Here is a 61,712-nt window from a genome sequence, read left to right on the forward strand (position 1 = left end):
TATAATGTATTATTTGTTTCAGGGGTACAGGACTGCAATTCATCAGTCTTATATAATACCCTGTGCTCATTACAACACATGCCCTCCCCAGTGTCCATCACCCAGTTACCCCATGCCTCCACCCCCATCCCCTCCAGCAACCAGAGACTCCTTTTCTTAATGGGAGAAGGGTCAGAGAATTTCTGGATATGTTTTTAAACCATCAGGCTTCCATATCCAAAAATAATGGATTTAGGAACAAAGGGCTATTAAATTTTTTTAACTGCCAGTCTTTGAGATTCTGGGTTTTGATTGTTTAGAGGTCTGTTACCAAAGAAAGGAATTCTCCCAACAAAAGCTGAGCAATGGTTCCATTGATTTGGGGATGAGACTACCATCTAACCATTTTGTGTGTCTTGAGTCACTGGATAGGCAAGAGAAGGAAAAGGAGAAGAGCAAGGTTATGGTATTGGCTGGAGTGATTCACCCTGATCATCAAGCAGAAATAGGTTTGCGATTATACCTTTAAACAGATAGTTCTATCAAATACACAGATCCCTTAGCAATGAAGGTACTGGCTGAAGGTAAAGGGAACACAGATTGGCTGGTGGAGAAAGGAAGTCACTAAGAGTGGTGCAGTCCTAATGATCAGGGGAAGAAATGAGAGCTGGCATCTTTACTTGTGTCTCCTTTCTTGAAGAGTATCATGTGCACTTTTATGTGTTTTAATTTTTGTTTTCTTTCTTTGCCCTCTACTTCACTATTGTATGTGGGGTGTGCTACTCTTGGTGAACTTCATTAGTTAGCCTATAAATTGCAAAGGACTGGATATCTACTAGAGGTTCTGGACTTAGAAATGGATAGATGGATGTGGTAACTGATGAAACATTGGCTGACTTTCTTGGAGGGTGATAGAGTGAGTGCATCTTTGTATGAAGGCTATTTGCAACATTTTAAGTGGCAACTTTTTTTGAAGTATAAGCATTGAAAGCAGTGGTTGTATCAGTGTTGGGCAGCCAAAGGGATGACTTTGAGTTAGACTTTTTTTTTTTAAAGATTTTATTTAGGGGCACCTGGGTGGCTCAGTCGTTAAGCGTCTGCCTTCAGCTCAGGTCATGATCCCAGGGTCCTGGGATCGAGCACCACGTCGGGCTCCCTGCTCTGTGGGAAGCCTGCTTCTCCCTCTCACGCTCCCCCTGCTTGTGTTCCCTCTCTCGCTGTGTCTCTGTCAAATAAATAAATAAAATCTTTTAAAAAAAACTTTAAAAAAAAAGTTTTTTTTAAAAGATTTTATTTATTTATTTGACAGAAAGAGAGACAGTGAGAGAGGGAACACAAGCAGGGGGAGCGGGAGAGGGAGAAGCAGGCTTCCTGCTGAGCAGGGAGCCCGATACAGGGCTCGATCCCAGGACCCTGGGATCATGACCTGAGCCGAAGGCAGATGCTTAATGCCTGAGCCACACAGGCGCCCCTGAGTTAGACATTTTTGTGGTTTTATTTTCTGTTGTCCACCATTTGAGTTCTCTTCCTGTGTTTGGGGAATTACCCACCATGTGTCTTGGTGGTGATGAGCACTGCTTACAGAAAATGAGAAAGACAGTAACTCACTTTTTCTAGCCTTCTTACAGCGAGAGTGTAGGCATGTGACCTCAGCTTGCTCAATGAAATGACATCTTGAACTGCAACTTAATGAGAAACTCTGAGCCAGCACATTCAATTAAACTGTTCCCAAATTCCTGATCTACAGAAACTGTGTGAGATAGTAAGTGTTTATTGTTTTAGGTACCTTCCTTTTGGGATGATTTGTTACACAGTAATAGATAACTGATACAACCCTCTCTCCTCCATAAGGAGGGGAGATGTCACAGCATCTTCATAGCTCTGCAAAGATATTCTCATCCTCAGCCTCTGCAATTGCTCTTTCATTCTTTGTCTTCTCTGGTGTAACTGCCAGGAGGCTTATCCTGGCAGAATTCCTTCATCAATCTCTTAGCACTCCCTGCATGGGCAGATTGGCATCTTTATTCAAAACGTAAGAAGGCTTGACACCTATTATATTGTTCTCAGATTTTGAGACCTCTGCCTTTAGAATCCTGAAAAAAAATCCACACACATGTTAAATAAAAATGCAGTAAATATAAAAAGCAAATTAGAGTTCTAGAAGAGTTCTACTTCCAAATAAACCAGATATGTTCTTATTTAGTCTTTCTCTGGAGGTTGATCCTTCCAGTTACTCATATTCAGTTTATTTGTACAATGGAATAACAAGGGTACCTATCTCATGTGGTTCTTATGAAGGTAAATGAGATAATCTTAGCACAGTAGCTCGTATGTAGGAACTGTTCAGTATATTTTAGGTATCATTTTTAATCAACACCTTGCTCAGGGAACATTGCTGAGGTGCTATATTTTCCTAGGGTAGATTATCTCAGAAGTTTTATGTAATGTAGGCTCTATCACCTTTCAAAGTTTTCAAACCAACTTGAAATTTCATACCTTTTGGTCTTGCCTCCTCTCTTGTTCTCAATGGCCTGGAAAAAGATCTGTGAAATGATAAGGCCTTTTTACAGTTTATCCTCATGCTTAAATGCATGTTTTCCGGCTCAATGATCAATCCATTTATTGAACAAAGTGAAGGTAACCAGGTATATTTTTGTACCATACCCCAGATTTGCCATCACCAGGGGGAGACATAAATGTTGTCATGTTTTGTCTTAGTTGTTTAAGAGGAATTAGTAAGTTTTGAAAATTTGTTTACAAACATGAAACCCTATGGAGACTTGGTTTGCAACTACTACCATTTGCTAGTACCTAATGCATTAATTTGGATATTTGAAAAATGAATTTTAAAAAGTATCAAATTGGGGTGCCTGGGTGGCTCAGTTGGTTGAGCGTGTGTGTCTTCAGCTCAGGTCATGCATGATCCCTGATCCTGGGATAGAGTCCTGCATCAGGCTCTGTGCTCAGCGGGGAGTCTGCTTCTCCCTCTCCCTCTGCCACTCCCCCTGCTTGTGCGCTCTCGCTCATGCTCTCTCTCAAATAAATAAGTAAAATCCTTAAAAACAATTTAAAAAGTGTCAAATTTTAAGCCTCACGCAGATGTGCTAAATAAACTTGTTAATGTAAATCTGCCATGATACCAATCAGAAACATGGAAAAATTGAGCTGCATGCATTTTCTTATAACTCTTTAATGATTCTCTACTAAGAAGAATGTTTGATATATAATAGAGTACCACATCATAACTACATAAGTATGGATAAGTAAATCAATTTTATATAAGTAAATATAGAGACTCAGAATGCTTAAGATGTTTACATCAAAAATTGTGTGCTATTTTATGTCTTGTCAGTAACTCCTCGGGTTTAAATGTGGCCTTAGAAGGCGTGGTACTAAATGACTCATCATTCAACAGTTCACTTATTTCTGAACACACTGGGGGAAAAACAGCCTTTGGTTCTTTTTATTTCTTTCTGTCTATATTTTGTACATGCCAATGTTAGAAATATACACCAGTCTCCATCCAGCTTCCCATATACATTCCACTTCCATCCAGCTTCCCACTGGAGGGCAGTAGAGAATCATCCAGATCATCCCTGATTTTGGCCCTCACTGGCTGTAAGGTGACAAAATCAAACCTTAAAATGGATTTCCTACTGCTAAAATGTCATAATCAAAGTAAATTTTTAGGAAATCTATTTGTTCCCATAAACAGCCATAATTGATTATGAAAATAAAAGAAAATATAGCAAAAGTTATGCATTTACAAGCCCTACTAAGTGGAAGAACAAAATTAAAACTACATCACAAATGTACTTTTTTTGTGGTGGGACTTTTGTACATTAGCTGACTGGCTGAAACTTCCCAAAATGCTAGTCCTAAAAAGTACTTTGGGTATGAATCTTACTCTTATATGTGATATATATAAATATATCATATGAGATTATTAAAATTATATTAAGTATAATTTTGAGCCCTCAGCCAGCCAAAATGATGGTAAAGTCTACCTCAGTCATTGCTTAGACTCCCCTAGCCACCCTGATCCATGATAAGTCACCCATAGATTTTGGGAGTCACCCATAGATACCCAGAGGCATCAGTAGTCCCAGGCCAGAGTGGTTAGGGCTGAGATGCCCAGTGTCATTTGAAAGTGACCAGGCCTCTGGTCTTTTCCTGCACTGGGACTGGGATTTTTTTGTTACAGTTGGAAATCCCAGTGCCTCAATCCCTGCCTCCCTAAAATCATTAGCCATCATTGATCAGTTTCTGTCACTGTTCAGAGGAAAAATTTTCCTTTACCCTTCAAGATTCTTTTGGCTGGCTGAATTCAATTGACATGCGGCAGATTAACAGGAAAAAATTAAATTTGTTACATACATAGGTGGACTCATAAGAATATGAGACCCACAGTCAGTCAGGCAATTGAGGCTTATCTAGAGCTAAGGAGAAGGGGGTAGTGGTCTGGGACTTCATGAGGAAGGAAGATAAATCATAGGAAGATGAAAAAGATAAATGTTTGCTGGACCATCCAGAAACAACGGACATAGAATTTACACAAACAGACTTTGCTACCTTTTGCCCTACCACCCCTAATTCATATTATGCTGTAGTTATCTATGGTGATTACTCCCTTCCTGGAGCAGGTCCTTTATGTAAATTCTTATAGGCAGTCAGGGGGAAGGGCAAAGCTTCTTCCTGAGCCTTTTGTTTCTTAAAAAGTAATCAGCCTAAAATAATCCACATGCCAAAGACACATTTTGGGATGGCAGATTTTGCTCCCCTGCAGTCACCATCCTGGATGCTTTTAACAGTGGCCGTAGGTCGTCACCCCTGGCAGAACCTCTTCTCCTGATTTCATTGACTTCTCTACCCTCCAAAGAGAATGGATTTTTCCTCTGCACACCCTTTCCCACCAAGTTTAACCTCTTCAGTGAGTCCAGACTTTCACTAAAGGAAAGACCGGAGGTAGTCTTTAGGCTTAAGGCCCACTAAGCACTGTGAACTGGCAACCATCAGCAGAAGGTAGGGGAGGATGGAAAATTGCAGCAAAAACAAAATGCAGTCTAATGTCTTAACAAATTATCCTCCACAGAAGCTGGCACTGGAGACTATTCTTTTCCTAGTCATCTCCCTATGGAAACCACAGGCATTCTTCATGCCTCTAAGCACCTTCAGACTGCATTCAAAATTAGGGTGGTGAGTCTGGAAATCTTTCTTTGCTAATTTGTTGTACATGAATGCCTGTAGAAGCCTTTGAATGGTAAATGCTGTGGGAGGGGCAGTTTCCATGGTGACTTTTCAATGCACCCTTTTTCTTGCACTTCAATTAGATCTTCATTGCTGAGGGACTGTGAATGAGAAGGTGAGGACTCAGTCACATCTGGGGGGCAGGAGGTGTGAGAGACACAGCCTTTCTAGATGCAGGTACATTCTGAACCCACTGAGTTATACTACTTGCCTGGCCCCATCTCTTCACCGTGGCCCTGGCCCCACTGTGGGAAAAGATGTTTGCAACACCCATGACAGAGGGCCAATTTCCTTAATATCCAAAGAGAGCTTACAAGTTAATATGAACAATACCAAAACAATAGAAAAAAATGGGCAAAGGACAAATAGGCAGCTTACAGAGAAAGAAAATTGATGGCTTACATTGTATGAAAATATGCCAATCTAATTCATAATGAAAGAAATATTTAAGTAAGATTCCATTTTTCACCTACCAGACTGGAAAAGATCTAAAGGTTTGATAATGTGTTGTGTTCAGAGAATATGAAAAACCATCATTTTATACACTCTTAGTGGGAGGATAAATTGTATAATTTCTTCGGAGAGTGATTTAGCCCTTCTAGAAAGTCATCCTACAAGTGTAATTACATTTGACTTAAAAACACAAATAAAAGCATATTTATCAAAGCCTTATTGAAGCAAATGACTGGAACAGATTAAATGAGTTACTGATACATCCAGACAGTTACTCACACAGGGCAATGAGAGATAAAAATAAAGTTGGATTTTCCTCACATCCCATGAGTTGTACGTTCAACCAATTGGCTAAACACTGTTAAAGGATAATTCTCAAAAAAATAAAAATCATGACTCTCATGCAGATATAAAATGAACACGTGCTGCAGATTTTATTTGCTCATAATGAAGGAACTAGGCAGATCTCATTACTGGATCAAAGGAGAAGTCAAAGAAGGACAAATTCCTGTGGAGTAAAGGAATGTTGAAATGAATGAGCAAAATGGGGGCAAAACTGGTTTTTCCACGGGTGGGGGAGCTTGTCCCTGCACTTGCTGGAATTGATTTGCATGTTGATAGACAGGAATTACTTCGCATTTTTTTTTTAAAGATTTTATTATTTATTTATTTGACAGAGAGAGACACAGTGAGAGCAGGAACACAAGCAGGGGGAGTGGGAGAGGGAGAAGCAGGCTTCCCGCTGAGCAGGGAGCCCGATGTGGGACTAGATCCCAGGACCCTGGGATCATGACCTGAGCCAAAGGCAGGTGCTTAACAACTGAGCCACCCAGGCGCCCTACTTTGCATTGTTATCTGTAATTTACAGAGTTGTAAAATAGCTCTCAGAAACAGCACAGTTTCCACTGTAGCTATTTTCTGTACAAGATTTAAGTGATTTAAATGATAAATGCAAGGAGTCTAACAAAGTGTAAAACAGAGTGTAAAATTGGGGTCCCAATTATATTCAGAAAAAGACATTCAGGTATATGCATATGTATATATATATATGCACATGTGTATATATTATATATATTAAATATATATATATATATTCCTCAACGGAGACAGAAGAAATTGGTAATTGTGGCTGGCACTCAGGAAAGGGATTGAAAGTTAGGAATTTGAGGTGAAAAAAATCTTTTTTCACTGTACTCCTTTATATATTGCTTGATTTTTTTTTCTTTGCTTTTGCCAAGAGCATGTGTTATTTTTCCAAGGCAATCTTTCATAAACAAATAATAAAGCAATGGCATCTATAAATCAAGCATCACAGGAAATACAAGGAGAAATGGATAGAAATGTAATACTCAAGGGAGGGGAGTCCTTCACAAACCTCTTTCAGGTTTTGTTCATTGAGCAGACAAAAAATAAAGCTATGGAAAGCAGTTTTCAACATGGATTGCATATTAAGAACAATTAGGGGGTTTCTTTAGAAAAGCTTTTTTATTTCAAACCTATGCAAAAGTAAACAGACTGGCCTAATGAACCCAGGGGACCTGCCACCCCAGCACTGACAATTTTACCAAGTCATGGCCAGCTAAGTCTCTACCCCTTTTCCCCCTTTCCATACTATACTGAAGCAATCCCAGAAACCATATCCTTTAATATATAAACATTTTGGGGCGCATGGGTGGCTCAGTTGGTTAAGCGACTGCCTTCAGCTCAGGTCATGATCCCAGGGTCCTGGGATCGAGTCCCACATCGGGCTCCCTGCTCTGCGGGGAGCCTGCTTCTCCCTCTCCCACTCCCCCTGTTTGTGTTCCCTCTCTCGCTGTGTCTCTCTCTGTCAAATAAATAAATAAAATCTTTAAAAAAAAATATATATATATATAAACATTTTGTCCAGTAAGTAGCTCTAAAATATAAGGAATCTTTTAAAAACATAACCACAATACCATCATCACTTTTTTAAAATTAAAAATTCGTAAGCACAATATCATTGTCACACCTGAAAAATAAACAGCAATTCTTTAACTTCATCAAAGATTCAGTTTTAAAATCTCTCATTGTTTTATAAATGTCATTAAAAAAAACAAGTTTTGTTTGAATTAGGACCTGAATAAGGTTTACACATTTTAATTAGTTGGTGTGTCACTCAAGTCTTTTATTGTAATCTATACATTATCTTGGTGGGGGGGGGGGGGAGGCGTCTTCTAGAAACTATTGTTGTCCAAGCTTCATCCTGACAGTGTTGAATTTTACCTGAGCCCTATGCTCCTGGAAAACAGTGACAGTTTAGAAACACACATACACACACACAGAACCTCTTTTGTGTTCTGGAAAAGAATTACTGCAAAGAACCATCCTTTCCCATATGACTTAGGTAAGACTCACATGGCGAGACATGTTTACCTATGGCAAGACTAAGCACAGACCCTCTAAGTTCCCACCCGTGGCCTCATAAATGATAAGCTGAACTGCTTGTTCCCACTGACCAATCAGAAAAAAATTCTTGTTAACCAAACTTTGGTTAAGATTCTTTCCTTCTCCCAAGTCCCTGAGCTTTGACCCACCCCCAGCCTGAACCAACACATAACTCCTCCTTAACAATCTCTCCTTGTTAGGAGTTAGTTGGACAGTTAGGTAGTCAGGGCCAGGGTCCCCAACAAGAAAATATGGAGTCAGGACAGCTAAAATAAAACAGCACTAACATCCTGTTTTGCAGCTTAGGTAGGAGCACACTAGCATTCTGCTTTGCAGCCTTTGCAGAAATGACTTCTGCAAAACATCCTAAAATAAGGCAATAACCCACAAAGCGTTTGTCACTATCACGGGCAAGGGACAGTTAAGACATAAGCCCCCAGATGTCAGCAAAAAAACCCCATCAGCATGATGACATTAACCTAATAGGTAGATATGTGACCAAAGCCCTCATTAGCCTGACTCAGTACACCTTGATTGCTTAAGATAGTTCCACAAAAGAGCTCATAAAAACCCCTAAACTTAGAAACTCCAGGGGCAACCCATTTGGGCCCCACTCCCCCTCCGGGAGGTTTGTACTATTGCTCAGTAAACTTTGCTCTGCTGCCCACCACTCTTCTGGTCTACCTCTTCATTCTTCGAAGTGGCGTGACCAAGAACCACGGGCACTAAAGGCAGAGAATTCCTGCTCAGGGGAAACATTCTCTGATCTACTCTTCCATTAGGTCACTCTTTCATCCCACTTCCCCACACCTAGGCCCCCCCCCCCCACTTCTAGTCTTGTTTATTCTTCTCTATAAAAGAAAAACTCTTCTTGTCTAACCTTCGAGATCTTATGGTCAGAGCTTCTCTTTGCAGCAGCAGTCCCTCTCACCTGCTTTGCATTAATCTTTTCCAATAGTCTCTTCTTACTAAATCTGGATTTGTTTTTTATTTGACAATGCCTAGAAATTTTGATGTACTTATCTCCAGTTGATTATAATATGAAATGAGATTTGAGAACCACTGCTTAGTGGATGTAAACTGTACAATTACTAGGATAATCTAATACATATATATCTGTGTTAGTCTGTATTCCTCCAGAAAACAGATTCTGAGGTGAGGTCTTGTGCAGATAGTTTATTTAGGAGGTAATCTCAGGAAGCACAGGAAAAAGAGCAGGGACAGTGAGCCAGGAAGGAGGAAAGCCCCGTCTACAATGCATAATGGGCAGGTTTCACCTGTGGGTAACCAAAGCCCAGTTCCTCTGGGAGATTCTTTGAGGAACATGTAGAATGTATCTTAGATATGACCTCTATAGGGACAGCAAAGCTGGGGTATTTACCTATTTTCCCCTTTCCTTCACTGGTTGAGAATTGTCTCCAAGGGTTTTAAGTCCCAAACGTTGCTGGCCACCTTCAAGCAGAGAAGAAGAGATGTTTATGTTTTTGAGGGGACTGTCAGCACATTGTCCTTTGCAGCTGCAGGCAAACTCAGAGGGAACCCAAGGCGATATGGAGCTGGGATCAAGAGCATGTGCTACTGTATTGAACTTTATACCTAAAGAGAATACCCTTTTTCATTTCTTGCAAGTGCCAGTTGAACAGCAAAAGTTGACCACAGAAATTCCCTGTAAGTTTCCCAAATAGAAATTTTAACTAAGATTTGTTGAATACTTACTATGTGCTAAAGGATTTACATGTATTACCTTAATTTAACTCTCAGGACAAACACCTGAAATAGGTATGATTATTATCTCAATTTTACAAATGAAAAAATTGAGCCTTAGTTTAAATACTCTGCCCAAGGTCATATAGCCAGGAAAGACAGAGCAGGGATTTAAATCTTAGCTTTCTGACTCAAGAACGCAGCTGCTAACCACTATGGGGTATGCTTCCTCACAGCCTTTAATCATAATGTGGGAAAACTACAAGTTAGTTAATGTTAGAAATTATTAGAAATGTTAGTTATGTTAGAATAATATTAGAAATGCTAGTTAATGTTAGAAAAAACAATGGTATAATGATCCAACAATAAATACTCCCATCATTTGGGGATTTAAAAAATTTCTGTATAGAGAAAATGAAAGCACCAATAAGAAAAACCCTGTATGGCCAAATTTATGAGTTCTGGTTAAAGCTGTGATGGGGAAAAAGAATATCATTATAAGTAAGAGTGACATTATATGAATTAAACATTCTATGCAAAAGGTTAGGAAAAGAATAAATCAATGTTGGATATGTAAGGAGCTAATAAAAATAACAATAGAGAGGACTTCCAATTCAGCTCAAGATAGAGTAACAGGAATTGGATGTACCCTCCCCGCTGGACAACCAAAAAGCAAAACATGTAAAACAGGGATTGTCAAGACACTCAATATCAGGAAACAAAGGACTAGTGATCTCTGACAAGAAACAAGGTGAGCCCCACCTTGAGAGAGTTTCCAGGCCTTGGTGCAGGAAGGGGAACCCAGGCAGAGCCCAGCAGACTCCATTAGTTGAGGAGGAGCTGAGAGTCTGGAGGAGAATAAGAAAGCTGGAGTTCTCAGGATGGGCTGAGAGAACTACCCACGGAGAGAAACCCAGAGACCTGTAGAGCACTCTCAAGTATTCCGCAGAATACAGGTCAGTGAATGCATATAAGGAAACAACCTGAGATGGGTGCCTGGGTGACTTAGTGGGTTAAGCATCTGCCTTCGGCTCAGGTCATAATCCCTGGGTCCTGGGATGGAGCCCCATGTCGGGTTCCCTGCTCAGTGGGGGGGCCTGCTTCTCTCTCTCCCTCTGCCACTCCCCCTGCTTGTGTTCTCTCTCTCTGTGTCAAATAAATAAATGAAATCTAAAAAAAAAAAAAGGAAAAAAAAGAAAATTTCCCAAACTTGATGGAAACTATAAATAAATAAATAAATACATACATATATACACATATATATGTATATGAAACTTCACAAATACTCAAGCATAAGAAGTGTGAAGAAAACAACCTAGAGGCCCATCATAATCAAATTCATTAAAACCAGTGATAAAGAGAGAATCTTAAAAATAGCCTGAGAAAAAAGGCATGCTATGAATGGAGGAACAAGAGTAAGGATGACTTCAGATTTCTTGTTGTAAACAATGCAAGTGAGAAGATAATTGAGCAATATCTTTAAAGTACTAAAAGAAAAAAAACCCCTGTCAAACTAGAATTCTATACCCAATAAGTATATCTTTCAAAAATGAAGGTGAAATAAGGTGAAAGATGTTAGACTTAACAAAGGCTGAAAGAATTAATCCTTATGACATCACACACAATAGGAGATATTAAAGGATGTCCTTCAGGCAGGAGGAAAATGATGCCAGATAGAAATCTGGATCTATACAAGGGAATAAAGACTACTAGATATGGGATCCTTTTTTTTTTTTTAAGTAGGCTCCATGCCCAGTGTGGGGTTCAAAGTCACACCCCTGAGATCAAGAGTCACATGCTCTATCAACTGAGCTCGCCAGGCACCCTGAAATGGGATCCTTTTAATGCTTAATTTGTATGCATATCTCTGAGCTGAGTGTTTGCACAGGCAATGCCTCATACTTGCAGTTTTCTCAGGAGGATTATCCTTGAACAACTGAGGTTATCTTTTTTTTTTTTTAAGATTTATTTATTTATTTGACAGAGACAGCAAGAGAGGGAACACAAGCAGGAGAAGTGGGAGAGGGAGAAGCAGGCTTCCCACTGAGCAGGGAGCCCAATGCAGGGCTCAATGCCAGGACCTCGGGATCATGACCTGAGACAAACGCAATCGCTTAACGACTGAGCCACCCGGGCACCCCCAACTGTTATCTTAACCAGAGGTGCCTGGGAGTTATGCTGCTTCTCTGTCTTGGCAGTGCATAGTCAATGACTGACCGAGGTGGGGATGCAGAAGCACTTGGCGCAAGGTGGGACACATTCTGTGGTACAGTTTATCCTCCAGACCTCCCTGTGGGATCAGAATGAAGCTGGACTTCACTTGAAACCCCATTCTTGCTTACTTCTTTTCCCGTCCCTACTCTGCTTCCCTCATTGCCTTATCACATTCTCCTGAGAGTGCTTGAAAAATAAATCACATACATATGAACCTCTGTCTCAGGCTCTATTCTGGGGAACCTGATTTAGGAGAGGCAAAGAGTATAAAGATATTTGTAACCAATGTAAATACTGACCAAAAGGTCTCCATATTAGGGGAGCCGTACAACAATGAAGTGGATGAGATAACTATCCTGTCGATATAAGTGAGTTCTCTTTTTTCAACCGCCCTGTTGCTCACTCAGGGGTTCATGAATAAAGTGGCCATGACATCAGAAATGCAGGCCATACCACAGCTTAACAACATGGACATTTTCGCACTAAGATTAATCTGGCTGTTGCTACTGTTGAGCACACAATATGCCAACAGCAGTGCTGAGCCCCTCATATGGCATCATTCCCTTGAGGGACCAGCCAGCCCCACCTGGTGGTAGGTCGGTTACATTGGAGCCCTCCCATCATTAAGTAGGAACCAATTTGTCCTCACTGATTGTTTTCTGAATATGGATTATTTCTCTCTGTCCATTAGCTTCTGCCAGCACCCTTGTCCGTGGATTTATGGCATTCCTATTCACCCTCAAGGTATTCCATACAACATTGCTTCCAATCAAGGAACACATTTTACCATAAGTATAAGCAGCAAGAGATTCAACTAGTCTTATCATGTGTCCCCAAATCCAGAAGCAGCTGGTCTTACAAAATGTGGGAATGGTCTGCTGAAGACTCAATTATGGTACCAGCTGGGAGACAGCACCTTACCAAATTGGAGTGTTGTTTTATGGGTTATGATTTGAACCAACTGTTAATACATGTTGCATTTTCTTTCATGGCAAGAGCACACTGGTTGAGAGGAGCTTCTCACAAGTAATAACACTTGCAAGAGTTTGGCTTCTCATTTCTGTAAACTTAGCTCTTCTCATCTAGAAGTCTTAATTCCCAAGAGTAGAATGTTTCCACTAGGATACACAACAATGGTTCCATTGATGTGAAGGTATCTACACAGTGGAGACACATAAGACTATGTCTGGAATTGTGATTCATTGGGATGCTTCTTCTTCTTCTTCTACTTTTTTTTTTTTTAAGTAAGCTCCATGCCCAGTATGGAGCCCAACACAGGGCTTGAACCCACAACCATGAGACTGAGACCTAAGCTGAGTTAAGGGTTGGAAACTTAGCCAACTGAGCCACCCAGGCTCCCCTCATTGGGATGCTTCTTAATACTTGCATGTTCAATAGGAAAAGTCAGTATGGGGGAAAGGGATAATAGCAACCCCAAAAGGCAGGATGATTAAGGACTAAAGCCCATTAGGAATGAAAGTCGGTGTCCCCTCACTAGGTAAAGAATTCCAAGCAGCCAAGATTCTGAATGAAGTCAAGAGTAACATGGAATAGGTAGAGGGAGAAGGATATGATAAATATCAGTTATGGCCTTGTGATCAGTTACGAAGTTGAGAACTAAGGCTGCTATATTATGTATATTTTAATGAGTGATTTCAACACCTCCTTCCTTTCCCTCTCATTTTGCATAAAGAGTTTTGGCAGCACTTAACTTTATAATTTAATTACATGGCAACCAGGTTATGAGGAGTCACACTCAGACCCGTTGGTGCTGCATATCCCTTGGAGATCCTAGACTTGATATGGACAACATGGTAAATGGAATTGTGTTTCCCCTTGTTGGGGAGAGGGTGAGAGCATCTTCATTTGTAGGATACATCTTCTGCCTGCCATTTTATTGTGTTGGTCTCAGCCTATTCATAGTGATGCTGTTGGCTAGGAATGCCTGAGGCACTTGTCCAGACCTGTATTACTCTTAGCAAGACCCCACAGACATTTCCTCACCAGGGCCAGTGTGGTGGCTGGATTAACCCCTGTGATTTTTATTATGATTTTGGATGTATTTTAGCAAGAAATTATCAGAGAAATTTGAGGAACAAGATTTATTACTCACAAGTCCTGGAGGATACACAGCATGCTGGAGGGCCATATAGTGAGGTCAAGGGTAAAGGGAGAGGGGGGTAAAGGGAGAGAGAGAAAGGACCTAGGGTTCTGCCTTTATTAGGGTCCAAGGGTGGGGTATCTGGGGTTTCACTGGTTCATTCCTCATTGGCTAATCTAAAGCTTAAGAGTGGGAATTAGGACATGGGAAGGGAGAAGTGGGTTCATTCGAGTGATCAGTTGTCTAGGTTACCCAGGGCTTTCTGAAAGAGGAAACTTCATGGATAGTGGTGGCTTGATTCCTTATCTGGTTGTTTTGCTAGTAGCTGTGCCATACAACTGGCAAAATGTTTATTCAAGATGTATGTTTTTTGAAATGGATGCCTCAGCAATCAAAAGCTTAATGCCAGGCGCTTACACTGCAGTTTTGTTAGGTAGAAGCATGAAGTTGTTTTAGAGAGTTAAGTATGGGTGGGAAGATGGGAATGAATGCTGAGTAGCAAAAGGGGTGGACTGTGCTGATGTGGCTCTTGTTTATGCCTCACCCTGTCCCTTCTCTGATTGATGGGGGCTTGCCCACTGCACTTTCCAGAACCTCATGTTCACTGGCTTCTGGCTGGGTTTGGCACTACTGGGAACCAGAAAGGAAAAGAAAGGAGGAAGCCAGGGAATTTCTTCCTCTTTCTCTCTGTTCTGGGCATCATCTCTGGCAGGGGCCATGTCTCCTCCATAGACCAGCTATGGCATGTACAAACTTTCCTGTATGTGACAGTGTGTGTGCACTTTTCAAATGTGCCTTTGAAATCTGTCTCTGGACCACTGTGTTTACTAGATCTGCCAAGAAAGAGGATTGGAAAACACTATATTTTGAAAAAAGATTTTATTTATTTATTTATTTACTTATTTAGAGAGAAAGAGCACACACACACTCACACACATGTGAGCAGGGGAAGGGGCCGAGGGAGAAGGAGAGAGACAATCCCAAGCAGATTCTGTGCTGAGTGTGGAGCCCGACACAGGCTTGATCTCACAACCCTGAGATCATGACCTGAGCTGAAATCAAGAGTCAGACACTTGACCAACTGGGCCACCCAGGTGCCCCCTGGAAGACACTATTAATGATATAATCTATTAAAGGTGGTTTTCTTTAAGTGAGCATTATTGGTGACTTTTCTTCATTTGGTTATTTTTAAAAAAAGAAAAAAAAGTATGCCCCCTCTCACCTCTGTTAATACTCTGATGAAGAGTGCAAACTGTCACCTGGTATTTTGATTTGAGCCCCTAATTGCAGCTAATCAAGCATTTACCTTGCATTTACAAGCTCTTGCTGCAGGTACATTTTTAGCCATCCTCTGTAAAGAAACATAATTGCAGTAGAAACCATAGAAATGAACATAAGAAAGAGTAAGAGATGAGTATCATCACTTATTACTTAGGCATAATTCCTTTTTTCTAGGCACCTAGAGATCAGGAAGAGAAAACATCATCTTAAATAGAATTTACGAAGCAGAGAAGCTGTTGACAAGGAGCCTAGATAAAAACACCATGGGTGTTTTGCATGTAATGGAACTGTATCCAGACCACTAATTTTATTCAATGAATAGAATTCTGGATTATTTAATTTGTAAATCTCAAAGCCCAAATCAAATATTATTTTCTTCTTTAAAATGTTTTTATTTCTATCTTAAAGATAAAAGAGTTTCCTTGTCAGGGCGCCTGGGTGGCTCAGTCGTTAAGCATCTGCCTTTGGCTCAGGTCATGATCCCAGAGTCCTGGCATCGAGCCCCGCATCGGGCTCCCTGCTCCGTGGGAAGCCTGCTTCTCCCTCTCCTACTCTCCTTGCTTGTGTTCCTGCTCTTGCTATCTCTCTCTCTGTCAAATAAATAAAATCTTTAAAAAAAAAAAGAAAAAAGGAGTTTCCTTGTCTAGATCAATCTGACTGACCTGCCTTTGCTGTTCAGAATATTATTGGTAGAACATACAATAATTTTTAGACTTAATTGTAATCTTAGTAACTGTTAAGGGCAGCCCTCTAATTTAACAGGAAATTGAGACCAAGTGACTTGGTTAGGTGAGTAAGTGGCAGAGCAGAACCACAAACCATTCTCTTGACTCTACCTTCACTGCTTCCTATAAATATTAGTGGTTCTCAAACAGTGGTTTAGTCTTCAGATCACACCTATCCCGCCTCAGCATTCCCACTCTTTTGATTCTCTTATGTCCCCTTCTTCAGTTGAAAATCAGCATATTACCATCTTCCACCTCTCAAATCACAATTTAAAATCCCCAGTTTACTATGTTATTATCTATTGACTTTCTACTGTGGGAGATACAGAGTTAGCTCTCTTTTGCCTACCTTCCTTTTAGCCCCCTGGTCCTGCCCCCAGCCCCTAATATAGTTATGTCATACTTTTGATTAGACAGTATCCGTTTACATGTAAATGCTTTTCTCAGCTGAGCCATGCGGTATGCTATGGATACCTTCCTTTTCTGTTTGATTTTCTCTTTTCTCTGGAGTTTATGGTTGTTTGTTTGCTTAGGTCTACTTAACACTAATGTAATTCAAACACTCCACTAGCTGTGTAAATCAGCAGTTCTCAAACTTTTTGGTCTCAGGACCCCCTTTCACTCATAATATTATGGAGGATCCCAAACAGTTCTCGTTTATGTAGGTCATATCCACTGACGTGTACCATATTAGAAATCAAAACTGAAAAAATATATATACATTCAAAAGCATTAATCTATTTCATATAAATATAAGTAACATTTTTTATGAAACTATTTTTCAAAACAAAATAAACTTAATAAAAAGAGTGGTATTTTACATATTTTCAAGTCTCTTTAATGTTGGGTTTATTAGTAGACAGATGGCTTCTTATTTCTACTTCTGCATTCAATCTGTTGTATGTATGTTGTATGTTAAGTAGCCTCCGGAAAACTCCACTGTATACTCATGTGAAAATAATTTGACCTTGCAAATTTCTGGACAGGGTCTTGAGGACCCCTAGGGTCACTGGACCTCACTTTGAGAATTACTGGTCTAAATATATTCAGATGCAACAAGTGTTCCAACAATTTAATCTTTTAAAATGAAATTGTTTCTGGATCCTTCTGACTGCTCCAATATGGCCTGGTTTCCCTCTACATCCAGTGCTCAGCTGTTATCCTGGGATCTACCTTAACTTCTCTCCAAAGGAAACCAGGCCTTGTTTTATACAAGGCTTCCTCTTTCTTGTTTTGGTGGAGTATATCCTGCAGGAGCTTTCTTTGAAATGATGCATGGGAAACACATTTTCCTAGACCTTGCATATCCAAAAATATTCTACCTTCATATTCCTTTGAGAATTTGGCTGAATTTATAATAACTTGGAAATTATCTTTCCATCATTATTTTGAATGCATTACTCTCCATAGTCTTTTAGCTTCCTATATTGCTATTGATAAATCAAAAGCCATTGTGATTCCTGATCCTGGTATTTTACCCTCAGGGAACTTTTAGTATTTTCTCTTTGTTCCCAGTGTTCTGAAATTTCACAGTGATATATCTTGGTGTGAGCCTATTGTGCTGGCATGGAAATAAAGGGGATTTGATGTCCAATCTTATTTATTTGTCACTCTTAGGAAAATCTCATTTTTTTTTTTGAGAGAGAGAGAATGAGAGACAGAGAGCACGAGAGGGAAGAGGGCAGAGGGAGAAGCAGACCCCCTGCTGAGCAGGGAGCCCGATGCGGGACTCGATCCCGGGACTCCAGGATCATGACCTGAGCCGAAAGCAGTCGCTTAACCAACTGAGCCACCCAGGCACCCAGGAAAATCTCATTTTTAACTGGACTCAGACTTAGAGGTAGAAGCTCTCAGAGAGGACAGCCTCCGTCTCTTGGCAATCTGTTCCTGGCGTTTTTCTTTGGCCTCTTTCATTCTCTTGGCCAAAAGTTTAGTGTATTCTGCAGCTCTTCCTTATTTTTCTTAGTGTGCTGCTTCTTCAAAGCAATACTCCGCTGTTTGTGCTGGAGGACACGTGGAGTAACAAGACGCTGAATCTTAGGTGCTTTGGTTCTAGGTTTCTTACCTTCTTTGTTAGGGGCTTTCTCACAACATACTGGCAGACATCATCTTCTTTAGAGAGATTGAAAAGTTTGCAGATTCTCCTGGCTCTTTTGGGCCCCAGGTGATGAGGCACAGTAGTATCAGTGAGTCCAGGAATATCCTTCTCCCGTTTTTTTACAATGACCAAGTTGAGAACATGGAGATTGGCATCCACAATGCAACCTGGAACAGATTTGTGCTTTCTCTCTCCAGTCCTCCTTGGTCTATAACAGGAATGCCCCTTACTCAGCAGCAGGCGGACACGGCCATGAGTCAAGACACCCTGCTTCATGGGGAAGCTTTGTTTTTCATTGCCATCACTGATTTGGACCACATAACCCTTCCATTCTTCACCCAGAGCATAAGCAGCAACTTCTGTGGCCGTACGCTTCTCATAAAAGGTGCGAAGTTTGTGTTCATCGTCCACTTCAATGAGTTTCTGGCAGCTAGTAGCTGGGAAAGAGATGTTTAGCTTCATCTTGAAGCAGCCTACCGCCTCTGAGGGCCATGAAAAAGAGGCAAATGAAGTGACTCTTGAATGTTGGGGGCTGGTTGCCAGAGGAAGCAACCATGTGATTAGACGGTTGGAACTTTTAGCTTCACCCCCTGACTTCTGGGGTGTCAGGAGTGGGGGGAGGGACGAAGGACTGGGAATTGAGTTAATCACCTTTGGCCAGTTATTTAATTAATCATGTCTACATAATGGAACCTCCATAAAAACCCTACATGAAGGGGTTTGGAGAGCTCCTTGTTTGGTGAAGCTGAGAGGGTGGTGCCCCCCAAACTCCATGGGAACAGAAGCTCCTGTGCTTGGGACCCTTCCAACTTTGCCCTATGTACCTCTTCATCTGGCTGTTTATTTGTATGCTTTATAATACATCGGTGATATTGAGAAACTCAGTTTTCCTGAGTTCTGTGAGCCATTATTGCAAACTATTAAACCTGAGGAGAGAGTTGTAGGAACCTCCAATTTGTAACCAAATCAGACAGGAGGGTGGGTAACCTGAAGACCTATGACTTGTGATTGGTGGGAAGTGGGGGGAAGTCTTGTGGCATTGAGTCCTTCCTCATGGGGTCTGCACTAACTCTAAGTAGTTAGTGTCAGAATTGCCTGGTGGGGAAAAAACCTACACATTTGGTGTCAGAAGTGTTTTAAGTTGGGAAAAACAGTTTTCCTTTTACTTTCCATCCTGTGAAATTTCCTTGAATTTCTGCTTTGATGATATATATTCTCATTTAAATATTTTCTCTTTTCTCTTTCTGGAACTATTATTCAAATGTTGGGGCTTCTGGACTTGTCCTGTAATTCCTGGTCCCTTTTTCTCTATGTCTGATTTATTTTTGCTCTACTTCTGTGAGATTTTCTCAATTTTATTTTCCAATTCTATTGAATTTTATTTATTTACTTACTTTTTAAAAGATTTTATCTATTTATCTGACAGAGAGAAAAAGAGAGATAGCACAAGCAGGGGGAGCAGAAGAGGGAGAGGGAGAAGCAGGCTCTCTGCTGAATAGGGAGCCTGAAGTGGGGCTTCATCCCAGGACCCTGGGATCGTGACCTGAGCCAAAGGCAGATGTCCAACTGAATGAGCCACCCAGGTGCCCCTTCTACTGAATTTTTCATAATTTCTTGTAATAGCATTTCAGTCCTCTGAATGTTCCTTTTTAAAATAGTGTCTTGGGCACCTGGGTGGCTCAGTTGGTTGGGCGACTGCCTTCGGCTCAGGTCATGATCCTGGAGTCCCTGGATCGAGTCCCGCATTGGGCTCTCTGCTCTGCGGGGAGTCTGCTTCTCCCTCCGACCCTCCCCCCTCTCATGTGCTCTCTCTCATTCTCTCTCTCTCAAATAAATAAATAAAATCTTTTAAAAAAAAATAATAAAATAAAATAGTGTCTTTATACAAAATACTAATTCAAAGGGATTCATGCACCCCAGTGTTTATAACAGCATTGTCTACAAGAACTAAATTATGGAAAGGGCCCAAATGTCCATTGACTGATGAATGGATAAAGAAGATGTGGTACACACACACACACACACACACAGGAATGTTACTCAGCCATAAAAAAGAATGAAATCTTGCTATTTGAGACGATATGGACGGAGCTAGAGAGTATTACACGAAATGAAATAAGTCGGTCAGAGAAAGAGAAATACCGTATGATTTCACTCATATATGGAATTTAAGAAACAAAACAAATGAACATAGGGGGAAAAAGAGGGAGGAAGATCAAGGAACAGCCTATTTTTTTTAAAAAAGTTTTTATTTATTTATTTGAGAGAGAGAGATTGTGGACATATGAGTGGGGGGAAAGGGGCAGAGGGAGAGGGACAAGCAGACTCCCTACTGAGCTGGGAGCCTGACATGGGGCTCAGTCCCAGGACCCTGGGATCATGACCTGAGCTGAAGGCAGACACTTAACTGACTGTACCACCCAGGTGCTCCCCCCAGGAACAGACTCTTAACTATAGAGAACAATTGTTGGATACCAGAGGGGTGGTGGGTGGGGAATGGTTCAAATAGGTGATAAGAATTAAGGAATGTGCTTGTCATGATGAGCACTGGGTGATGTATGGAAGTGTTGAATCGCCATATCATATACCTGAAACTAATATTACACTGTATGTTAACTAACTGGAATTTTTTTAAAAACTTGAAAAAAAATAAAATAGTGTCTTTATCTTGTTCCATGCCTGTAACATCTTTTCCTAGTATTCTGAGGATATTTTTTTTTAAGATTTTATTTATTTATCTGAGAGAGAGAGAATGAGAGAGAGCACATGAGAGTGGGGAGGGTCAGAGGGAGAAGCAGGTTCCTTGCTGAGCAGGGAGCCCGATGCGGGACTCGATCCAGGGACTCCAGGATCATGACCTGAGCCGAAGGCAGTCGCCCAACCAACTGAGCCACCCAGGCGCCCCTCCTAGTATTCTGAGGATATTAATGACATCTTTTTTTTCTGTTTTCTTCTCCTTTGAGAATCTGTTTCTTCTAGTTTGCTTTTATCTGTAAGTTTGCTAGTCTCCATCTTTCATGTTAAAAGTTCTCCCTAGATGCCTGGCATTCTTGGTTGGTTATGTAGTGGTAGAGCAGAAATCCCCTGATTGGACATATCAAATGTGGGCTTCACTGTAGGATTGACTGGCTGGTCACATAAAGGAAACTTTAATGTCAGTATCACTAGGTCTTTTTTCCTGTGTGAGTCAGATTCCCCAGAGAAGTCCCTTTCAATCTCCTGCTTAGAAGGTTGTAAAAGAAAAATATTCCTTACTATAGTCTGAATGTCTGTGTCTCCCCAAATTCAAATGTTGAATTCTTATTGCCCAATGTGATGGTGTTAGGAAGTAGGGTCTTTGGGAGGTGATTAGGTCACAAGGGCAGAGCTGTCATAAATGAGATTAATGCCCATAAAAAAGAGGCCCAGTAGAGCTCTGCTGTCCCTTCTGCCATGTGAGAATACAATGAAAAGTCTGTGACCTGGAAGAGGGCTTTCACCAGGGTCTAACCATGCTGGTACTCTGATCTCCACTTCCACAACTGTAAGAAATAAATTTATGTTGTTTAAAAACCACCTAGACTGGTATTTTGTTATGGAAGCTTGAACAAACTAAGATACTCCTCTTTTTCCTATACTATTGTCAATTTTGGTCACTAAAATGTGTGGATTTTTCCCACATCAAGCAATTCTCCAACACTCTGGTGGACCTGACTGGGTATCCTATGATTTAATTCAATTCTGATGCTACCTACCTGGAGATAGCATAACGTCTCATAGGTTGAGGGTTCAGTCCCACAAGACTTGCCCTATTTTGGACGTCAATCACAAGTCCAGGCTGTTAACTGTGCTTCCGACAAGCTATGAATTGAAGGTTCCTATGAGCCTTTCCTCATGTTTGATTAATTTGCTAGGGCACTTCACAGAACTTAAGAAAAGTTTACTGCTATCTTCCATTTATTAAAAGGATACAATCAGATAGAAGAGATGCACAGGGCAAGGTATGGGGGAAGAGGTGTGGAGTTTCCATGCTCTCTCCAGGTACAGTACCTTCCCAGGACCTCCAGGTTGGTGACACCCTGGAAGCTCTCTGAACCCTGTCCTTTTGGGTTTTTATGGAGGCTTCATTATGTAGGTTCAACTGATTGAATCATTGGCCATTAGTGATTAACTTAATCTAGTCCCTGTCCTCTATCTGGAGGTCAGGGGGTGGGACTATTAGTACCAATCCTCTAATCACATGGTTGGTGCTCCTGGCAACCAGCTCCCCATCCTGAGTCTATCTAGGGACTTTAAAAAAATTACATCATTAACGTAAACTCAGGTGTGGTTGAAAGGGGCTTGTTATGAATGATAAAACCTTTATCACTCTTGAACTCTTTTAGGAACCAAGGACAAAAGACCAAATATTATAGCAAAAGATGTTCCCATCACTCTTTATCCTTTAAGATATTTTAGGAACTCTGTTCCAGGAATGGGACAAAGACCAAATGTATATATTTATTATTAAAAATTGCAATCTCACAAGAGTATATACAGGTTTGGCCACCAGTGTTATGGAACACTGTGAAGGAAGAGCACTGGGCATCTTAGCACTCAGTCTTCCTAATTTCAAGATGGTGCCTGTTGCAGACATTGTTAGTCCACCTAGAACCCCCCAAATCTTTTTAAAGGTTTAAATATACTTTATTTTTTAGATCAATTTTATGTTCATAGCAAAATTAAGTGGAAGGTACAAAGATTTCCTAAAAACTTTCTGCTGCCACACATGTATACCCTCCCCCACTATCAACATACCAAACCAGAGTGGTACATTTTTTATAGTCAATGAACCTATATTGACACATCATTATCACCCAAAGTCCATAGTTAACATTAGGGTTCACTCTTGAGGTTATACATTCTATGGGTTTTGACAAAAATATAATGTCATGTATCCACCACTATAGTGTCATATCAAATAGTTTCAACCAGTCACAGAGTACTAAAAGTACTCTGTGCTGGACCTACTCGTTCCCTCCTTCACCCCTAACCCCTGGCAACCACTGGTCTTTTTATTGTCCTCATAGTTTTGCCTTTTTCAGAACATCATATTATTGGAATCATACCATATCTAGCCTTTTCAGATTGTCTTCTTTCATTTAGTAGTATGCATTTAAGATTCCTCTGTCTCTTTTCATGTCTTGATAGCTCATTTCTTTTTAGTACTAAATAATATTCCATTGTTGATGTACTGTAGTTTTTTTCATCCATTCACTGACTAAAGGACCTCTCATTTGCTTCCAAGTTTTCATGATCTCTTTTGCCTCTGTGCTTTTGTTTATATGACTCATCCCAAATGGTGAAACTCAGCTCTCTTTTTTACTTTGTAAACATATTCCATTCATACAAAGCATCTGTGAGTAAAGAGATTTTATTATAGCACTGGTCACGGGGCATATTATGGACAAAATAAACATACAAGTTCATGCTTTCATAGTCTTTGTATCTCATTTAGACTTCCTAATACCTTATTGGTTAAGAATCATTGGTGAGATTTCAAAACTTACTATAAACTACAGTAATCAAAACATCGTGGTACTGGCATAACCATGTAGATGAATGGAATAGAATTGAAAGTTCACAGATAAACCCACATATCTCTGGTCAACCGATTTTTACAAGGATGCAAAAACCATTCATTGGGGGAAGGAAAGCACCTTTTCAACAAATGGTGCTGGGACAACTGGATAGCCACAGAATGAAGTTGGACCCCTTACCTCACACCATATACAAAAATTAACTCAAAATTAATCGAAGACCTAAATGTAAGGACTGAAAGTAAAACTCTTAGGAGCTAATATAGGTATAAACCTTCATGATCTTGGATAAGGTAATGGTTTCTTTTTTTTTTTTTTAAGATTTATTTATTTATTTGAGAGAGAGAGAACATGAGAGAGGGGAGGGTCAGAGGGAGAAGCAGACTCCCTGCTGAGCAGGGAGCCCGATGTGGGACTCGATCCTGGGACTTCAGGATCATGACCTGAGCCGAAGGCCGTCCTCTTAACCAACTGAGCCACCCAGGCACCCAAGGTAATGATTTCTTAAATATGACACCAAAAACACAAGGAACAAAGGGAAAAATTAGATAAATTAGACTTCATCAAAATTAAAACTTTTGTGCATCAAAGGATACTATCAAGAAAGAGAAAAGGCAACTCACAGAATGGGGAAAATATTTGCAAATCATAGGATCTGATAAGGACCTCATCCAGAACATAGAATTCTTATATCTGAACAACAAAGAGACAAATAACCCGATAGACATTTCTTCTAAGAAAATATACATGTAGGGGAGTAAGAATAGTTTTCCCTGTACCCTTCTAGGTTCTAGAGATCCCCCTATAATAAAAAGATTAACAGGAGAAAACAAATTTAATTATGTATGTATGTATGTATGTGCAGGAGCCCCACAAAGATATGAGACTCAAAGAAGTGACCAAAATAGGAAGGTTTGATACCTTTTAGGCAAAGAAATTATAAATTTCTGAAGAATTGACTAGTAAAGGGGTTTGGACTAAGGGTAGTAAAATCGTAAAGAAGAAACAAGGTTTGTTTATACATCCTTTTTGACCCTAAATTCCCAGTCTCTAGCGATAAGGATACTTCCTACCCTCCTGGCACAGGGAGGGTACCTATCATATGGGAGATTTATCTCCTGCTTTCACAGGGACAAAGGCAGAGTGTCTGTCTTGCACTGGCTGTTTCTCAAGTTTAATTCAAAATAATCAATATGCCAAATGACAAAATTTGGGGTGATATATCCTGAGCCCTAACATACAAATAGCCAACAAGCACATTAAAAGATGTTTAACATCATTAGTCATTAAAGAAATGCGAATCAAAATTATAGTATGTTACCACTTCATACCCACTAGGATGGCTATACCTAGTGTGCAACATTGTGAATATACTAAAAACCATTGATTATACTCTTTAAAATGACTTAAATATTGAATTTTATGTTATATGAATTTTACCTCATTTAAAAATACTGAATTCAGGAGGCTGATGTAACCTTGGACTGTTTGGCATGATCACAGTATTTATTCATTCATTTAATAAATGTTAAGTGAGTGTCTTCAATGGTCTAGGTAGTGGAATACATGCTAATAAAATTAAGTCATGACAGCTATACTCAAAAACTTGAGTCTAGAGGAGGAGATGGATTATTTAATTAGGTTGCATGTGGTAAGTGTTGTAACAGAACTGAGTAAAACTTGTTTGAAGCACAGAGGAAAGGGAGAACAACTTTGGAAGACTTGAGAAAGTCTTTGCAGAGGGGACATTTGAACTTGATCTTGAAGAACAGTTTGCTGAGTGGGCCAGTGGTACAAAGAACATGTGCAAAGCCAGATATGAAAGAATGAGCCATATTCCAAGAATGAATTTCCCTATTACTATGCAAGCCTTGAAGACTCGTATAGCCAAACTCAACCCAGTCCAGACCAAACCAGACACAAACCCAGAATCTCTCAACAGACTCCCATTAGGAGGATGGGGTTTTAAGCCTTGCCAGACCTAAACTAATCTATGTAAGGCATAGACTTCAATGCATTGACCCCTAGAGTCCTTTATATTGTCTACAACAGTAAAATCGGAAATGAAGCTATTTTCAGTAGGTGGCAGTGTTCACAAAGCAGATATTTGTGTGCCCCGCCCCCGGGGATTTTAGCTACAGGTGTTGACCACAGCCTAAAGGCTTAAACATACCGAGTCGGAAGCCAGACCCTGGAGGGACCTTAGTCAGCCTCTCTGCCAGGATCTCTTAGGTTCTAACTGATCACCTTTACCCATGGTGGACTCCTCACATTTCTCCCAGTGGAGTCCTTTCACCCAGAAACTGCAGTGCTAATTCCTGGTTTTGAGTGCAAAGGAAACTGCATTATCAGAGTGTTTATTATTGGAGTACCCATAATTATACGTTGGGAAGCAAAGGTCCTCCCAACATGAAATGTTCACTAACAAACAAATCCCTATAAAGCCAGTCCCCCTTCGCATCTCCCTCTGGCTTAACACTGACATCTACTCCCACCCAACATTAATGGCAGATGTTTTCACTGTGATTATTATGTCAAACAATTGCAAAGTGAAATTGCCAGTCTTGCAAAAGATGTAGAATTTCACTAAGATAATGGAAGTTTTGGTAGACGACTGATTCAGTAATTATTATTACTGAAGCCTCCAAGAAATGAGGGTCTGGCAGAGTTTATCTGGTCACAACTGAAAAAGAGAAAATCAACAATGATGATGGCATAATGGAGGCTTCAGAAGGGGATGAATAGAAATTCAAAAATTAGGAGTAAAGTGGTAGAAAAGTGATAAAGCCCTTGACTATTTTGCAAAATTTACTTTCTTTAAAACTTCACTGTGAAGATCCAGTGAGAAGTGATGGATGCCATATTTTGCTATCTTAACAATTTCTTTTTTCAGAAAAAAGTATGCCCCAAACAGGTCTTAATTCATTTTTCTGTTCCAAAAATTAGTCCATAGTTGCAGTTATAATCAAAATGTGGCTAAATATAAAATAAATTTACTATCATAATTTTTAATTCCTTTTGAGATAAACCTCTAATGTACACTCCCCCTCACCCCTATCATTTGCTATAAAATGTTGCTTCCCATTTAAGTGGGTTTGCTTAAAGTCACCTTTTGCCAGGACCAATTATCCTCAAAAACCTTTTTTCCCCCCTAGGGAACGCCTTAATTTAACCTGCAAGAGCCTAGGGCCCACTAGGCATAAGAACATTTTAGATGTGCCCTGTGTTGATTAGTGGAAATTGCAGATCTGGTTCCAGATCACTGGCCCAGCTCTTTTCCCCAAGAGGAGTGAGGTTTCCCTATGATAACTGCATCAGCTTGCTCCAGACCTGAATCATGAGGATGTTGATCTGGCTCATAGAAGCTGCTCTCTGGGCTTTGTGAGAAATTCAGCTGCTGATATAACTGGCTGTTCTTCCTTCCTTTAATGCTGTAGCTACATTTCTTAAAAGGTGATACATGTAAGTAAAATATTTATCAAGTGAGTCAATTCTATGGGAGGGGGGAAGTCCATATTTAAAAAAACAGAGAATCCCCCTGTTATAGTAGGAGGTTGTTAAAGCAAAGAATCCCTCCTTTTTCAGAAGGGGATTTTATGAAAATCCTTCCCCCATCCCTAATTTATAGATATTAAGTATATCTTTTTAAATTTTTATTTATTTTTTAAAAGATTTTATTTATTTATTTGACAGAGAGAGAGCATAAGCAGTGGGAGCAGCAGAGGGAGAGGGAGAAGCAGACCCCACTGAGCAGGGAACCCTATCTAGGGCTTGATCCCAGGACCCTGGGATCATGACCTGAGCTGAAGGCAGACGCTTAACCAACTGAGCCACACAGGTGCTCCAGTGTATCTCTTTTTTAAATTGTGTGACAAGAGTGAAAGTGCGGAGGTCAGTTAGGAGACCCCTGCAATAAGCGACCAGGAACTGATGGTCACTTAAACTGACATAGAGGCAAAGAAAGTGTTCAGATCTGGCTGGCTTTGAAGGTAGACCCAACATTTATCCTGGTACACTGGATATGTGATGCGAGAGAAGCAAAGGATGATTCTAAGTTTCTTAGTTACTGGAAGGATTGAGTTTCCATCAGCTGACAGGGAAGACTGGTTTGAGCATGAGAAAATCTTAGCAGTTTAGCTTTGGATATGTGAAGTTTGACATGTTTCCTAGCCATCCCAGTGGCGATATTAAATAGGGAGTTGAAAATAAAAGTTTAGAGATTAGGAGAGTGGAATAGCCTGGAGATATAAACTTGAGATATAAACATCTATCTGTTATTATTAATAGATAGATGATAGTTAAAGTCACATTGATAGATGAGGTCACCAGGGGTAGTAAAGAAGAAAAGGGGCCCAGGATGGATTTCCCAGGCACTAACTTGTAAAGGTGTTGGGAAGAATAGGAGGGCCCCAAACTGAAGACTGAGAAGGAGCTGCCAGAGGAGAACCAGGGGAGTATGGTGACCTGGAAACCAAGGGAAGAAAGTATATATAAAAGGAGAGAATGGCCAACTGTGTCATATGTCACTAAATGGCTGAAACTAATCATCGGGTTTAGCAACTTGGGTTTCAGTGGTGACCTTGACATGAGAAGTTTTGTTATAGGGTTAGAGGCAAAAGCCTGATTAGAATGGGATTCAGAGAGGACAAGAGGAAAAGAACCAGAGACAGCAAGAATAGACAACCGTTTTGAGGTGGCTTAGAGCAAAAGGAACTAGAGGATTGGAGCAGAAACTGGTAGGGGAAGTGGGTCAAGAGAAGGTTTTGATTTATTTTTTAGTGTGGGGGAAATAGCATGTTTGTAAGCTGGTAGGAATGATTCCTTAAAGTGGGAAACATTTTTGATGCAGAAAAGAGAAGGGAGAAATGATGAAACTACGTCTCTAGATTTACAAGAGGGGATGAGACAGATGCGCAAGTAGAGGGGCTGGCTTTAGAAAGGTCACAGAGAATCCATCCAAAGTAACAGGGAGTGTATTGGTTAGCTTTTGTGGCATAACAAACCACTTAAAACCGCTTGGTGGATTAGCAGATCAGTGGAGTGGTTCTTTTTGTCTGGGCTAGCTTGACTGATCTTTCCTGGGCTTGCTGTGGGTCAACTGGTAGGTTGGCTAGAAGTTGGGTGATCTAGATCATTGTTTGGCACTCATGTGCCACTCATATATCTGGCAGTCGGCTATCAACTGGAGTGCCTCAGTTGTTTTCCACATGGCCACCACTCTGCTGGGAGGTTTACTTGAATTTTTCACATGGTAGTCTCAGATTTCCAAGCTCAGCAAGGGAAGGCAAACCCCAATGTGCAAATATTTCTCAAGCCTCTATTTGCATCACATTGACTAATGCCCTTCTGGCTAAAGCAAGCCATATGACCAAGCCCAGATTCAAAAGTTAGAGAGATAGATTCTACTTCCTGATAAAAGAAGCTGCATAATTACATTGCTGTGATATGGATTCAGGAAACGAAAGCATTTGTGGCCATTTTTGCAATTTGCACAGGAGGGAAGGCAATGAATATGGATGCAGATACTAATAGGTGAGCAGATATAATTGTAGGATTCTGGGGAATTCTCTTCTAAATGCTTCTGTTTTCTCAAAGGTAAGGTCTCAAGTTCAAAGCTCACACCAGGCTGATGTTGATTTATTTATTTACAGTGAACAACAAAACTGCTTAGAGAACTAGGTCTTTATGGCCTAGGGTCCTCCTTTAGGGAAATGTTTCATGGAAGCCACCTAACTATGAAGCCTGGGATTTCTGCAAAAGGGGCTAATTGGATAACTGATGACTGATGTCATGGAGCTTGACAGCAAGATGTACCCATCCTTGAAAAGGACAGACTTCTCAAGCCAATTGAAATATCCCATCTGCTAGGCACTCCCCATTGTGGATAATACTATGTGGGCACCACTGTACTCTGCTCTTTGACTGTATTTTCTCTGTGGACCAGCCCCTTTACCTACTCTCTACTACATATGTTATCAATGAGGTTGCAGTGGACTTCTGTTCTTGCTGCTGTGGTCCTGAGAGACATTTTGACTTTTCAAATATATTTCATCCCAACCTTTACCTGTTAAATCTTATTAGTTTAACTACCAGCGTTCTGAGAGGTATTTAACTTGGGTTTTTCTTTCTTTGAATGTTTAGATTTTTTCAGACCTCTGTTCCTTCTGGATTTACAGTGTCTCCCTATAATTTTATGAAATCTCATTCAGTGACTAGAAGCTTCTATTGGCCTGGTTTTATGATCAATGCATAATTTGTTTCTTGTAGTAAACTTAATCCCTCTCTTATTTAGTATAAATGTATTTGGTTGGAAACTAATAATTTTAGAGGGAGGAAAAGGAGCTAAGGTCAGTTTTATGGACTGAATGTTAGTATACTGAAGCCCTAACCCCCAATATGATGGTATTAGGAGGTGGGGACTTTGGGAGGTAATTAGGTTTAGGTGAAATCATGAGGAGGGGGCACTCATGATGGGATTAGTGCCCTTATAAGAAGAGACCAGAGCTCATGCTCCACTATTTCACTTCATCATGTGAGGGCACAACAATAAGGTGGCCATCTGTAAACCAGGAAATGGGCTCTCACCAGACTCTGAATCTGTCAGCACCTTGATCTTGGGCTTCCTAGCCTTCAGAACTGTGAGAAATATTTGCTTAAGCCATCCAGTTATGGTATTTGTTATAGCAGCCTGAGATGACTAAGACAGTCAGTATAATTTTGAGACACCCAAATATGGGGTGACCTGGCTGAGAAAAGGCAAGACATGGTTTTGGTTTAGTGCCTCTAAGTAGCACTAGAGATTCATTTTTGGCAGGGATCTCTTTTTGCTGATTCGTGTAAACTTGATCTTAGATTCTTCAATGAGTGAGACTCCCAGGAGTGCCCCAGGTCTGGGATCTGTTGCCCCTCTGGAGGCCCTTTAGAAAGGTTCCTTCTCTCATGGGTACCCCAGAGAAGTCCAGGTGGATCCCCAAACACTTGGGAGTCACAGTCACCCCAAACAACCAGTCACAGCTGACCTGTGACAGAGAAGTGTGTTGGGAGAATCAAATTTTCCTTTGCTCTTCTCATTGCAACTCATTCTCTGGGGCTGAGTGGGCCAAGTGCAGCATTTTTAACCACTTCTCCTGAGAATCAGCCAACTCTACCTGTCCTTGAAAATCAAGAAAAAGCAGTGGATTAGAGTCAGGTCCCATCTGGGCAGTGTGATGCTTGGCAAGTCACTTAACCTATTTGTACATTGGTTTCCTAATCTCTAAAATAGTGAATTTTATTCACTATTTAAGCTATTCACTTATTTAAGTGAATTAGCATGAATTAAGTGAACTAAGTGAATAAACTATTCACTTAAGCTATTCACTTATTTAAGCTATGCAACTCTGATGGGGTTGCTGTAAGAGTTAAGTGAGATCAAAGGTGTGAAAGAATATTAGCAAAACATAATAACTGTAAGGGCATTTTTACTATTTAAAACGAGTCAAGTAGAAGGTAAGGGGATTCCTCTTTTTGTTGATACATGAGTCATATAGTATGCATGAGCAGGAGAGAGAGGTAATGGGAAGTTGACTGTCTATGGGAAAAAGATAGATCAGCCAAAGGGATGCAGGTTGTCTGTAGAGACAGATAACAGAAGTCAGCAGCTATATTTAATAAAACTATGGGCCTAGGGGAGAGCAAAATTGTCTATTAATGTTTTGAGGCATAAAAGCACATAGCGTTCTTGAGGAGGATTGAGCATTGAGCTGCATGGATGATTTAGCCCTAGCCAGTCCTGGATAGATTGAAATCGAGATCTGTACTCTGTAATTAACCTTGATGGATCAATTCATCAGGCCTTCAGTGAAAAGCTTCACCGATAGAGGATGTGCGGAATGCAAAGGATGTGTTGAACTTTGCTCCTGCACTCCAGGATCTTGGGGAGAACAGATTTATGAAACAACTGGAAACTATTTGCAATCTAAACCACAAACTGAATATTCAGCTATTTACCAGGACCCGGCAGGTGAGGTATCTGAGGAAGCAGGCCATTTGTAAGAAAAACAAGTGCACAGATGCAGTATCAATGGCATTTGGCCTTAGTATGAAAATATAGGGAGTGTTAAAGACAGAGGCAAGCAGAACATGTGTCCTATTGAAAGGGCCAAGAGCCTCAGCTTGGCTTCAAGTGGCCGCGTAAGAATGCAGGCCGATAATTGCCAAGTCTTCTGGTTTGGTCAAAAGAAGTAAGAAATCCAGATGTTTATACGGAATTTCTCAAAATTTTTAAGATTTTTTATTTGTTTATTTATTTTGCAGAGAGAGAGAGAGCACAAGAGAGCTTGAGAATACGAGCAGGGGGAGCAGCAGGCAGAGGGAGAGGGATGCAGGACCCCGATGCGGGGCTCCATCCCAGGACCCTGGGACCATGACCTGAGCCGAAGGCAGCCACTTAATGACTGAGCCACCCAGGCGTCCCTCTCAATTTCTGTAAGTTCTCAGCTAATTTAAAAAATTGCCAAACATGGGTCTGGAGCTCTCTTTGTGATCTCTGCAAACACGTGATGGTGAGTGGAAAGGTGGGGGGCTCTAAGAGAAGAGAGGGTGGGGGTGAGTCTGGGATCCTGGGACTGAAGGATGGGCTTTCTGATTGGCAGGATGGTGGGTCCCCAGCTCACTCTGGGCAGAGGCCAGGATGCAGAGGCTCATCTTCCCTGCATACTCCTGTGGTCCAAGCACTGAGTTGGTCTGCTTCGCCCTCCTGACAGCTGCATCCCTTAAGGGAATGGTGGGGACAGGGGCAGGAGAGTCTTTCCTTTGCTCATTTTTTACCAAACAATATTGAATTGTAAACGTGATTCAGGGCAAAATTTTCTCACATTTGAAGAGTATAAAATAAAAAGTAAGAGCTCCTTTCCCTTCACTCCACTCCCTTCCATTTCCATTTCTTTTTTTTTTTCATTTTTAAACTTCCATTTCTAAGAGGTAATAACCGATTTTATGTTTTTGTATGTATCATTCCAGAAATTTGCTAAGCATATAAAGCCATATACATCATTCATTTCCCCCCCAAGAGTCAGAGGAAAGGTGCCAATGGCCATTGAATGAAGGGCACAGTCCCACCTCTGCGCCTATGCACCTGTAGAGTCTCCTCCTTTCCTTGTCCCCTCACCTGCTTGCATTGGTACCTTGAAAAGCAGCACAGTGTGATGGTAAAGAACACAGACCCCGAGTCAGACTTTCTGGCTCCACATCTGCTCTACCACTTGCTAGCTCTGACTCTAACTGCTACTCAACTTTTTCATGCTATGATTTTCTTATCTGTAAAAGGGCGTTAAAAGCAGAATCTATCTCAAAGGGTTGTTATGAAGAATAAATATGTTAAAGTGTATAAAGGGCTTGGGGCAGGATTTGGCACAAAGCAAGTGGTATATAAGTGTTTACTATTATTATTGTTCTCAAAAGCCTATCACTTATTTCCTTTCCACTAAGAAACCTTCCTCAATTATCCCTAATCCCTGCTCCTCTGCCCCTCTTCAGTTTACCTCTTTTAGTGCTAATCATGCCACCTAATTGGGCACCCAGGTATATTGCCTCATACTGTCTCACAGTCTGTCAGTGAGCGCATGTACTGCTGACCTGTTGAGACAGGCACCACACCTCTTACTTCTTTGTGTCTCTGTTGAGGCACTTCATGAACAGTTAGGGCAGGAATGCAGGTGCCAGGGCCTCCACGTCTGTGTCCTACTCTGCCCCCTGTCTCAGAGATCAGTGAGCTGCCACAAGGAGCCTGGGACCCAGCTGCCCCTCTTCTCCAGGGCTTAGGGTGAGAGGGAAATTGAGTGCTTTTCTTGTTTTGAGCTGCTCTTTATATTCTCCAGAAGGTGCCCTGCCAAAATTTAGAGCAAACAGTTTTAGAAACTCTTCCCTAGCACAGGGCCCTAAGGGCAGCACTGCTCAGCATTTCTCCTGTCCCCAGGGAGCTTCTGAGATCATCTCAGTAAAACTTTAATGCCTGGAAGTCAATTAGAGTAGAGATTTCTCCTGTAATCAGAAGAGGCTATGCTTTTATTGGAAAGGTGCAAACTAGAGGGGAAGGATGGCAGCTATGTGAGGCTCTTGAGCTAATGGCTTGGGCTGGGAATATTGTTTCCACTGAGTCAGGCTGTATCTCCCAGGCATCAAGGTGAGGGGGCTGTGGAGTGGGCAGGGCAGGAAACAGATGGTAGGTGGCCTCTATGATTATCCCTAGAGTGTACTGAAAAGTTCTCAGAACCAGTTTATGCCCTTGCTTTCCTGGCCACCCCGCCAGATCTACCAAGTGAGAATCATGCCCCATCTCTCATTTTATAGAGGAGGAACTGAGGTTCAGAGAGGTTAATACGGCACTGGACTTGAAACCCTAGTCTGTCTGCTTCTTTCTAGAAAGCAGACCTGGCTGGAGTGAGGAGTGTGAATGAGGAGGGGGGAAGCCCTGCTCTCTCTAAGCACATTTTCCACAAGAGGCACCTTTTTGTTGACTGTTAAGGGAATTCTGGAAAGCTGTTAGAGGAAGTCATGTGAAATTTATGACTTAAACATTAGTGGGCAGATGCATGGCTTGCCCATGTCTCTTCCAGTTACTGCTGCATAACAAGTCACCTCAAGACTGATGGTCTTCCAAAAACCATTTTATTATATTCACAGGTTGTGTGGCTCAGGAATTCAGGCAAGGCAACAATGAGGATGTGGTGTGAGGTGTGTCTGTTTCATGATGTCTGTGGCACCAGCTGGGAAGACTTACCTGTGGGGGTCATTGACAGCTGGGGCTAAAATCTTCTAAGGGTCCAACTGGCTGGATGTTTAGCATTGCTCATCACATGGCTGGAAGTTGATGCTGGCTGTCATCTGGGAGCTCAGCTGGGGCTGTTGATTAAAGCACCACACTACATATGGCCCCTGTAGCATGGTAGTCTCAAGATATTCGGTGCTTTTATATAGGGGCTGGCTTTCCCTAGAGTGAGCATCCCAGGAGAACCAGGCAGACCTTTTTTGATCTAGCATCATGTCTACCCCATTCTATTGATCAAAGCAGTCAGAAGCCTGCCCAGACTCAAAGGAAGGGACACAGACCCCCCACCTCTTAATAGTGCCAAAGAACATGCAGCCATTTTTTTAAAAAGCACCATATTGTCTTGTTTCTTTATGTTCTTATTACTTTATTTTTTTGTTATGACCCCACTAATTCCTAATTAGTTAGAAATTGTAGTTGGAGTCAGCAGGTGCTGAAATCCTGCCTTGGCTTTGCCACTAACCAGCTGTGTGACCTTGGACAAGTTACCCTAACCCATCTGTTTCTGTTTTCTCATTTAAAAAATCATTTATTATAAAATAAATACACTTTTAGATATCTTTTATCACTTATAAAATATCTTTAAAATGTAGCCATCCTAAAAAAACCTCTAAACAGTATTATTGGAAAGGAGTGGAGTATTCCCAAACTGTAGGCAGAACTCTTTTGTTGGGCAGAGGCTTGGTAACAATGGAGAAATGGGGAGAGGGTGTTGAGAGCAATGGGGAAATGGAGTGGACCTGGACAGAGGTGAGAGGCATGTGTGTGACCACCTGAGACAGGAAGAAAGTGGAAGGTGATCCAAGAGGACAGCTGTGGGCTGCAGGGCTGCCACTGCTGCCCAAGACAGGAAGAACATTGTAAGAAGGAGGGATGGGATAGTCCAGAAACTTTGATGATGGAAATCACAGGATATGTACCTGGCCAGGAAGGTGAGAAGATGAAATTGCTGTGGCTCAGAGAGTAAGGGATGGATAATAAATAGAGGAAAGAGTATTTCTCCTTCAGGGTCCTGTGTGGCTCAGCCCAGGGCTGGAGGGGGCACATATGAAGACTGTTGGGATGAATGTCAATGGCAGGCATCAAAGCTGTGGACTCAGGGGAAGTAACAGGTAGGCAGGGCTGGTTTGGTGTGTGTGCAACCTTGTACCGCCACACAGAGCCTTGCACTTAGAAAGGACTTGGACTTGGTTTAATGCTCTGCTGTCACCATTTTGAAATTCTTAATAATTTATTAACAAGGAGTCTCACAGTTCCATTTGCACTGGGCACTGCAAATTATGTACCCAATCCCGCAGGCAGGGCAGTTTGGCTGTTGCCTTCAGGCTTAGTCCTGAGACTCAGCTGCAGAATTTGTGCCCAAATACCTCATGGGATAGCAAAGTTGAGGTATGTGCTTCTGTGGATGGAGGCTGAAGGTGGGGACAGATGGAGAAATGTCCTGTTGCTGGTGAAGCTAGATGGGCATACATAAGCACGGTCCCTTGTTAAGAGAACTCTTCCATAAGGACAGGCCTGGGACAAGAGAGCACCTGCTCTCACAAGCAGACCTGGGTCTTTACAGAGCCTGTTCTTTGCATTTTTAAAGTAATATTCAATAAATCTGATCAGTTAGCATTCATAGAAGTGTCAGTGCCCAGAGTGAGTTTGATAGTTTTCACAGGTTGACTACTTTGGGACTCAAGTTACAGCCCTTCAGCTCACAAGGGTGGATAGCTTTCTCCTTCCTGTGCAGCCTGCTCTTAGGAGCCAACTCTTAGGTCTCAGAGTGTCTTGGGAGATTAATACCTTCCTCAGTACTCAACCCACATTCCTTGGGGAGTCAATGAGAAATTTCAGGCACTGGGAGAGATCCTGTCACCTGTGGCAGAAGGCATAAACTAGGAATATGGGTCAGGCATGCCTGTGCCTTTAGCTAGCCCTATGAGGTCACAGTGATTCCTATAAAACAAGAGAGGGGTGAGTGTGTGGGGAGGATGCTTGCTTCTTAACACTGACCAGTTGCCTCAGTTGATATCTTTTACATCTTCAGCTCCAGGTTTCCTCTTCCTTCAACAGATATAGTTACCTCCCCATATCACAATTCATTAACTCTTATGGGCTCCTCCATATATTCTGAAACCCAAACAGGAATCCATGAGGTTTTTTGGCAAATAGGGCTTTGTGTCTCTCCAGCCCAGCTTCCCTTTCAATGGGGGAACATCTGGCTCCACTGAAGTCCATTCCACACATCTGGAATCACTCCCTTTGACTCATTTATATCTCTAGAATCTAACCGTTCTGCTCTAGCCCTGCCCATTCTTCAGGTCCCTTCTTCCAGCGGCACCTCTCTGATACCCTGACTGGCTCTGTCTACACTGGTTCTGGCATCTGTGTGGACAGTGTAGGAACCAGTCATCAAGACAGCCCCTAGTGATTCTTGCTTCCTGGGATCATGCCCCTCTCACACTGAATAGGGCTGGCCTGTAACCAACAGGATATTGTGGGAATAACAGAGTGTGACTGCTGAGGCTAGGTCATAAGAGATCTTAACATCACTTGCCTGGAGTAAGGCAGCTGCCCTGTTGTAAGGACACTCAAGTAGATTGTGGAAGGGTCCAGGTAGTAAGTAATGGAAGTTTCCTACCAATGGTCAGCACAGTGTGCTGGCCAGTGAGTGAACCACCTGTAAAGCATATCAGCCCCAACCAAGACTTCAGGTAATGTGGCCCCAGCCAACAGCTTGACTATAGCCTCATGAGAGAACATGAGTCAGAAGCACCCAGCTGGCCACTCCTGAATTTTTTTTTTTTTTTAGATTTTATTAATTTATTTGACAGAGAGAGAGATAGCGAGAGCAGGAACACAAGCAGGGGGAGTGGGAGAGGGAGAAGCAGGCTTCCTGCCAAGCAGGGAGCCTGATGTGGGACTCGATCCCAGGACCCTGGGATCATGACCTGAGCCGAAGGCAGACGCTTAATGACTGAGCCACCCAGGCGCCTCACCTCTGAATTCTTGACCCACAGAAACAGTGAGATAATGACAGTTTAATGTTATTTTAAGCCACTAAATCTTGTGGTCATTTGTTATGTAGTAGGAGATGACTAATACAATGACAAGTCTCTCCCATGGTTTTTACCATCCCAGCAAATGGCAACTATGGAGTTGGTTCAGTCCAAAATCTAAGAGTAAACCTTGATTCTTCTCTTCCCCTCATACCCTACATCAACAAGTGTTTTTATTTTTTTTTAAGAGAGAAAGAGAAAGAGCACACGTGCAGAGGGGGGAGGGGGAGGAGCAGAGGGAGAGGGAGAGAGAAAATCTTAAGCAGGGGCCATGTTCAGCATGAGGCCCAAAGCGGGGCTTGATCTCATGACCCTGAATCATGACCTGAAACAAAATCAAGGGTTGGATGCTTAACCAACTGAGCCACCTAGGTGCCCCCATTAACAAGTTTTTTAAGGCAACTTTTCCTTAAAACCATATCGCAAATCTGTTCACTCTTCTCCATCTCCACTACTCTGACTTGCAGCCAAGCCACGGTCACATCTTCCTGGACACCTGAAATAGTGTCCTTACTGGTCTTACTACACTTTCTATATTTGTCTTCCACAGGAAGTCCTCAAGACAGCCAGCCAGAAAGATTTTTTTTTTTAAATCAGAGTATGTCACTCTTTTCAAGCTCTTCATTGGCTCTTGCCACATCATAAAACCCAAACACCTCACTGCAGCCTAGGGATGCTTCACGATCCAAGTTCTGCCTAGCTCTCTGTTCTCATCTCCTTCCACTCTCTTGCTCACTTACTTGGCTCTAGTTGCAATGGCCTCCTTGCTGCTCCTTGATGATGCTCCCCCCTCAAGGTCTTTGCATTTACTGTTGCCTTCCTAGAATGCTTCTACCCAATCCTTTGCCCGCCTTGTTTGCATACTTTATTGAAGGCTCAGCAGAAATTTCACCTCCTTAGAAAGGCCTTTCTTGACAATTCAATATAACCAACTCCCTTTCACCATCTACTCTCTTGCCCTCACCAGTGAGGTACCATATTGAAGCTAGGGTTCTTGGGTTGAAAGCAATAAAACCAGTTCTTTCCTATTTATTTTATTTTATTTTATTTTATTTTATTTTATTTTATTTTATTTTTTAGGGGGGGTGGAAGGGGCAGAGGGAGAGGGAGAAAGGGAATCTTAAGCAACCTCCATGCCCAATATGGAGCTTGATCTCACAATCCTAACATCATGACCTGAGCCAAAGTCAAGAGTTGGATGCTTAACCAACTGAGCCATCCAGGTGCCCCAGCTCTTTCCTATTTAAACTAAAATAGCAATTATGAGAATCCAAGGGGTGCACATTTGATTAAAGGCAGTGTTGAAGAGCCAGGAAGAAGCAGGTATGGGGCCGTTCTAAACAGGCAGTTTCTGAATAGAGTACCTGCCCCAATACAAGGGCCTCAGTTGAAGAATGAGTAAACCCAACTGGAGAAATGTGGTTTGGGACAGCTGCTAGTGAAAAGAACCCAATGGTCATAAAGCAAGACTGCTCCAGGATTCCTCCTATGGCTCGGTAGTTGAGGAGGGGAAGCAGAGAAGAAAGAAAGAGAGCTTGGGGAAGGATGACTGCTGTAGAAACCTTCCCAAAGCAATTGGACTAAAAAGAATTAGAAATGTGATGAGCGGGTGCCTGGGTGGCTCAGTTGGTTAAGCGACTGCCTTCGGCTCCAGTCATGATCCTGGAGTCCCGGGATCGAGTCCTGCATCGGGGCTCCCTGCTCGGCAGGGAGTCTGCTTCTCCTTCTGACCCTCCTCCCTCTCATGCGCTCTGTCTCTCATTCTCTCTGTCTCAAATAAATGAATAAAATCTTAAAAAAAAAAAAAAGAAATGTGATGAGCAGGACTTCATTTTGCCCCATTCTTCTGGGAAAAAATGAGTAAACTGTTCATTATCTGTACCAGAGACCATTTAGGAAGAGAGCAATGGAAAAAGCACACAGACCTGAAGGATTTGTAATGTGTCAGTTCATCTCTAATTAGTTTCTGTTTCTAACTTCCTGGTGGGTAGAACCCAATACAAGCTAGCTTAAGCAGAAAGGGTTTATTATTTATTATTTATTATTACTTTTTATTAGAGATAGATCATTCTTTTATGAACCCACAGACAGGTATCTCATGATGGCCAAAGGACTGGGACCAGAAACTTCAGAGTTTTTAGCAACCCATAGAGGTTCTTTCTCTGCTTCTTATAGCCTCCCTATGAGGTAGGGACTATTATTAACATACAGGCGAGGAAACCAAGGCACAGAGAGGTTGAGTAACTTGCCTTAGGATAGGAAGGTCCTTGTTCATCCTAGCACAGTCCTTGGGGGTTTCAGAATGTCCTTGTTCATTCTTCCGCTACTTCCTCTCCCCATTCAAATGAGATCAAGCTCCTGGCTCAGGGGAAGGCAAGCTGCAGAGAGCCCAGCGACCATTGGAACTCCATTTCACAGGGCACGGTAGCACCCGCTCTCAGTCCCCAGCACTCCTGCTTTCTAAGAGTCCTTGAAGGCGGGACAATTTCCAGCACCTGCTATCTGAGGCCTGACTGTTGAGGAATGGCCTGACCACTCTGGGCAGGCTGACATGGAACAAAGAACATCAACTCTCAGGGGTAGAGGAGGGATCATTAAGACCATTGAATCCAGGGGCCACAAGCCCACTTGCTGCAAGAACCATTCAGGTACCGTAAACAAAATAAACAGTATGATAGGAGTGTGATGGTGACAGTGTGGCTAATGGTCTCATCTAAAACAGCATGGCTTCTACTCAGCTCTGACTCTTTCTGCCATGTTGGACTGGTGCCCAACATTGTCGGACTTCCTGATTTTTTTCAGAGAAGTCGGAAATGTTCTTCTTCTACCTCATCAGATCACTGTGACAATTAAATGAAATAACCTGCATGAGGTGCTTGGAGCATGTATCTAGCATTTGGAAGAAGCATTCAATAAGTGTCGATTGCTATTATTATTGCAGCAACTTTACAGATGTGGAAACCAAGGCCCAGAAGGGGCTCCCCCAAAATTACAGTTAGTGGTAGGTGTTACATGACAACCCAGGCTCCTGACCCTGGGCCAGGGTCCTCCTTCTTGGCTTCCCTCTCCTACCCCCACCCCTTTCCTGAGCCATCAAACGTCTTTATTATGCAGCAATGACACATTTCAGGTAATCAGGTAATGCTTTGCTGTTGTACCTTTCATACAGTATTTCTGTTGATTCCCTACTTTCACAGAAATCTCCTTCCCTTAATAGATGAAACTGTTCTTTAAGCTTATTCCAGTAGAACAGTCCATAGCGTTCTTTTATGTCCCTTTAGGTTCATATAGGAGTAGAGGCTTTAAAGTAGCTCCCCACCCTACTTTATTAGCTCTGTGAGGTTGTATTCAATAAACTTAGACTTTTCCATTTAAATCAGGAGCTCACCTACTGTTTACCCAGGGCCCATTAAACCATTAAGAAAAGCGAAGCTTAGCAGGCCAGGATGATTTGTGCATTTTGTTGGGAGTAAAGCTCATTTCCTCTTGCCCTTTAGAAAATACCCTTTACACTCATTAAAAGTTCCAGGAATTCTGCATCCTGAGCTGGTCCAGGTGTGGTCCCAACAGAGCAGGCAGCAGGGCTACCATTTCTTCTGGAGTACTCAGCTTTTTGTCCCTCCCTCCCAGCTCTAAATAGGGCCTGGTGTTGACCCTAGTCCCTACTTTTGTCTTATATTCATTCCCATAGTTCTGAGTCAATGCTGTCTCACTTGGCACTCTGTGTCAGATTCATCCCACTCATTGGAAAGTCTGAGGCCAAGTGAGGTCATTCCCTGTCCCTCAGGTTTTTTGAACTGGAATTTTCCTGTTGATTGCCCTGTTGCTAACCTCATTCTTTGCCTTAGGATGGCCACTGTGGCACTTGACTTCAAAAATCTGCCATAAGTCGATGGCCTGCTGCCCTTTCCCAAGACCGTGGATGAGAATGCAGAAAGAGAGACTCAAGACTGATCCCTAAAGACACCCGCATATGTCTGGGCCTGGGAAACACTGGCCACCTTGGTTTTCAGTTCTCAGCTGACAGAGCTCTGATTCATACTAGAACTGACTCGAAGCCATTTTCCAGGTCTGAGTTTATGAACTACTTCTTGGAAATGTAATTAAGGTGCAAGGGGAGACAGTTGCACCCTTTGCATTTGTCCATCAGGTGAGGAAGTGACACCTCTGGGTAATAAGAATTTCCCTAATAGATGGGAAGCCCAACTCTAGAGAAGGCTTGTAAACACATGGTTGATTTGAGATTAGGGTTTTTCCTATTGAGGAAGATAAGGAGACACATCAAATAAACTGTCACCTTGGAAACAGTGACATGGTAATGAAAGATGCAGGCAGAAGGGTGGAAGTCTACAGAGGAGTAGACAAAGGAAGACCAGAGAAAACCAACATCAAGGTTTATTCAGCTGCAGCCCAGGGAGTGAGGTACTGTGTCTGGCATTCTGGTGTATCTCACCCTGGGTTTTAGGCACACCCGTTCTCTACTGCATCAAAATTTTTAGGCTCTGTGTAAGTTTTGGGTATAAAGCAAAACAAAAAATGTGTCTACAACTGTCTGGTCCCCTTTGCCTCACTTCCACCCCCAGTGAATAAACTTCTGGTTACTAATTTGGCTTCCCTGGAATCCTGATGCTGGGAAGAGGCTGCCCAGGATAGCAGTCACAACTGTTTTATTAAATAAATGAAATGTTTCAGATAAATCAAAGCTCAGGACCAAATTCTGGGTGTGAGCTGGCCCAACTGTGAGATCCTCCCTGCTAGACACCACCACCTACTAGAAACTCTGAAAAGGCCCCCAAATCTCTCCTGGGCTCAGAAGCCTGGTTACAGTTAAAGCACCCTCTCACACATTGCTCCTTGTCCTCCTGCCTTTCCAATGGCATTCAGTTTACAATCTGTATGGTACAGACTTGGAGAGGGTAGTGACCTGTCTGTGCTCCTGCAGTGAGAACGTGTGGTAGCTGTGACCCCTAACTCCCACTAAGGACTAAGATCACCATGCCATACTTGCCTGCAGTAGTTCTGGGTCTTTTGTTGCACTGCTCGCCCATTAATTTCCCTTCCTGGGAAGATGGTTTTTGTTTTGTTTTGTTTTAAGATTTTATTTCTTTATTTGACAGAGAGAGCCACAGGGAGAGAGGGAACACAAGCAGGGGGAGTGGGAGAGGGAGAAGCAGGCTCCCCACCGAGTAGGGAACCCGATGCGGGGCTCAATCCCAGGATCCCGGGATCGTGACCTGAGCCGAAGGCAGACGCTTAATGACTGAGCCACCCAGGCGCCCCTGGAAAGATGTTTTAAAAACCACTTTGCCTCTGGAAGTGAGCCCCTTCTTCTTCAGTCTTCTGAGTGCAGTGCTCCATGGTTTCTCCATATGAAGTAAATGGTTCTATTCTTTCAAAGTAAATTGGTCATTTTTTTTCCTCAAAGAAAGCAGAAAGAGATCCTTTCATTCACATCCAGAGTCAAGCTGAAAAGGACGCCTGCCCCCAGCACTTACATTCCCTGAGCAGCCTGTGCTGCCTGTTTCTCTTAGCATCTCCTCAGGTGTGGCACTGACTCACACACAGCCCCCTTCTGCCTGGTCCCCAGTGCGGGACACTGCAGTGCACGTGGTGTGCACTGTAGGCAGGCTACAGGCCTGGGCTCAGTCTCAGGGTGACCACAGAACAGCGTTCTCCCTTGTGGAGCAAAGAGGCTGAATGCAAGGTTGGGGCCATGCTGAAGAGGACTTTAACTGTTTGCCAGGGAAGTTTTGAGATTTTGGAGGGAACTGGAGATTTAGGTTTTTTCAGCTGAGAGGCAGCCTGCTCATACATGAATTTTAGACGGTCTAGAGAATCGGTTAAAGAAGACAGGGGCTGGAGGGATGTGTTATAATGGTCCAGATGCCAGAGGATGGGGGCATGCTTTAGAGATTGGCAGTGGAGATGGGAAAACCAAGTCAGAAGAGGTTTTGGAGAAGCACCATGCAGACTTGGCAGAGAAGAGTTTTAGGAAGGGTGACATTTAAAGGTTCAGGGAAGTCCATTTTAAACTTTATTAGTTGTGTGTTTATTTCACATATTGAATTCTCTGCCTGTCATAGGCTCATCTGAATGACATGGAGCAGGTCTGCAGAGAATGAACATGGTAATGGCAGTATCTGGAGGATTCAGAAGGTTCAGAAAGCTCTGACTCTCAAAACCTGTGGGCAACAGGTCATGCTCTGCCTCCGTGATCCCAGAAAGCAGTTGTAGCCTCATTGGAGAGAGCTTGCAGTATCTCCCATGCCTCATTATCAAATTGAAACACAGGAGCTGAGTAAGGAAGAGAAGACTTACACCTACAAGGAATTGCAAGACTTTACTACTTGATATTTCAAAAATCTAGGAATCTAGGAACCATTCATTCATTCATTCATTCATTCAGAAAATACCATTAACAATGCTTGATTCTAGAAATTCAGTGGTGAGCAGAACCAACAGTGTTCATAGCCCTGGTGGAATTACATAATCCAGGGAGAAAGACAGATTTTATTGGATCCTGTAAACAAATGGAAAAGTGTGGCTGGGAGAAATGCTGAGGAGAGACCTGCAGTGCTCTGAGACTCCAGATTGGGGGGTTTGGTCTACTCAGGAGGTCTGTGAAGGTTTTCCCAAGGAAATATCTTACCCTGGTATTTGAAAGTCTAGAATGAGTTTAAATAAGCTATGAGGGTAGGGAAGAGTGTTCTGAGCAGGAGAACAGCATGTGCAAATACCCTGTGGCTTCAGGAGGCATGGTAAGCAATAAGGACAGAAAGCAAACTGTTGTGGCCAGAGTGGAAAGGGCAGGGGAAGAATGAAGGGACCCAAGGCTGGAGGCACAGGTCAGACCTAATGTTACCTTCATGGTATTATTATTCAGGATTACTTTCTATTTATGGCAAATGTTATTAGTTTTTTGTTTTTTTTAAAGATTTTATGTATTTATTTGACAGAGATATAGCGAGAGAGGGAACACAAGCAGGGAGAGTGGGAGAGGGAGAAGCAGGCCTCCCGCCAAGCAGGGAGCCCGATGCAGGGCTCGATCCCAGGATCATGACCTGAGCCGAAGGCAGATGCTTAACAACTGAGCCACCCAGGTGCCCCAGTGTTATTAGTTTTTAATGGACAGTAGTAACATTCAGATTTTTTGGAAGAATATATTTAAGATTAAAAATTGACTTGATTTAAGTAAAAATAGTAAGTTAATGGTTATACAGGTGGTAAACAGAACTGGCAACAATTGCAAACATGGCTCAGAGACAATTCTTGTGGAATGAGTATCGGTGCTAGAGGAAACAGACCTGATTTGAAATCCTGGTCCTCCACCACTAGCTCAGTGACCTTGGCAATGAGTATCAGTTTTCTTGTCTATAAAATAGGGATGGTAATACCTGTGTTATGTGGGTGCTTGCAATGAGTAATGAAATATTGTAAAAGGTTCTGGCAGTGCTTAGCACATCATAGGTAATCAGAGAATGTTCTTCTAAGGAGGAGGGAATTTTTTTGGAAGCGTCAAGGATGGTGATATTGGTGGGAAGAAGCTGAAGATGGTTTGACTATTCAAATGTTCCTGGCTGGAAATGATACAGATTTGATATAGGATAGTAGCAGGAAGAGGAAGTCTGGAGAGAACTTGAGTTAGGGAACTGGAGTAACACTTGAGTTATGCCTTTAAAAAATGACTCATCTGCTATTAACCAATATGTAGAGAGAAAAACTGTGCATCCAAGTGGAAATTACAGTGAACAAAGTACAGAAATGGGAACTCGTAGGCATATTTGGGGGGGAGTGGAGTCACAGTGGGAAATGAGTCTAGAAAGGCAGGTTAGGGGAGGGCCATAGTGTGCGGCTTTATCTGCAGTGTGGACAGTTGTGACCAAAACAAGACAGAACAAAAAAATAACATGAACAGTGGTAACGACTGACATATGTTGAGTGCTTATGATGTGTCAGGCAGTATTTGAAATGCTTCACAAATGCTAACTCTTCGTTCTTATATCAACCTCATGCCTCATGTGAGTTATTGTTTTCTATAACTTACAGATGAAGAAACTGAGGCACAGAGAGGTTACATGACATGTTCAAGGTTGTGTAGCTCTTATTCAATAGCTACCGGGGAGTCCTCCAAGCCATCTGAGCAGCTCTGGTCTCAGAACTGGCATGTGTAGGGCAGATGGAGGGGAGGAGGACTGGAGGCAGGCTGGCCAGGGAAGAAACCGTGGCAACATTTCAGACAAACTATGAGAGCTGGACTAGCCTGGAGAAATTCATGGTGAAGCAGAAACCCACTCTTTTTGTTTGTTTTGAGTAATCACTATGTACTCAGCAATAATAATTTTATTCACGTCATTTTCTTTTTCTTTTTTTTTTTTTAGCAGATGCACGTGGATCCAAATCCACCATAGGACATCTGATTAAGAGGGTCTGAAGGGAAATTTTCAGAGGGTTTGCTTCTCAACCCTGTTTAGGAATGACTGCTCTCAAAGGATCCACACTCTGAGCAGTATTGGATATTAAATTATTTCCCCAGATACTTCTAATTCTACATGTAATCATAAATCATTCCTTTTGAGGAGGAAGGCTCCTCTAGGTTTGGACAGAGGGACTGGAGAAAGTGGAGTTGCTTGGAATGAAGAGCAGGGAGAATTGGAGACCCTGGTTGTCAAAAAGAGGGATGGGGTGGAGGGAGAAGGATTAAGCCAGCGAAGTCACATGAGGCCTGGGGCTTTGAGGGGTGACCAAAGAACTGTTCAGATCAGGAGTGTACAATCTTTGATTTGAAGAGGTTTGTATTTCTGTAATGTACAGGCCCTGCCACCATCTCCCAGGCCTTCAGTAAGGTCCCCTGCATGCAAAAATGTCTTATATGATGTGTGAGTGGATGCTTTGATTGTGTAAAAAACTGAGAAACAATTCTCATAAATATGGAAACTTGGTTTGTGACAGTATGTGTATTTTTGTTCTTTGACTTTCAGTATTTGTTTCCTTATGTTTTAATTATGTCTCATAACAAGCCTACAACTGGATTTTTAATTTTAAATCGAATATGACAACATTGTTTGAAACTGGAGAGTTCTATTAACCTTTATAGTGATTACTGATATACTAAGATATATTTCTACTACCTTATTTTTTTCTTTTTATAATGTACTCTTTTCTAATTTGTTAAAACAGTCTCTATTCTTTTTTTTCTTTTTCAAAAAAATTGTGGTAAAATACACATAGCATAAAATTTTACCATCAACTACTTAAGTATACAGTTCAAGTGTTAAGTACATTCACATTGTCATGAGACCAATCTCCAGAACTCTTTTCATCTTGTGAAACTGAAACTCTATATCCATTAAACAACAACCCCCTACTTTCCCCTGCCTCCAGCCTCTGGCAACTGCCATTCTTCTTTCTGTCTCTATGAATTCACTACTCTAGGTACCTTATGTTTGTGGAATCTTTTTGTGATTGACTTATTTCACTTAGCATAATGTCCAACAATCTCCATCCTTGCCTTTTTTTCTTTTTCTTACTAAAATTTTCTTCTCAACTTGTTTGCAAGTTATGCACTCTGTGTCTATTTCTTAGCAAGTTATTTTAACATGCCTACACTAGTTTAATGTTAATCAACATTTTAATCCTACTTAATTACAATCCAAGGATCTAAGAATGCTTAAATCCCTCTCCCTGATATCCAGTATTTTATTTCTAACCTACCTTTCACCCCTCAAATTAAGCATTTTTATTGTTATTTTTTTGCATGTTTACTATTATTATTACAGTATTTGTTTAGCTTTACCCACACATAAACATATTTTTTTATGTTTGTAAGTATAAAATTATAGTAGACATTTACACCAGTGTGGAACATGCTCAGCATCATAAGTTCCAAAACACCAGCACAAAAGTTTATCCATCATTAAAAACCAATTACTTCCTTCCTAAGATGTCAAACTAGCAGGTAACTAGATTAATTAATCTAATCCAAATGAATAAGTCTTATACTATACAATTTCTCTTTTAGAAGTATATGGGAGAATGAATCAGCTAAATAGCAGACATTTTATGATTTAAGATCTTCAGTATTTTAAAAACTGGATATTACCGTACACAGGTAGAAAATACTGAGTGACAAAAGAGCTTTAAAACTGTACATGAGATTCTTTTCTTGTTTACCAATAAGTGTGGCATAAGGCAAAAAAAAAAAGATCCTAGAAAATCTATTTGTTGATAATTCTCTCCATGTATGTTTTCGTAAGTGGTGATGCTCCCATTCAAGGAATCCATTAGCCTAATTTTCTAATGGAGGAAGAGGTAAAAGATACTTACTTACCGCTTTCTGTGGAACAGGCATCTATCAACTTAAAACCAAAATTAATAGTAAAATAGGAAATTCGGAAACAGTAAGATTTTTGGTTTATATTTCATGGATGGTGCAGCCTTATAAAGTAAGACTGCCTGCTTTCCAAATTCCAAAAATTAACATACTCCCCCATCCTATCATACAAACCAGTGCCCTTTGGCTTCTTTAGAAAAAGGAAGGGCTAAAGGGTTGTTGATCACGGAAGAACAATTTCGATTTGGGACCTTCCACACACACAGATCATGCTGAGTGGCCGCTTATTTTACATTGCAATTTAAATATTATGCAGTAGCCAAATCATCTTGTTCCATCCACCCTTTGGAGGGGAAAAAACCCAACACCCATAAAACTACTTCACTTGATAGGATGTGTATCGATAATAAGTAGCTTAAACTTTCACCAACAAAGTGTCTAGTTTGGTTTTTAAAATGGGAAAGTCACACATTTTAAAAGTAAATGTAGTTAAAATTGTGAATCAATTATAATTTTGAACTTAATGAACCATGAAGGAGCAAGGGTTAATAAACCAATGTGCTTTGAATTTGTTCAAGTACTAATTTTTCTGTATATAAAGATTTAGCATAGATAACAGCTATCATGAGAAGTGAAAAAGATTTTCCCCAGAAATGAAAATATTAAAACTAAGTTAAAATACTAAAGTAGTATTAAAGTAGTGTTAGTATTCCACATAGCATAAAATTTGACAAAGTTTACATGAGCCCCCAACTGACCATGTATGAAAATGCAAAGGAGGTATTAAAACTGATATTATGTCCAATATTTAAAACCAGTTTGTAATTGGAAGAACATCTAAATCCTTAATTAAATAACAAGTGAAACGGAAGCTTTAAACTGGGATACACTGTTCATGCATGTATTTCAAGTTTGGATATGCATATTTGCAATCAGCAATACAAAAGTATTCATGAAGAATGCATAATCTCTGAAAATTATGAAAATATCCCTGCTACCAATACATTTCTAAACACAAAACTGACTACCATATTGTTACTTCTGTGTAGCGAGAGAAATTCATTTTCAAAACAGATGAAATTCAGTCTTTAGGTGTGAATGGTATGAATTCCATGTCCCTGGCCTCCTCAACCTCTTCCAAGACCACCACAGCCTCGGATATGCCAGTCAATAAACTGTCCATCAACTGAAAAGTCTCCTCCTTCATCCTTTTCTTCAAGTGGCTTTTCAAATCGTCATTCATGAGGTGGTTACCTTTCTGGTTTCCTGTTAATTATTCTCCCTTCATGGTGCAGCTGTTGATCAGGACTTCTTCTAACACCTTTTATGCCTTCTTTCTTAAACGCCATGGACAACTGTGTCTCCTCTTTCTTGCCAACCACGCCAACACTGGGGGGGCAGTGGGTTCTTGTGGTCTTTCTGGGACTCTTTAGGCAGCTGTTTGCCTGCTGCATTGGAGTTGGTCTGGGCTGTGGGTTCAGGCCCCAGGGCCCCCAGTACCATCCCTGCTGGCTTCTTTTTTCTTGTTCTCTGCTGCTTCAATACCTCAAAGGGGTCTGATTCATCATCAAGTAACCAGTTGAATCAGTTGGTGACCATACAGCCAAAGCCTTTCTGTAAGTGCCCAGGCATGATGGTGGCTCAGTGGCACATTCTTCCACAGATTGCAGCAGGCAGTGCTGAGCCAAGAGCACACGCTTGAGTCTTCTCACAAGACGGCTGGGCCCCATATTAACATATTTTTACTCAGCATCCTTTCATGTGTCTCAGACTTTCCATCTGGGAAAATTTTTCTTCAGCTTGAGGTATATTTTTAGTGAGGATCTTTTGTTGATAAACTTTTCTTAGTTTATGTCCAAAATGTCTATATTTCACTGTTGTTCTTGAAAGATATATTTGTTAACATGGAATTTTAGGTTTACCTTTTCTCCCTCTCTTATTCCATTGGACATTTTATTCTGTTCCTTTCTGGATTTTTTTATTGCTCTTGAGGTGTCAGCCATCAGTTTAATTACCATCCATTAGTACATGATTTGTCTTTTCTCCATAGAAGCTTTTAGAATCTAGTCACTTTTGATGTTCTGAATTTTTTTTTTTTTTAATTTTGTTATTTTGGTCACCATACAATACATCATTGGTTTTTGATGTGGTGATCCATGATCCATTGTTTTCATATAACACCCAGTGCTCCATGCAGTACGTGACCTCCTTAATACCCATCACTGGGCTAACCAATCCCCCCACCCCCTCCCCTCTAAAACTCTGTTTGTTTCTCCGAGTCCATAGTCTCTCATGGTTCATCTCTCCCTCCAATTCCCCCCCGCTCATTTTTCCCTTCCTTCTCTTAATGTCCTCCATGCTATTCCTTATGTTGCACAAATAAGTGAAACCATATGATAATTGACTTTCTCTGTTTGACTTATTTCACTTAGCATAATCTCCTCCAGTCCCATCCATGTTGTTGCAAAAGTTGGGTATTCATCCTTTCTGATGGCTGAGTAATATTCCATTGTATATATGGACCACATCTTCTTTATCCATTCATCTGTTGAAGGGCATCTCGGCTCTTTCCACAGTTTGGCTATTGCGGACATTGTTGCTATGAACATTGGGGTCCATATGGCCCTTCTTTTCACTACATTTGTGTCTTTGGGATAAATACCCAGGAGTGCAATTGCTGGGTCATAGGATAGCTCTATTTTTAAATTTTTGAGGAACCTCCACACTGTTTTCCAAAGTGGCTATACCAACTTGCATTCCCACCAACAGTGTAAGAGGGTTCCCCTTTCTACACAACCTCTCCAACATTTGTTGTTTCTTTCCCTGTCCATTTTTGCCATTTTAACTGGTGTAAGTTGGTATCTCAGTGTGGTTTTGATTTGAATTTCCCTGATGGCTAATGATGATGAACACTTTTTCATGTGTCTGTTAGCCATTTGTATGTCTTTTTCAGAGAAGTGTCTTTTCGTATCTTCTGCCCACTTTATGACTTGATTATTTGTTTTTTGGGTGTTGAGTTTGAGAAGTTCTTTATAGATCTTGGATAGCAGCCCTTTATCTGTAGTGTCATTTGCAAATATCTTCTCCCATTCTCTGGGTTGCCTCTTTGTTTTGTTGACTGTTTCCTTTGCTGTGCAGAAGCTTTTTATCTTGATGAAGTCGCAAAAGTTCATTTTTGCTTTTGTTTCACTAGCTTTTGGAAATGTATCTTGTAAGAAGTTGCTGTGGGCGATGTCAAAGAGGTTACTGCTTATGTTCTCCTCTAGGATTTTGATGGATTCCTGTCTCACATTGATGTATTTCATCCACTTTGAGTTTATCTTTGTGAATGGTGTTAGAGAATGGTCGAGTTTCATTCTTCTGCATGTGGCTGTTCAATTTTCCCAGCACCATTTATTGAAGAGACTTTTTTCCATTGCATGTTTTTTCCTGCTTGTCAAAGATTATTTGACCACAGAGTTGAGGGTCCATATCTGGGTTCTCTATTCTGTTCCATTGGTCTGTATGTCTGTTTTTGTGCCAGTACCATGCTGTCTTGGTGATCACAGCTTTGTAATATTGCTTGAAATCAGGCAACGTGATGCCCCCAGCTTTGTTTTTCTTTTTCAACATCTCCTTGGCGATTCAGGGTCTTTTCTGATTCCATACAAATTTTAGGATTGTTTGTTCCAGCACTTTGAAAAATGTCATTGGACTTTTGATCAGGATGGCATTGAAGGTATAGATTGCTCTGGGTAGCATAGACATTTTAACCATGTTTATTCTTCTGATCCATAAGCATGGAATATTTTTCCATCTTTTTGTGTCTTCTTCAATTTCTTTCATGAGTGTTTTGTAGTTCCTAGAGTATAGATCCTTTACCTCTTTGGTTAGGTTTATTCCGAGGTATCTTAAGGTTTTTGGTGCTATTGTAAATGGAATCATTTCTCTAATTTCTCTTTCTACAGTTGCGTTGTTAGTGTATAAGAAAGCAGCTGATTTCTGTGCATTGCTTTTGTATCCTGCCACATTACTGAATTGCTGTATGAGTTCTAGTAATTTGGGGGTGCAGTCTTTTGAGTTTTCCACATAAAGTATCATGTTGTCTGCGAAAAGAGAGAGTTTGACTTCTTCTTTGCCAATTTGAATACCTTTTATTTCTTTTTGTTGTCTGATTGCTGTTGCTAGGACTTCTAGTACTATGTTGAACAACAGTGGCGAGAGTGGGTATCCTTGACGTGTTCCTGATCTTAAGGGAAAGGCTCTCAGCTTTTCCCCATTGAGGATGATATTCGCTGTGGGTTTTTCATAGATGGATTTTATGAGCTTGAGGAATGTTCCCTCTATCCCTATACTCTGAAGAGTTTTAATCAGGAAAGGATGTATTTTGTCGAATGCTTTTTCTGCATCAATTGAGAGGACCATATGGTTCTTCTCCCTCCTCTTATTAATGTGTTCTATCACACTGATTTGCGAATGTTGAACCACCCTTGCATCCCGGGGATAAATCCCACTTGGTCGTGGTGGATGATCCTTTTAATGTATTGTTGGATCCTATTAGCTAGGATTTTGTTGAGGATTTTGGAATCCATATTCGTCAGGGATATCGGTCTGAAATTCTCCTTTTTGATGGGGTCTTTGCCTGGTTTGGGGATTAAGGTAATGCTGGCCTCATAGAATGAGTTTGGAAGTTTTCCTTCTGTTTCTATTTTTTTGAAACAGCTTCAGGAGAATAGGTATTATTTCTTCTTTGAATGTTTGGTAGAATTCCCCAGGGAATCCATCAGGCCCTGGACTCTTGTTTTTCGGGAGGTTTTTGATCACTGCTTCAGTCTTGTTACTGGTTATTGGCCTATTCAGGTTGTCAATTTCTTCCTGTTTCAGTCTTGGCAGCTTATAGGTTTCGAGGAAGGCCTCCATTTCATCCAGATTGCTCAGTTTATTGGCATATAGTTGTTGATAATAATTTCTAATAATTGTTTCTATTTCCTTGGTGTTAGTCGTGATCTCTCCCCTTTCATTCATAATTTTATTAATTTGGGTCCTTTCTCTTTTCTTTTGGATAAGTCTGGCCAGTGGTTTATCGATCTTATTAATTCTTTCAAAGAACCAACTTCTAGTTTTGTTGATCTGATCTACTGTGTTTCTGGTTTCTAATTCATTGATTCCTGCTCTAATTTTAATTATTTCTCTTCTAATGCGTGGCTTAGGCATCGTTTGTTGCTTTTTCTCTAGTTCTTTAAGGTGTAGAGTTAGTTGGTGAATTTGGGATTTTTCTATTTTTTTGAGTGAGGCTTGGATGGCTATGTATTCCCCCCTTAGGACCGCCTTTGCAGTATCCCATAGGTTTTGGACCGATGTGTTCTTGTTCTCATTGATTTCCATGAATTGTTTAAGTTCTTCTTTGATTTCCTGGTTGACCCAAACATTCTTGAGCAGAGTGGTCTTTAGCCAAGTGTTTGAATTTCTGCCAAAATTTTTCTTGTGATTGAGTTCTAGTTTTAAAGCATTGTGGTCTGAGAATATGCAGGGAATAATCTCAGTCTTTTGGTATCGGTTGAGACCTGATTTGTGACCCAGTATGTGGTCTATTCTGGAGAAAGTTCCATGCGCGCTTGAGAAGAATGAGTATTCTGTTGTTTTAGGGTGGAATGTTCTGTAAATATCTATGAGGTCCATCTGGTCCAACGTATCATTGAAAGCTCTTGTTTCCTTGTTGATTCTCTGCTTAGATGATCTGTCCATTGCTGAGAGTGGAGTATTGAGGTCTCCTACAATTAACGTATTGTTATCAATATGACTCTTTATTTTGGTTAACAGTTGGCTTATGTAGATGGCTGGTCCCATGTTGGGGGCATAGATATTTACAATTGTTAGATCTTCTTGTTGGATAGACCCTTTAAGAATGATATAGTGTCCTTCTTTGTCTCTAATTACAGACTTGAGTTTAAAATCTAATTTGTCTGATATAAGAATTGCTACCCCAGCTTTCTTTTGAGGTCCGCTGGCATGGAAGATGGATCTCCATCCCTTCACTTTCAGTCTGGATGTATCTTTAGGTTCCAAATGAGTCTCTTGTAGGCAGCATATGGATGGGTCCTGTCTTTTTATCCAATCTGCAACCCTGTGCTGTTTTATGGGAGCATTTAAGCCATTCACATTGAGAGTAATTATTGAAAGATATGAATTAATTGTCATCATGTTGCCTGTGAAGACGTTGTTTTTATAGATTGTCCCTGTAAATTTCTGTTGTATATCACTCTTGGGGTCTTTCTCCTTTTATAGAACCCCCCTTAATATTTCTTGCAGGGCTGGCTTAGTGGTCACATATTCTTTCAGTTTCTGCCGGTTGTGGAAGCTCTACATCTCTCCATCCATTCTAAATGAAAGCCTTGCCGGATAAAGTATTCTTGGCTGCATGTTCTTCTCATTTAGTACCCTGAATATGTCTTGCCAGGCCTTTCTGACTTGCCAGGTCTCTGTGGATAGGTCTGACATTATTCTGATGTTCCTTCCTCTGTACGTAAGGAATCTCTTCCTCCTAACTGCCCTTAAGATGGTTTCCTTGGTTCTAAGATTTGCAAGTTTTACTGTTACATGCTGGAGTGTTGGCCTATTTTCCTTGATCTTGGGAGGGGTCCTCTCTGCCTCTAGGACACGAATGTTTGTTTCATTCCCCAGATTAAGGAAGTTCTCAGCTACGATTTGCTCAAATACATCTTCTAGTCCTCTCTCTCTCTCCACTCCCTCCGGGATTCCAATTATTCTGACATTGGAACACTTCATGGTGTCACTTATTTCTCTGATTCTATTTTCATGGATTCTGAGTTGTTTTTCCCCGACCTCCTCTTTTCCCTTTTTATCTATTATATTGTCTTCCAGGTCGCTTATTCATTCTTCTGCCTCACTTACCCTAACTGTTAGATTATCTAGATTGGATTGGATTTCATTGATAGCATTTTTAAGTTCTGCCAATTCAGCTTTCATTTCTGCCCTTAGAGACTCTATGTTGTCATTAATTGATTTCTCCATTCTAGCCATTGTCTTCACAATTGCTAGCCTGAATTTCATCTCCGACATCTTGGTTATATCTGCATCCATTTGTAAATCTGCAGCATAAGTCATAATCTCTGAGTCTTTTCTATTTTGGGGGCTCCTCCTCCTAGTCATTCTGTTGATGAGTGTTTGAGAGAATGTATAGAGTCCAAATTATTGACCAGAACCCAAGCAAGATGCACCTGTTTTCCTGGGACATTAGGGGTTGCTGGCCTCTTGTTTTCCCAGCCTGTCTTCTGCAAGAGGGCAACCCTGTTTGGGCGGAGTTGCCCTGCCCCCCCTGTGGTGGGGGATGGGCTCAGGGGGGATCAGTCTTTGGGGCTTTTGTTCTCTGGCAGCTTTCCCTGGTGGCTTTCCGCGTCTCTTCCGCGAGTCAGAGCAGAAGAGACTGTTTCTAACCCTCTGCCTCAGAGCAGAGAGACTGCAGTCTGTTCTTCAGTGAGCACTCCAGGCCACACCATCTCCGTTTCTGTCCGTGCTGCTATAAATAGCAGCGTCCTGGGTTGTGCACCCCTCCGCAGTGCTCCCAGTCCTGCCTCCAGTTCAGGGCTCATCTCTGCCCTTTGTGCTTCTAAAACTGCCAGCTGCTCCCAGTTCGCCCGCGCGACCCCGCAGCTCCAGGTTTCCGCCCCGGGGGCTGCCCTAAAGTCCTTTCCCCACTGCTACCAGTCTGCGAGTCTGCGCCCCGTACCCAGCACATGAGGTTTTCGCTCACTGGTGGTGTAGGATCCCCATGGCCAGGCACCCTCCCGCTGTTGTTTATCCTCTGATATCTGCCCACGGAATCAGGGCTCCCTGCTTCGTACCTCAAAACCAACCGCCTGCGATATTCTGCTTGTAGAGATCCAGATCTTCTTACATCTCAGGCTGGTTTTGTGGGTGCTCAGAGTGGTCTGGTAGATACCCAGCTCAATTCTGGGGACCAGTTGGAATAGGGTCCCCTACTCCTCTGCAATCTTTCAATAACCCAAAGGTGGTCTTTCTAGAACCAATACCTGTTGTATAATGAAATGTCTGCTTCTTCTTAGTCTCCGAAGAGATCTGTAGCTCACCAAGACTCTGCCAGATGGAAAACTGTGAAGCCAACTGCCTTAAGGACTCTGTGGAATATGTCAGCCAGGTCAGTGGTTGATTATAAGAGGATGTAACTCAGGAAAAGCCAAATGGAAGAGTTAGGCAGGGCAAGGTCTGGAGAAATGGCACACAGCTTCCCTGCCCTCTCCAGGCCGCCATTCTCCCCAAATCTCCATGTGTTCACCAACCGGAAGCCTGAATTTTTTTATTAAAAAATTTTTTCCCTTCTTTGGATTTATTGAGATTCTTGGACTTGAAGATTGATCTTTTCTAACAATCCTGGGAATTTCTCCACTATTATTATATACTTTGAATGTTCTTTTCTTCATTCTATTACTTCCTTATGAAACTTCAATTTGAACTTCCATTAGACTTTATCTTCAGTTCCTCCTAACCTGTCTTACTAATTTTGCATCCTGTGCTGCACTTTACTCTAATTTCCTTATATATATCTTCCAGTTTTAAAATTTTCTCTTCATATGTCTAATCTGCTGTTTTATTTGTGTATTGCATTTCTAATTGCAGTTACTAAATATTTTACTTTCTAGATATTCTTTTTGATTCATTTTAAAACTTGCAAAGATCATTATTTACAGTCTCTTGTTCCCTCATATTTTTAAGCTTTTTTATTAGTTCCTAAATTTTCTGTAAGATAATTCTAGAAACTAAAATCTTTGTGTTGTCTATTGCTTTGATTGGTTCTCACTCATGGTGACTTATTTCCTTGTGTGTTTTGTGATTTTGATTGTGGACTGCTAAATTTTATTAAAACATTATTGTGGGAATTGCTTGAGGTCCTGGATCACAGTGGAATTTCTCCAGAAAGGATTTGTGTTTACTTCTGCCAGTCTCCTTCTAGAGGCAGATTATATTTCTTGTTCACCTCGCATTATGGGCATAAGCCCTTTGATGCTCCCACCTTACACAGTGTACTACTCTTAGATATCCCACTTTAGATGGGCCCTAGGCTTTCTGGCCTGTCCCATACCCTGTGCAGCCATCTATTGGAAACATAAGGTCTCTAAGGTCTTGGCAGAGATCCTTTAGGTAAAAGCTGGTTCCAACACTTTTCCATTCAAGGGTTTCTGTTTTGTCTTTATCTGTAGAGTTCTCAGAGCTTTTTAAATGTTTTAATTTTCCATCTTTTATTTTTATTTTATCTTTGTTAAGAGAGAAAGAGAGGGGGAGAGGCAGAAAGAGAATCTTAAGCAGGCTCCATGCTCAGTGTGGAGCCTGACACAGGGCTCAATCTCACAACCCTGAGATCATGACTCAAGCTGAACTCAAGAGTTTGTTGCTTAACTGACTGAGGCACCCAGGTGCTCCTAATTCTTCATCTTTTACAATTTTATCCAGTATATTAGTTGTTTCAACTGCAAAAAAATGTCAAGGTATCTAACTCTCCATACTGATGGAAATGTTGCTGCAGGGTCTTCTTTAAGCTCACATTTTCTAACAAAAAAACCATATTCCATTCTCTGTTAGCATTTTAATTCTGAGATGTATGTGTGTGTGTGTTTATATATATATAAAATCACTTTTTTCCCTGTACTGACTCCTGACTCTAAGAAGAGCTTGTGAGCCTCTAATTAACAGTCTTGTGAAAAAGCTTTTTCTCCTGAGATAACATTTATTTACACAAAAACTTAATGAAAGGAGTATAGCAATTAAAAACATTTTCTTGTGATAAAACTGAAGGTTGAGAATAGTCTTAAAACATAAGATTAAATATAAATTTAAATTCGTGTTTAGGAAAAGGGACACGGTCTTCAAACTTATACTTGTGTTATATCTCTTTTTCTATTTCTGTAACCATAAAGATGTCTCTTGATAGTATTTGTTAAATTATCTTGTAGACATGTAAACTTCAACATTTGAATGTTGTCTTCCATATCATGTAACTGTAACTCTCAAGCCTTGTTAATTAATTGTCATGTAAACTTTACTTGTGAAATTCTAGTCTTTAACAGTTCTATATGTTTCTAAATTTCTTTCTTTGCTGATGTTTTTATCAGGCTCGCTTTGCCTGCTTCTTCTCCCTTTGGCCACAGGATTATTAATAAAATCCCAGACTCTAACAGATTCTTTGTCTTAAATTAAGTGTTATAAAGATTTTTTTTTTTTCTATGAAGCCCACAGCGAGTTCAATGTCCATTCTCTCAACTGAGTAAAGGCAGAAGCTGTGTCTTACTCATTTCTGGGTCTCCTTAACCCTCTCCCCCACTAAGTGCTTTATAATTTAGTAGGAACTTAAGATATATATATAGTGAATAGAGTAGAAACATAAGAAAAAAACCTGTCAAAATCCAAGTTTTTGAATGGAGATTAAATCTGTTGTTGAGGCTACCTGGCTTTCTTTAGGGTGAGAGACATCTGAGTGGGACCCTGTGGTGGCAAGTTTGGGTTCAGAGCCTAAGGGATCATAAGGTGACCTCCTGCCTCTCAGACCACCCCTCTGACTCTCCCTCCTTTAGGACACTTGGCTGCAAACAGCTGCAGCCCACAGGTGACCAGAGTGTGGATAATGAGACTGGGCCACTGCAGGGGGCTAGGGAGTGAGTTGGCCCCATGCTTGTCATCCCTGTATGATGGCTTTGTGGTCCTGGAGAAGCTGCAAGCCTGTGACTGCTGCCACCTCCCATCCGGTTCAGCCAGGCTCAGTGTTTTGTTCCCTCCAATTAACTGTGCATAACAACAAGGAGTGAAACCAAGTGATTTAAGCAATAATTTATCATATTCAGTTCACCATTAACAGCCATCTAGTGTTTCCTTTGCCCTTTTAAATGAATCTTTGTTCTGGTGCTCAGCTCTTCTGTGTATTCCATATGCTTTTAGTGAGCCTTTCCCTCCCTCTCTCCCGCCCTCCTCCTGCTTTCCTCAAGCTCTGAAGCACAAGTGTCTTTCTGGAAGCAGCTGAGACATCTCTCATCTAGCTTCCTTCATTCCATTTAATAGGGAGCTTGAATGTTAATTTATGAGCATGAACTCCAAGCTGGGTGCTGCTTGATGCAAGGGAAGAGGACACAATATTTGCCCTGGACCAACCTTCAATGTAACTGGGGTGATGAGGCTCATCCAACATGAAATGGTCAAAGGAGGAAGTGGGGGACAGTCGATGTCACCAAAGTAAGACCTTGCTATGAGAAAAGCTCCCTAGAGGAGAGGGCTTCAGCTGAGTTCTGAATATCGGTGTGGATTCTGAGGAGAGGGCAATCTGTGCAGGGGCCTACAGGAGCACAGGTGTGGATTTGGGCATGAGCCTCCAATGACATGAGAGTAGGTAAGTAAGGTCAGGGAAGTGAGCCTTAGCCAGGCCAGTGCCACTCAGGGTGGCCATTTGTCTGCCTGCTTGCTGGTTTGTCTCCTCTTTGGGATCACCAGGTCTGTGAGCCTCCCTTTCTTAGCCCCATGGTGTTTGGGGTGTGGGGAGCCCAGCCTTACAGAAATCAGTTAGTGGCCCCAATGAAACTAGGTTTTCTGGGTCATATTTACTTTCACATCTCTGTTCTGCTGGGTTCTCGTTCTGTGTATGTATGTATGAGTGAGTGTGAATGTATACCTGGGCTCTCAGGGACTCTCATCAGATGCTTGTGTTCTGGATTTGGGCCTGGGGTGGTAATAATAGAATTGGGGCAACAGGGGCTATAACTTTGAGTAACTGAGGCTATGAGACCCTCAGCCCCCCACAGGGACCCTGGTAGCAGCTCTGTCCTCATGTTGAGGTCTGTTGGCTCCCTGATGGTGGAAGATGTACCCAAGGATGTGGAAGTAGGGAAGCCTGGGCCTTCAGAGGGGCTGAAGGAGACCCACACAGGCCCTTTCTCTTGAGCAAGGTCCCAAGGCTCTGGGAGTACATCGAAGGTCCCATGGTCAGGGTGTGCCTACTGCCGCCTAACCTGACCCACCTTCTAAGAAGAAAATTCATGCTGGGTGCTGTGGATGAGTGGTCTCACTGGCCTTAAGGAGCAGAGATGCTGATAGGTTTGATTGGTCAAGGCATAGATAATTCCAGAGAGTGTAGAGGAGCAGAGCGGGGAAGCTGCAGAGGGACCCCAATGGTCTGACTCTCCAGGCATCTAGAAACCTGTACATACATACTCACTTCATGGTGTCTTTTAAGACTAAACTGTCTTAAAAATAAGGCCTCAAAAAATTAATTAAAATTTCTGGTATCCATTTTAATTTCTAAAATTAAATGTAAAATTGACAGCAAACAAAATAAGATAGTATTACCTTTAATTCCAAATTATGGCAATCCAATCAGGTGGAGACATACTTCTTTACTAAAATTTCTTTTGCAGAGAACATATTATTTATTTGAAAGTAATACTCAGATAAATTGCCTGAGATGGCAGATGAGACCCAGGGCATGCATTTAAAAAAAAATAGGGAACATCTTTCAAACTGTTATGCTCAAGGCATGGAAATAAATTTGCCTCATTCTTGAGAGGAAAGATGGTAGGAAATTGAAGTGAATAAAAAGAATTGAGGGCCCAATGGGGCTGGGGAAGGCCAAGAGAGATTCCCTCAGGGCCAGAAGCAAGGGACAGCAGGAGTGGGTCCAGGAGACAGCAGAGGGGCAGACAGCTAACATCTGTGCTACAGATAAAAGGATACATTCTTTAGATAGCCACTGATGGCCACAGGCTCAAGTACTTCCGAGGTTTTGGTCAGGCCTCCTTTTACAGAGGTAGCCAGAGGAGCTACTGTGCTCAAGATTTTAAAGAGAACTGAGTGGGGAGTCTGAGTGGCTCAGTCGTTAAGTGTCTGCCTTCGGCTCAGGTCATGATCCCAGGGTTCTGGGATTGAGCCCCACATCGGGCTCCCTGCTCGGTGGGAAGCCTGCTTCTCCCTCTCCCACTCCTCCTGCTTGTGTTCCCTCTCTCGCTGTCTTTCTCTGTCAAATAAATAAATAAAATCTTTAAAATAAATAAATAAATAAACAAAGAGCACTGAGTATCATCAAGTTTAGGTTTTGGTGTGAAGCACTTAACCTGAGATGCAACAGAGGAGGAGGGTCTTCCAACTCCTCCTGTGACACCCAGTCATTCTGTTTCTGAACTTGAACCTCAGAAGACCTTGTTTCTCTTCTGTACACATTGTGAATTCATTTCCAGATGGCTTTAAATTTGCTCCAGAAATACCAACATCCATTTTCTGCTCAGTCAGGAAAAAGCATAGAAAAAGCTGAAATGACAAAACAACTAGGGCATCATGAGGCAAACCTGCCTGAATTTTTCAAGGGATACTCAGCTGCAGCCCTGAGACTACTTTCAGCCTCTAGGGTATTAAGGGCTCCTGGAGAGAAGGGTTAAGGAGGGGGCTGGGATGGGTGGTGGGGAGGGAGGTCAGGCAAGGCAGTTTCATAGGTCAGATATATTTCTTCCTGGTACTACAGCTCAACTCCCTTCCTCTCTGTGTTCTCTGAGGAGTGGCTGCACAGAGGTCTGACGTCAGGCAAGCCACTGAGTGTTTGTTTAAAGCCTACACCAGTTCCTCTTGTTTACAGGCTTGGGAGTGCTGTCTCTTTAAGATTTTTCCTTGCCTTTTTCCTTTCCCTTCCTCCTCAACAAGGGCAAACCGAGAAGAATGAAGCCAGGGTAAATTGAGAAAATACTTGAAACCTATTAAGTGTGGCTACAAGTTTATTGTGATT

General features: G+C 41.5%; 1 pseudogene; it reads right to left on the minus strand.

The window, feature by feature from the left end:
* Nucleotides 1-17,921: 17,921 nt before the first annotated feature.
* LOC123834709 (small ribosomal subunit protein eS6-like) lies at nucleotides 17,922-18,670 on the minus strand (annotated as a pseudogene).
* Between the last annotated feature and the right edge of the window lie 43,042 nt (nucleotides 18,671-61,712).

The sequence above is a fragment of the Mirounga angustirostris genome, unplaced genomic scaffold, assembly GCF_029215605.1.
Source record: "Mirounga angustirostris isolate CCGP_5_RB_7025 unplaced genomic scaffold, mMirAng1.0.hap1 SCAF_1, whole genome shotgun sequence".
Classification (NCBI taxonomy): Eukaryota; Metazoa; Chordata; class Mammalia; order Carnivora; family Phocidae; genus Mirounga; species Mirounga angustirostris.